At 38.6% G+C, this 72,089-nt stretch overlaps 1 protein-coding gene across 1 annotated transcript; it reads right to left on the bottom strand.

Annotated features, from left to right (window-relative positions):
• Positions 1–37,152: 37,152 nt before the first annotated feature.
• Positions 37,153–59,794, bottom strand: LOC122026947 (trihelix transcription factor ASIL1-like). Its single transcript, XM_042585711.1, has 2 exons — positions 58,515–59,794; positions 37,153–37,718 (listed from the first exon to the last, which is right to left on the bottom strand). Exon 1 carries the CDS (start codon positions 59,433–59,435, stop codon positions 58,551–58,553), a length of 885 nt encoding a protein of 294 aa, XP_042441645.1. The 5' UTR covers positions 59,436–59,794; the 3' UTR covers positions 37,153–37,718; positions 58,515–58,550.
• Between the last annotated feature and the right edge of the window lie 12,295 nt (positions 59,795–72,089).

Here is a 72,089-nt window from a genome sequence, read left to right as displayed (position 1 = left end):
AACAAGAATCCGAAACCTCAATTCATGGCGGCAAGTAAAGGAAATCTCGGAACTACTCTTACTGCAGGTGAGAGCAACTTACCTTCGTGTTCTTGGGCTTACAACCGAAGAAGAGAGAGATCTAGGGTTTGCGGCGAAGCTTGAGTTTCCCCGGCCGCTTCCTCGTGCCTACGGGCCCTCCTGCCGAGGTGGTCTCAATTGGTGAAGATCCGCCGGAAGGAAACCTTCGCCGGCCACCGGAGGAAGGAATCCTGGCGGCGGCTACGATTTCGCCCGAGAAGGAGTCGTGGATGTCGCGTGAGAGAAAAGAAGAGGAAGGGAATAGGTTTCGGGAGAAAGAAAACCTAATCCTTTATAACTAAATCTAACTTTGGATTCTCTTATGACTTAAATACTATTGGGTTCAGGTTTTACAGAGAAACTCGCGGCTGGTCTGTTGGTTAAACGAACTTCTGCTTAAACCCGAGGTTTCCGGTTCAAACCTTGGCTTGGACATTTTTTTGTCGAAACTTCCTTCGTTTAGTAAAAATACCAAACGACCCCCAAAAATTGCATAAAAATACTCTAAAAATTTCTAAAAATCTCTAGAATATTTCTATAGCATTTTTAAATATTTTTAAATTACTTTTAGGACTCTAATTGAGGAAATTTGGGATGTTACAATTCTCCCTACCTTATAAAAAGTTCGTCCTCGAACTTAGAATAATTCTGTATATTTCTGTCTCATACTGTCCTCACGCTCCTAAGTAACTTCCTCGTGCTTCTGGTTCTAAATGACTTTCACTAATGGTACTCTTTGTTCCTTTGTCTCTTAACTTCTCAGTCCTCTATCATTTATCTCGCATCGTACCCATTAGTGGTCTTTGGAAGACTTGATATCTTCTCTATCCTTTCTAAACATACTTATGTATATGAATATAAAAGAAACAAAGTTTCTATCTTACTAAAGCACATATAAGCAATTACTCCATACTGCAAATAATAAAGAAAATATAACAGGAAACTTAAATACTTTCTTACTTGAAGACGGCAAGGATGGTGCTGATGTGTGATGCTGGAGAATGGAAACTGCTCTGATACCAACTCTAACGACCACCCTTCTTACTACTACTACTCCCTAAGGATGACCGTTACTTAACTACTAACTCTACTTAACCGGTATGATTAAAAATCACATGGAAACCCTACCGAAAAATTTCGACAAAGCCTCCCCTGTACCGGTGACCATATTCAACAATACATGCAATATATACTCAGCCACAAGCGGCTGGAACACATATCAATCAACCACGCAGTTAAATAAGTATCAAACACATAATTATCTACTTACTAAACTAAACTCATCCTACATGCAATCTAAATAGAATAATCTCAAATGACATGAACTTAAAATACAACTCAAATGTTTACAATAACTAAAATGCGGAAACTAAAATTAAAACTTCTTTCCTAGTCCCAAGGCTTCCATAGTCCTGGCATCACACATCCTTCGAACACCTCCTTGTCGCCTTCCTTTCTATATCTTTTCCTTTCCTGTATCTGCAGTAAGAGGAAGTATAGTCTATAAGCAAAATTTGCTTAGTAAGCGCTATCTAACTCACAAAATCACGAATGTGCATGTATACGAAAAGAACTAAAAGCTATATGCTCTAAAAAGAAATAAAGCATAAACATAACTGCTCATGTCAAACTAATAGCTAAGAAAAGCTAAGGAATCTGCTCATGTAATTCTAATAGCTAATCATGCTACTCATCTAATAGGTAAACATGAAAACTACTCATCCACTAGATAAACATGGTAGAATAAAGAACTAAACTTACTAATTTTTAGAATCATATGAAACTTATTTCATTTGTTCTAACTTAATCTTTAATACTTTATGTTTATGTAAAACTCGTTTTACTTGTTCAAAAACTTATACTTATAATACTTCAAAATAGTAATCAACTTCTCTTGGGCCCGACAACTGTGCTTTTACTTTTGTAACGACCCGACCCATTCGGCGGCCCATTTGGCGACCCTATGGTCGTCGACCATCGACCGTCGGCCGAGCCGTTACTACTAGGTTATCTAAACCTAGGGACGACTATGGGAGCCCAACCCAAGGACAGAGAGTCCAACACAGTGTCACTGATAAAAGTAAAATACTTGTTATCTTTTAATACTTCTATATAATGCCTCGGCATTTTCTTTAGCACCTTGTGTGCCAAAATCCCTAAAGTCTTGACTTTGGGATCTACTTAAGGCCTCGGCCTTTTCTTTCTTTTCTTTATCTCTCTTATACTTTTCTTTATCTTTCTTATACTTTTCTTTATCTTTCTTATACTTTTCTTAAACCCAAAATCCTGTTAGGGTATCTTTCGTGTACATCTATGAATGAAACTAACTATGTAACACATAATTATGCATAGAATACAAAAGCAATCTACACATACAATACTTATCAAAAATCTGCACTAATGCTTAACAGAAATCTACATACTAGCTTAATAAAAATCTGCTCTTGTAAACTTAATAAAATCTGCACTTGTAGCTTAATTAAAATCTTCACCAAAGCTTAACAGAAATGTACACTAAAACTTAATAAAATCTGTATACTCAGCTTTTCTAAAATCTGCATACTAAGGTTATCTAAAATCTGCATACTAAGCTTAACAAAATCTGCATACTAAGCTCAACAAAATCTGCATACTAACTCAATCAAAATTCTGCAAATCTAATTAAGCTACTAGTGATCTAATTGGAACTTCCGATGCTAAACCATCAAATCCGTAATAATGTATCTTTTTTTTCTGCCAACGTTACTGCTATCAAGTCTATAATACAAAATTTAAAATGTTCAGGATATAGTCTCTTGCATTTCTGCTATATCATCATTTAATTTACCTTATGCTCGCTTTTAGGACAGAATCTGTACTAACTACATAAAAGGTGATGAGCAACAACATATAACATAACTCAAACTTTTCCAATGCATGTAACTCAATATAAAGCTCTGACCACCTTAATTTGTTACAAACCTACATACTCTAGAAGAAAACTAAACTCTTTCTTGTTCCTTGCTCATCAACAGGAATCCGAAATCTATAACCCTTTAAATTAACTGATCATGCCCATAAAAATTCATGAACAAAAGGATTTAAATCAACATCCAAATTCCTAGTTTTAAGGCCTAAAAACACCACCTCCTGTTCAGTGCCACGGCAAGGAAACCATAAGGAATCAAATTGCTCAACACACTTAACTTGGTCTTCTATTCTGTTACTATTAAACTGTCCCAAACTAAATCGAAGAAAAACATAAACATGACATCAAATCATGATCTCATTGACTCAACTTCCCACATGCAGTACATGAGACTAAATGAATCATCATCAAACCACATCTCTACCTACCATAACTCGACCAACAATCAATGTCAAGGAACTTCATGGTGGAAATACCAAATCATCCAACACCACGGCTGTAGTACTCCAAATTCAATTCTGTGAACACAAATCCCATCTCAAGAAAGCCATGAAAACATCAAAACCGAGACCTTTCACCCAAATCACATGCTTAACCGATACCCTTTATTTTTCTTTCTTTGAAATTCACGGCAGAAGACATCTAGAACACTGCCCTTACAACATGCTTCGAAATCAAGGAGAAAACAAGAATCCGAAACCTCAATTCATGGCAACAAGTAAAGGAAATCTCGGAACTACTCTTACTGCAGGTGAGAGCAACTTACCTTCGTGTTCTTGGGCTTAGAACCGAAGAAGAGAGAGATCTAGGGTTTGCGGTGAAGCTTGAGTTTCCCCGGCCGCTTCCTCGTGCCTACGGGCCCTCCTGCCGAGGTGGTCTCAATTGGTGAAGATCCGCCGGAAGGAAACCTTCGCCGGCCACCGGAGGAAGGAATCCTGGCGGCAGCTGCGATTTCGCCCGAGAAGGAGTTGTGGACGCCGCGTGAGAGAAAAGAAGAGGAAGGGAATAGGTTTCGGGAGAAAGAAAACCTAATCCTTTATAACTAAATCTAACTTTGGGTTCTCTTACGACTTAAATACTATTGGGTTCAGGTTTTACCGAGAAACTCGTGGCTGGTCTGTTGGTTAAATGAACTTCTGCTTAAACCCGAGGTTTCCGGTTCAAACCTCGGCTTAGATATTTTTTTGTCGAAACTTCCTTCGTTTAGTAAAAATACCAAACGACCTCCAAAAATTGCATAAAAATACTCTAAAAATTTCTAAAAATCTCTAGAATATTTCTATAGCATTTTTAAATATTTTTAAATTACTTTTAGGACTCTAATTGAGGAAATTTGGGATGTTACACTATTCTACCCAACACATTTCTATTTGTCTTCTAAGTGTACTGAACTCGAGTTCAGGTAAGGGTTTTGTGAAAATGTCAGCTAGGTTTGATTTGGACTCAACATGGTTAAGTACAATTTCACCTCTAGCTACATGATCCCTTACAAAATGGTGTTTTACCTCTATGTGTTTAGTCCTAGAGTGGTGAATTGAATTTTTGGTCAGATTAATTAAACTTATGTTATCAATTAAAATTTTTGTATTTTTATATTCTAGTTGATAGTCTTTTAGTGTGTGCATCATCCATAAAAGTTGAGAAGTACATTCTCCTAGGGCTATGTATTCAGCTTCAGTAGTGGATAAGGCAACGTAGTGTTGCTTTCTGCTTGACCAACTTACTAGGCACTGACCTAGAATTTGGCAGCTTCCACTTGTGCTTTTTCTATCTAGTTTGTACCCAGCATAGTCTGAATCAGAATAGCCAAAAAGATCAAAGGTGCAAGTTCTAGGGTACTAGAGTCCTACATTTAGGGTGCCCTTAATGTACCTAAGTATTCTTTTAGCATATGTTAGATGTCACTCTTTTGCACAGGATTGGTATCTTGCGCACATACCTACTGTAAATAGTATATCGGATCAACTTGCAGTTAGGTAGAGTAAGCTACCTATAACACTTCTATAGTGTTTTGGATCTACTGGTTTTCCTTCAGGGTCGAAATCAATGTTGATATTAGTTGCCATTGGTGTATTTATAATTTTTGAATTTTCCATGCCAAATTTTTTAATTAGTTCCTTAGCATATTTAGTTTGATAAATGTAGATTCCATCTTTGGTTTGTTTAATTTGTAAGCCTAAGAAAAAATTAAGTTTCCCTACTAAACTCATTTCAAATTCATTTTCCATTAATTTAACAAATTCTTTTAAGAGTTTAGTATTGGTTGAGCCAAAAATTATATCATCAACATAGATTTGGGCTATGAAGATGTCTTTCTCTAAGGTTTTGACAAATAAGGTCTGATCTATTTGACCTTGGTTAAAACCCTTGGATATTAGGTAATTAGATAACCGTTCATACCATGCCCTAGGAGTTTGTTTTAGGCCATATAAGGCCTTTTTCAGTCTGAGTACATGGTTTGGTTTGTCTACGTTCTCAAATCCAGGTGTTGGCTTACATATGCCTCTTCCTTAATGAACTCATTTAGGAAGGCTGACTTGACATCCATTTGGTATAACCTAAATCCTTTATGTGCTGCATATGCTAACAGCATCCTAATGGATTCAAGTCTAGCTACTGGTGCATAGGTTTCGTAATAGTCTAAACCTTCAACCTGGCTAAATCCTTTGGCTACTAGTCTAGCCTTATTTCTTACTATATCACCCTGATCATTCAATTTGTTCCTAAACACCCATTTGGTGTCAATTATGGACTTATCTAAGGGTTTAGGTACCAGTTCCCAGACTTTGTTCCTATCAAATTGGGCTAATTCTTCCTGCATAGCAATGATCCAGTCTGGGTCAGATAGGGCTTCTTCTATAGTCTTAGGCACAATTTTAGAGATCAGTACAATCTGACTCAGGTTTCTATAGGAAGCTCTAGTTCTAACTCCTAGGTTTGGGTCACCCAAAATTTGATCAGGTGGGTGAGAGGTACTTATTCTGGTTGGTCTTATACTTGAGTTAGTAGTTGGTTTCTCTGGTCTAGTGTTAGGTTGAATTTCTTCATCTTTTATAATTCTTTGGTTAATGTCAACATTTTCATTTATATTAGGTAGGTTATGTTCTTCATCAAAGATTACATTAGTTTTTTCTTCAACTTTTAGGGTATTTTGGTTATAGACTCTATAAGCTCTACTGGTTGTGGAGTACCCTAAGAATATTCCTTGGACTGATTTGGGTGTGAATTTTCCTAAGTAATCTTTAGTGTTTAAAATGTGAACTTTACATCCAAACACTTTTAAATAGTTCAAGTTGGGAATTTTATTATAATATATTTCGTACGGGGTTTTATTGTGGAATTTGTTAATTAGAATTCTATTTTGAATGTAGTTTGCTGTATTTATTGCTTCAACCCAGAATTGATGATTTAAGTCATATTCGTTTAACATGGTTCTAGCTGCCTCTTGTAGGGTTCTATTTTTCCGTTCCATTAGATCGTTCTGTTGGGGGGTTCTAGGACATGAAAACTCATGTTTGTATCCATTAATTTTATAAAATTGGGTAAACCTATGATTTTCAAATTCACCCCCATGATCACTCCTTATTCTTTTATTTTTGGTATCTTTTTCATTTTCTATTAGCTTGCAAAAATTATTAAAAACTTCAAAGGTTTCATCTTTTGTTTTTAGAAATTTTAGCCAAGTGTATCTAGAGTAATCATCAATTATTACTAAACAGTACTGATTCTTGCTTAGTGACTTGGCTCCATGTGAGTCAAATAGGTCTAAATGTAGGAGCTCAAGTAAGAAGTCAGTTCTATCTAGGTTGGTTGACTTGTGAGTTGATTTGGTTTGCTTACCTTGTTGCCAAGCCTGGCAAATCGTATTATCTAGGTTTTTTAATCTGGGTAACCCTCTAACTAAGCCATTTTGACTCATTTTTTAAATGAGTTTGACATGGGTGTGACCTAGTCTTCTGTGCCATAGGTTGGTTTCCTCTTGTTGTGTCAAAAGACACTTTATTGAGGATAGGTCAATTGTGTAGATGTTATTTTTCCTAAGTCCTTTAAGTATGATTTCGGGGTTATCCATATTCTTAACTAAACACCCAGAATTATTAAAAATAACTAAGTAGCCACTATCACACAATTGATTTATACTCAGTAAATTAAAGTTGAAATTTTCAACTAATAAAATGTTTCGGATAATGAAATCGGAATTAAGTTCGATATTACCTTTTCTGATTACCTTAAGTTTACCGTTGTTGCCGAATGCAACTGATCCTAGGTTCTTGTATTTGAGCATTGTGAACTTCAACCTATCTCCAATCATATGTCTGGAGCATCCACTATCCAATCAATTGATCTAATTCCTACACATGAGGTATTTGAATTGGATTCCTTTTAATGGATCAAAAGATAGTACGATTGAAATAAGCTCCTTAATTTTCCATCTCACCCATTAGCGATCAGTTATTCCTATGGGTGAATGTGAGATGGTTGTACATATCACGTTAATTAGTTTTGAAAAAACTTTTAGTTAATAAATTTTTTTAAAAAAAATTAGGTTACTTAATTTTGAAAATTTTAATTAATTTTAAAAGAGTTTTAAGTTAATTAAATTTTAAAAAATATTAAGTTAATTAAAATTTAAAAATATTTAAGTTAATTAAATTTTAAAATATTTAAGTTAATTAAATTTGAAAAATATATAAGTTAATTAAATTTGAAAAATATTTATGTTAATTAAATTTAAAAAATATTTAAGTTAATTTTAGATTTGAAAAATATTTAAGTTAATTAAATTTTAAAAATGTTAAGTTAATTAAATTTGAAAAATATTTAAGTTAATTAAATTTTTAAAAGTATTAAGTTAATTAAATTTTTGAAAAATGTTAAGTTAATTAAATTTTGAAAATATTAAGTTAATTAAATTTGAAAAATATTAAGTTAATTAAATTTGAAAAATAGTTAATTTTAAATTTGAAAAATATTTAAGTTAATTAAACTTTGAAAATATTGAGTTAATTAAAGTTTTGAAAAATATTAAGTTAATTATATTTGAAAAATATTAAATTTGAAAAATATTAAGTTAATTAAATTTTAAAAATATTGAGTTACTTAAATTTTTGAAAAATGTTAAGTTAAGTAAATTTTGAAAATATTAAGTTAATTAAATTTGAAAAATATTAAGTTAATTAAATTTGAAAAATATTAATTTAATTAAATTTGAAAAATATTAAATTTGAAAAAATATTAAGATTTAATTTAATTTAATTTAATTTAATTTAAATTTTATTTAAGTTAATTTAATTTAAATTTTATTTAATTTAATTTAATTTAATTTTTATTTTAATTTAATTTAATTTTTATTTTAATTTAATTTTATGTTAATTTAATTTAATTTTTATTTTTAATTTAATTTTATTTTATATAATTTTTGTCCTTAGTCATCTCACCCGATCCAGATTTTTCAATCAGGGGACCCTATAATTTTGTGAAATGAATTAATTTCAATTATAGGGTTTTGTTTAACTTTATGTTAGATTCAAGTTTAGCTTTGGGCTCAACAAAAAGGCATTCCTTGGATAAACTTCTGGGCTATGGTGAGTCACATGGACATTATTAAAGTAACCATGCCTTCGAGGATTTTCAAATATTCCTATCCACTGAACTTAGGACAAAACTTTGGTCTAACTAGTTAGAATTCATAAAGGGTAGCTTCGATCAGTTCCACTTAGCCAAATGCACCAGGTCGAAGCCATATCTTTGTAGACATGCATAGACTAAGTTTCCCTAACGTACTATCATCCAATACTTCACCAATACAGTGGGTCAAGTTAAGCTTAGCCCTTTTTATTCTAACCCTAATTACCCTGCCGGGTATGTTGCATTTGGTTACCCTGTCGGGTAGATTCCTTTTGGAGGTGTCAGTTATTCCGGAGCCTCCATTATTGATTTTCCTTTTAACTTGTTTTTAAAGTTTTAATTTAGAATTATATTCCTTTAAATTTATTTGTTAAGATAATTTTTATTTTTATTTTTTATTTTATTTAGATAATTTTAATTTAATTTAATTAATTATTTATTTGTTAAGATAATTTTTGTTTATTTTTAATTAAAATAATTTTTCTTTTTGCTCCCCTAGATCATAGCCTCGATAAGATTTATCAAGGTAATGTACTTTATCTTTGGGGACCCAATATTGACCAAGTCCAACTTGATTAACCAAGTTGGACTTGGGTACCCATGCTTGGACTAGTTTACTATTTGGTATGTTGACTAAGGTTAGATATGATCGATATTTCTTCTTGGTTTTGAAACCTAGTCCAGTTCTATTGTAAACGGCTCTTTGTGTTCCAAGAATTAGGTCAAGGTTCTTAGACCCCAAAGAAAATCGTTCTAGAGTCTTCTCCAAATCCTTGACCTGAGTTTTCATACTAGAATTTTCTTCTTCAAGCTTTTGGACTTGAGTTGAATTTCCAGTACTTCACCAGTACTATCATCCAATACTTCACCAGTACCGTGGCTTTGTGTTCCAAGAATTCGATCAGTTTCTCCCATAGCTCTTTTGTGCTGGACAATGGTCCAACTCTGTTGAGCTCCTCCTTGGTCAGTCCACAATAGAGGGTGCAAGTCACTCTGGCATTGGCTTCCACCTTCTTGATTAGAGTTGGTTCCCAGTTCTCGCAGGATGTGGGCTTGCCGTCTTCATTGGTTGGCAGTTGTAATCCAATCTTGACGATCATCCACGTCTCGAACTAGATTTTTAGAAAGTTCTCCATTCGTCCTTTCCAGTACCCGAAATCTTCTCCGGTGAAGAGTGGGGGACGAACGGTGCTGTAACCCTCTTGTTGGGCCTTGATACCTTGCACAACAAAAACAATAAAATCTATTCCAAGACTTGGTATTGGATTAGTAGTGTGGGAATATATAAAAAAAAACGAACTCGAGTGGTGTTGCACCAGCTTCGAGCAAAACCGATTCGAACGAGAAATAGATCGGAATATAGTAATTATACTAATTCCGGTCGACTTCGAAAAACTGAAAATACCACGAAAAAATTGCTTGATTGGTGGTTGCACCAAATCGAAGCGACCCCACTCTGATACCAATTGTTGGATCGAGAAGCGCTAGAGGGGGTGAATAGCGCTCATGGCTATTTCGTTTCGGAATCGTAAAACTCGAGTAATAAACGCAGTGGAAATTAAAAGAAAACAATCACACACAAAAACACGAGGAGTTACTTGGTTCGGAGCCTGTGACGACTCCTACTCTAACGCTCGCGATCGTTGATCGCTTCCGGTGGGCAACAACTATAAGCTCGAAAATTATTACAATCTAAGTATAGAGAGAAACAGTAATTAAATTAATACCGACAACAGAATACTGAAAACTGAAGGTCCGGGTTCTCGAGATGATGTTGCAGCACTTCGGGATCTTCTTGTTAGCAGCTTGTAGCGTAAGGATTGCTCAGAAGGTGTTCTACTGGGCTGCTGGTCGAGACTCCCTTATAAAGGGTGTTCAAGGCACCTCCATCAAGCTCCAAGGCGCCTTAGAACCTGAGTTTTATCCCGCTTCGACCGCTGTCGATCAAGCATTGACCGCTGCTCATTATCCACCTGAAGGCGCCTTCAATGCCGCTCCAAGGTGCCTTCGAGTTGTGATCCAAGGCGCCTTCGGTCCCCATGAAGGCGCCTCCAGCTCCTCTGCACAACTGGCTTCGGCTTGCACCCGAGGCGCCTCCAAGCTCCATGGAGGCGCCTCGGACACTGTTCATCCGAGGTTAAAGTTGCTCCTTTGATCCTGCAAAATGTGTTAGTCCCAAACACATACCCTACAAAACAAAGTTAGCATACAATAGACACAGTAAATATAAAATATTGATAGTCTCCGGACTATCTTGGGTCTAACTTCGGATTTCCTACCGGAAACCCTAGGTCGACCCGACACCTACTGTTCCCTCTGCGAGGAACGCGCCCTCACCTACTCCTCTCAGGAGAGTTACCTGTTGCCAGTGCGATCCTCCAGATCGACTGGACTTTTGCTCGGCGCTCGATGCTTCCGGACTTTCTGCTGGACGCCCGCTCCCCGACCCGTCCAGTCTTCCACCTGGTTCGCGACACCAGGACTTTTTACCTAGGGTTACCACCCCCTAGGACTTTTGCCTGAAGCCCTCGACCCGCCAAGACTTTCCACATATGGTTACCACCCCCTATGACCTAGGGTTACCACCCCCTAGGGTTTTCCACCTGCCTAACCTCAGTTAGGACTTTTGCCTAAGTACACTTAGGACTTTCCTGCAAGCTCATTCAAACTTGTTAGATCGCAACATAACCTTAACTTTGAATCCTTTTCCATTATCAAAACACTGGTTCGATCGTCGGATGCTTCCTACACCAACACCGTCTACATGGGCAATGCTACGAAAGTGGCGGCTGTACTTATCTTTTGATAGGAATAGAAATTTGATTTTCAGAAATTGTCTTTATATACCAACTTTTAGAAAGAATTTAATTTCAGTTTCTAAATTGTTTATGGATTGATATTCTGTTTCTTTTAATGATAAAGTAGTTATCAAGAAGAATAGAGTTATTATCTGTTCTGGTATATTAGTAGGCAATTTGTATACTCTAAATCCAATTTCTCCCACAAAGCAACAAATGGAAATTAATAACACATCTTCTAATTCTAATAAGAGAAAGGAACCTTCCGAAATGAACCAAACATATCTTTGGCATCTAAGGCTTGGTCATATTAATTTGAGTAGGATTCAAAGGCTAATAGCCGATGGACTCTTAGGTTCATTAGTGTTGAAAAATTTTCCAACTTGTGAATCTTGCTTGGAAGGCAAAATGACCAAGAGACCTTTTAAGGCCAAAGGGTATAGAGTCAAGGATGTATTAGAACTGGTTCATTCTGATTTGTGTGGTCCTATGTCTATCCAGGCAAGAGATGGTTACGAATATTTTGTCACTTTTAAAGATAATTATTCGAGATACGGAAACATTTACTTGATGCACCGCAAGTCTGAGTGCTTTGATAAGTTCAAAGAATATAGGGCTGATGTGGAGAAACGTCTTGATAAAGTATCAAGACACTACGGTATGACCGTGGTGGCGAATATCTCTTTGGAGAGTTTAGGAATTACTTATCAGAAGCCAGGATCCAATCCCAATTGTCTGCACCTGGTACACCCCAACAGAATGGTGTGGCAGAACGAAGGAATAGGACTCTTATGGAAATAGTTAGATCGATGATGAGTTATTCAGAATTACCAAATTCATTTTGGGGATATGCTCTGGAAACAGCAGTGTACATTCTGAATATGGTACCTTCTAAAACAGTACCTTCTACTCCCATGGAATTGTGGAATGGGCGTAAGCCTAGTCTGAGTTATATCCGGATATGGGGTAGTCCAGCACATGTGCTGAAGGGAGATACTGACAAGTTGCAATCACATACAGAAGTTTGTCTGTTTGTGGGATATCCTAAGGGAATGAAAGGTGGTTTGTTTTATAATCCTAAAAATCAGAAGATTATTGTTAGCACCAATGTTCGATTTTTAGAAGATTATGTAATGAACCATAAGCCCATGAGTGAAATTGTTCTAGAAGAAATTAGAGAGGACACGTCTACTTTAATACCAACAGTACAAGATGAAATATCACACGAAGCTGCAACATGTATCACAAATGATACACAACCACAGACAGCGCCACGTCGTAGTGGGAGGGTTATGAGGCAACCTGAGAGATTCATATTTTTGGGAGAGTCTTCGAACTTGATCCCTAGTAAGCATGAACCTGATCCCCGGACATATGACGAAGCACTCCAAGATATAGATGCAGTATCTTGGCAAAAAGCGATGAATTCTGAAATAGAATCTATGTATTCTAATAAAGTCTAGGAGCTTGTAGAACCATCAAATAGTGTAAAAGCTATTGGATGTAAATGGATCTACAAAAGGAAAAGAGGGACAGACAGGAAGGTGGAAACCTTCAAAGAAAGGCTTGTTACAAAGGGGTATACTCAGAAAGAGGGAATCGATTATGAGGAAACCTTTTCGCCAGTAGCTATGCTTAAGTCTATCCGGATACTCTTATCTATTGCCGCTCATATGGATTATGAGGTTTGGCAAATAGATGTCAAGACAACTTTCCTTAACGGAAGTCTTGAAGAGAACATCCATATGAAGCAACCAGAGGGGTTCATTGAAAAAGGCAAAGAGCATCTAGTGTGCAAGCTAAATCGGTCTATTTATGGACTAAAGCAAGCTTCAAGGTCTTGGAACATCCGATTTAATGAAGTAATCTAGTCGTATGGATTTATTCAGTGTCTGGATGAGTCTTGTGTATACAAGAAGTGTGATGGAAACGTTGTGGTATTTCTTTTACTATGCGTAGATGGCTTATCAAAGGGTGAGATTTAGCTTGATAAATCAAGAGGCCCGATAAGTTGGGAAATGATATTACTTATAGTGTGTGTTGTTGATTATAGAAGGAAACTGTGTCCTAGTAATCTAGGTTGATAATGTCCCCAAGAGGAGCTCATAAGGATTGTCATGTAAACCCTGCAGGTGGACTTAGTCCGACATGACGATAAGGTTGAGTGGTACTACTCTTGGACTAAGATATTAATTAAAGTGAGTTGTCAGTAACTCATTTAATTAGTGGGCATTCGACATCTTAAACATAGGGAGATTAACACACTCATGATAAGGAGCCCAAAATGTAATTTGGTATTGGTGCGATAGTTCAATAATAATTCTTCAGTGGTATGAATTATTATTGATGAAATTAAGTTGGGTGTTCGGGGCGAACACGGGAAGCTTAATTTCATCGGGAGACCAAAACCATTTCCTCCTCTCGATCCCTATTGTAGCCTCTTATATATAGAGAATTATATTCACCAAATACCCACCTCCTACCCACCCTTAGGTGGCCGGCCAAGCAAGCTTGGGCTGGCCAAAGCCAAGGGCTTGAGCCAAGTTTAATGGCCGGCCATAGCTTAGAGCCCAAGCTTGGTGTGGACGGCCATATAAAATTAAAAGGATTTTATTTTTAAAATCTTTCCTTATGTGGAAGTCATGGTTTTAAAAGAGAGTTTAAAATTTAAATCTTTCCTTTATAGCTTTCTACAAAAGATCAAGAGAAAAGATTTGATATCTTTCCTTATTTGTAGTTAAAAGGAAGATTTTAATTTTTGATAAAACTTTCCTTTTTTGTAACAATGTTCATGATTTAAAAGAGAGTTTTAAAAAATTATAAATCTTTCCTTTTATAGCTTTCTACAAAAGATTAAAAGAAAGATTTGATATATTTCCTTATTTGTAGATTTAAAAGGAAGATTTTAATTTTGAAGAAAACTTTCCTTTTTGAAAATCATCCACATGTTTTAATAAGAGATATTTTAATTTATAAAAGTTTCCTTTTATAACCAACCACGAAGGGAAAATTAATAGAGAAATTTTTATTTTAAAATTTCCGGTAACAAATTAGGAAGTTTTAATTTTGTGTTTAAAACTTGTCTTATTTGGAACAATTGTAGGAGCCGGCCATAATAAGGGTTAAAAGGAATTTTTAATTAAATTTTCCTTATTAACTAATGGCAAGGGAAATAAGGGAATTTTAATTATAATTAAATTTCCTTATTTGCCAAGACCAAAGAATATAAAAGAGAGGGTAGGGGTGCCTTCATGAGACACAACTCTCTTCTATTTTCCTCTCCTCTCTTCCTTGGTGGTGGTCAGCCCTATCATCACTTCATCTCTTCTTCTAGTGGTTGAACCTATCATCCTCTTGGAGCTTGTTTTGGTGGACGGATTTGCTTGGTGAAGAAGGAGAGAAAGAAGACTTTGTTTCCTAGTTTTCCTTAGAGCTTGGTTGGTGGCCGAGACTTGCTATCTCTTGGAGAAGTTTGCTTGGATGAAACTTGGAAGAAGGAAGAAGGAGGCTTGGTGGATTCTCATCTCGGTAGATCGTTGCCCACACAACGTCCGAGATAAGAAGAGGAATACGATAGAAGATCAAGAGGTTGTTTCTTACAAAGAAAGGTATAACTAGTAATTCTATTCCGCATCATACTAGTTTTCTTTGTATAGATTTTGAAATACCAAACACAAAAGGCATATGATTCTAGGTTTCGAATTTGTGTTTCTTTGTCGTTCAATCTTGTGATTCGATTGTTCCTTTTGGTTAAACCTAGGGTTACTATAATTAGATTAAATATTGAATTTCTTTGAAAGGTTTTGTCGAGGCAGTGGTGGATATTCCCATACCCAAGAAGGTCAAGTGTCTTGCCATGTTTGACCTAGGAACCGATCTTTGAAATAAATATTTAATCGAATTTGTAACATAGGTGGATTTGGATCAATAATGTTAAGCATCATTTGCGATCCAAGTTTAAACCTCTAAGAACAGATAAGTTAAATTTGGAATCAATAATGTTAAGTTCTATTTGTGATTCCTAATTTAACTTCTAGAGAACACAATAGGTTGTTAGGAAAGGTTCAGGACTTGTACAAAATTTTTGTACAGGGGAACCGGTACGACATTCCGAGTAGCAACCAACACACACAAATCAGAATGAACCAGTTCTAACACATCTTTGGCTCTATACCCCTTGGCCTTAAAAGGTCTCTTGGTCATTTTACCTTCCAAGCAAGATTCGTAAGTTGGAAAGTTTTCCAACACTAATGAACCCAAGAGTCCATCGGCTATTAGCCTTTGAATCCTACTCAAGTTAATATGACCAAGCCTTCGATGCCAAAGATATGTTTGCTTCATCTCCAAAGGTTCCTTTCTCTTATTAGAATTAAAAGATGTGTTATTAATTTCCATTTCACTACAACAAAAACTGCAAACGACAACACCCCTATGACAACGGTTTTAAGAGAAAGCGTTGCGTATTTGCTCAAAGACAATGATTTTTGCCAAAACCGTTGTCTTTGAACTCCCCATTAAATATAAAAGACAACGGTTTTAGCAAAACTGTTGTCATTGAGCGACTTTTTTTTAAAACGACAACACTTTTTACAACGGTTTTATAAACCGTTGTCTTTATCCGCGTTTTTAGCGGCTACGACAACAGTTTTGAAAAAACCGTTGTAATTGAATTTGGTCTTTTTTTCCCTCGCGCGCAGTTTTGTTTTCCCTCTCTCTGAATATTTGTCGGCGTCGTGTTTTCCCCTTCGCGTTCCTAAACCCTAAGCCATTTTTCTTTCCCTCTCTCCATACAATCTCTTCACACCATCCTACCGACCGCTGGATCTTCCTCCACGACGGTGTGCTCTCCTCTCTCTCTCACTCTCACCCTCACTCTTGATTTGTCTACCTTTGCCTCCTAAAGGTTCGAGACAGGCCATGTCCTTGGTGTGCTCCTTGCATCTTCCCCTCTTCTGGAGCAAGCTTGGACCCGCTGCCTGCGTGCCAATGCAGGTAGCGCCAACTTCGTCATCGACAAGAGCGACGATGCAGTCTTCATCGCCTTCTCTAGGGCGCAAGCTGCCGCTTCACCGTCTGGCCTTGGAAGAGGGTTCTTTGAACCTGTTTCCCTATATAGCAGCACGCACAAGCTCTTCGCACTGCTGGGAAGAGGCGAAGAGGACAGCGGCGGGAAGCCGCAGCCTGTGCTCCTCTAGGTCGGCGCCCTCCGCTTGTTTATGAGCTTGTAAATAAGTAGAACGTGGGTTGGCAGGCGGTTAAAGCAAAGAAGATCCCCATCCTCTCTCTTGTTTGATCCCTCTCTCTGGTGGAGAAGAAATAATGGTGGACCAAATCGATCTTGATTGGCCTTGGAGCCTTCCCTTTGTCCTTCTCCTCCTCCTCCTCCTTTCCTGCTCTCTCTCCCAACTCGCTTCGTTGTGTCACTCCGAATCATTTTGGAAAAACTCTGGCTTGGGATCGATCCATGATGGAGCACCGATTGCTTCGACGGATGATGGCCCTAATCTTGCGGTGGCGTCGCCTATCGAGGTCAGGTAAAGTTTTGATTTTTCCTGGTGCTTTGCTTCCCGTGGTTGGAATTTGGTGGAAATTGTAGGCAAGAATTGTTGGATTTTGTCGAAATTGTGTGCATCCTTTCATGTAGATATCCTTGGAGAAGTTGCTTTTTTTATGCCGACGGAGTTTTCCAAATTAGTATTTTCTTTTCTTTTCCTTTTGAAAAAAAATCGTCATTTCTTCCTTTTTAGTTCAATTTAGCAGCTTTTGCTGCCGCTACAGGCTTTGGTTGTTCCTTGATGTATCAGAATAATTCATAGATTGGAGAAGAATATGAAAACATACGTCTGTTCGCATGTAAGCAAGCTTCTTCTGCAGGGTCTATAGTAGACTGCAAAGGCATCAGGATTTTAGCCATGGAATCCTTGTTTATTGTTGTTTTTGTTCATGTCTATAGAACTACAGCAGAGTCAGAGATGTATATTTCTACATTATATGCTCCAAGAAGACTGTCCATTTTCTAACAAAGAGAGTCAACAAGTTTTAGTCAAAATAGGCTAATTTTTCCATGCCTAGAGAAGGCAACAGAATCTTTGATGTCGAAGTCAGTCTTACATTAAGAAGATTATGAAAAGATGACAAATGATCCAAGTTTGATCTGCTTTCCACCATAAAATTAGCATGTGACCTCTTCTATACTCCTTTTGTTGTTTAGTCAGTATTAAGATAAGAAGTTCTGATTTTAATTCATTAATCATGGTCCTGTATACCATTAACCAGCTCTCCTGAATTTTAAAAAACTAAAATTTTAATAAGATGTGCATCTAATTGGATTTTCTTTAAGGTAATAATGTGATCCTATGTTTCTCAAGGGCATAAGTTGATGTCTATTAATATCATAATAACATGTTATCTTGTCTAGGTAGATTTGTGATTGTTTCTTTTATTGCTATTGTTAGCTGCTGATATCAGATACTTAAAACAAGTCGACAGTAGAAGTTCCTTAAATAAAGTTTCTTTAAATATATTTTGAACTTTCAAATTACTTTCTTGAAGAATTTGATTCTAGTAGCTGACTGTAGAGTTTTTTCACAGGTAACCAAACAACATAATGAAGATTGTAAACGTCTCTTAAGACTAATAGGTGTGCCTACTATTGAGGTAAACTAGTCCACTTTCACTTATTGAATTCTTTATCCTTGCTACAAGAATTTGAACTAACAATGATACAATTTTACTTTCTCTTGCAAACATTTCCTAAAGTTGCATGCAATTGCTTAATATACAAGTATTGTATCTCTTATTTTAGAAGCTAAACTCATCTTTCTGATCTAAAGGCACCCTATGAAGAAGAAGCTCAATGTGCAGCTCTTTGCAAAAGTGACAAGGTAAAATGATGCAATGTAACACAATCTATTTTATTTTTTTAACTTTAAAATCCTAAACATATTTGTTTGTTAGCAATCTCTAGGTGTTTACGGTTGCCTCAGAAGACATATATGGATACTTTAACTTTTGGGGAACCAAGGTTTTTCCGTCATTTAATGGATCCTAGTTCCAAAAAAAAATCTATATGATGAAATTTGAAGTTTCAAAGGTATATTTATTTTGCTTATTGCTAATTGAATTACTATATTTATTCTCATCCTTATTTTTCAGGTTCTTGAAGAGCTAAGACTCACTATGGATTAGTTCATTGATTTGTGTATTCTCTCTGGATGTGATTATTGCGATAGCATTAAAGGTAAACTAGTTCCTTTATAGCTCAATATCAAGGTCATTTCGTTAGTAGCTCTTTTGTCTTGAATCTTTGCTGTTTTCTGGACTGCTGATGGTTGAATTTATTGCCATATTACATCTACTTTTCCCTTTTTGAACTGTGATGGCTTGCAGTCCTGGACTTTGAATTTCCCGTTGTAATGATTAACTTCGTGGGATTTCATATTTCTCGTGGTGAATTTATTCTAAGGAAGAACATTTTCGTGAATTTACTTATACAAAATTTATGGCCCAATAGTTCCAAATTCACAAGCTCGAAGGCATATTTTGAGACCACAATTTTGCTTGCTGTTCGTGAGTTCCTGACTTCCTTTTGCAGGTCTGCATGGAAACTATTATGCACTTAACATGCATGAATATGCCTGTGGAGAAGATCGACCATGCTCTGAATACCATCAAGGCCAATGGTATTCAAAAAGTCCTGGCACTCAAGGGGGATCCTCCTCATGGTCAAGATAAGTTTGTTCAAGTGGCTAGTGGATTTGCATGCGCCCTTGATCTGGTATACTTCTTTCATACATTTTAAAGTCTTTTGGCTTCATTTATGGGGATTTTAATAGCTCGCAAGTGGCCTTTGTTGAGAATCCTCTTTATTTTTTATCTTCACTGACTGAACATTGAACATTAAGATATACTAATTTTGTAAATTGTCCTTTTGAAATATACATAACTAAATATGTGGGCTATGGTCTCCATGACCAATGAAAGTAATAGTCTTGTTTTTTTAGCGATTAAGTATTTGTACTAGAAAGTTTATCTTATTTTAGACATTTTTTTTATTGTGTTAATGGATGTATTTTGCAATTGGCTTACATGTGCAGCATATTCGAGCTAAGTATGGAGATTATTTTGGTATCACTGTTGCTGGGTATCCAAGTCAATTTAGAACAATCTCAATCCAAATGCTATTTAGTTATTCATATTGACCATGAATGTTATTCCTAAATACATTTTCCATTTTAGAGGCTCATCCTGATATGATACAAGGAGATGAAGGTGCTACATTGGAAGCCTATAACAGTGACCTTGCTTATTTGAAGAGAAAGGTTCCTCACCATTATTATCTAGAACATGATTAATTCTACAACTTGACTGTGACTAATTAAGTAATGCCACAACAAGAATTTGTATTGCATAAGTTTTATTTCTTAGAGACTATAAGTTTGTATTGCATAAGTTTATATTGAATAAATTTTTTCTCTTCTATTTTGCAGACATTGAGTGTTGTCCTGAAATTCTGGAAATCCTTCTCTCATGTCAAGATATTAGAGCTATGCGAAATATTTATTCTCTGGTTACAGTTCATGCAGTACCTACATATGGAGAACATTAATGGAAAACATGTGATTTATGGGCAGATTCAGTGATGTTGTGGTCTGAATGGGTGGATTGCATACAGACTATATTCATTACTAGGTATAAATTACTAGACTTCAAAAGATGGTTTAACACTTTGTTTGTGACTCCATGACGTATTGATTTTGATTCCTCAGTGCCAATAATTTGTTTGTTCATAGCTAGCTATCTCCTTTTCTCAATACTTCATTCTTGCATTTCTACCATGAGCAGAATTAGCTGACATTTCCCTTATTTATTGCCTCTCTTTGTTCTCATCTTTTGCTTTGATATGTCAATACCTAATATACATCCATGTGTTATCTTGCTGATTAAACATTTTGTGAATTTAGTTATAGGTAAAGTCGTGGTGTCTTTATAAATTTGTTTGGCAACCATGTGTTATCTATGGTCAAGACTTCTTCTTCCTTTTCCTAAAAAATGGTTGCCAAACATGCATCGAACAGTGTTTCTTGGTATGTTTCTTTGTGGTCCAAAATTAATAATGGTTGGGTTGTGTAAGTAGCTTATTTAGTTGTTTCTGAATTATGCAAGGACTGACAATGTGGAAGTTATCTCTTTATGAATTGTTAGATGATGACCTTTTGTATCTTATGAGTTGCTCTACAAATTTCTTGTTTGTTCTCTCCTTATGGTTTTCATCTATATGCCATGACTCAATCTTGTGTTTCCTCCTATCTCACAGTCTCCATGTATGCAAGGTGGTAAGGATGAGTTTACATCTTTAACGTTTTATAGAAAACATCTATATTCTGTAGTTTGATTTCTTAATAGTTTGCTCTATATATTGCATGTTAATTTGGTCAAACGAGTGACAAGGAGGTATAATTCTCAAGGAAGAAAAGATCATTCCTTCTTTTGTGTTGAGTATAATGTAATTTTGTCCTGCGTGAATGGATGTTGTCGACTGTTTCTTGATACACACTGATTTATATCATTTTGTTTGACTTGTGTAGCATGAAACAACACCTAATATCTGTTCTATGTTGTATTGTTTGTTTTCCAGGAATTCGTGTTGTCATGTATACTATAATCTGGAATTCTGGAATTTGATAAGTTTTGTTAAAATTTTCTCTTGCAGGTCGACAATTCGTGAGGCTTGAGTTTTTTTGATGCAAGAAGTGAGCTTTGTTAGGATGTAGCTTGCCTTGCTAATTTGTAAATTAAAAGTCATATGGAGAACAGCAAATGGAAAACATGTGATTTAATGTATATGGAGAACAGTAATGGAAAACATGTTCACTTTGATGAGTAACAACTCATTTTGTATATTTTTGTATATGTGGCTACAAGATGAATTATATATGGATGTTTATTTTGGATTTAATGTAGTAAATATTTAGTTTTGTATTAGTGGTTTACTTATAGTAAAATAAGATTGGTTGTTTGGTATTAATGAACATTAAAGACAACAGTTAAAAATGTTGTAAAAACTAGGTAAACCACAACGAAATTTTTTTGTAAAAAGTGATAAAAGACAACGGTTTTATCCGTTGTAAAATATATTAAAACTATTGTAAAAAAAACAAAACGTGTTAAATATTATCTACCACAACAGTTTATATCTGTTGTAAAAAAAGTCTACCACAACGATTTATTTCTGTTGTTGAAATTATCTATTACAACGGTTTTAAAACGTTGTCGTATCCTTCGTAGCCAAATTTTAGCATATATACAACAACGGATAAAAACCGTTGTCAAATGTCTACAAAGACAACGGATTCAAAACCGTTGTCGTAGGGTCATACATTCTACAACTCCCTCAGTTACAACGGTTTTTTCACCCTATGACAACGGATAATATCCGTTGTCGTTTGCATTTTTTGTTGTAGTGTTTGTTGCTTTAAGAAATTAGATTTAGAGTATACAAATTGTCTACTAATGTACCAGAATAGACAATAACTCTATTTTTCTTGACAACCACTTTGTCATCAAAAGAAACATTATATCCATCCACAAACAGTTTAGAAACTGAAATTAAATTCTTTCTAAAACTTGGTACATAAAGACAATTTCTCAAAATCAAAGTTCTATTCCTATCGAATGATAAGTAGAAATCTCCCACTGCAACAGCCACCACTTTCGTAGCATTGCCCATGTAGACGGTTATCTCTCCCTCATATAGTCGACGGGTTTCCTAGAACCCCTGCAATGAATTACAGACATGATCAGTGGCTCCTGTATCTACACACCAGGTGCTGGTAGATAACACCGCTAAACATGTTTCAACTACTAGAGAATAAGATATACCTTTATTGTTCTCTTTCCTATGAGGATAGTCCGCCTTCCAATGTCCAAACTGCTTGCAGATAAAGCACTTGCCCTTTGGCTTCTTCACTCCAACTTTTGGTCCAGTACCTAGATATCTATTCACCTTCTTTGCTGAGCCAGTCTGTTTCTTCTTCTTCTTGCCTTTCGACTTAGAATTAGAAATATTTTAAGCAAAGTGAATTTGAGAATTATGACGAAATAGCCCTTCTGCTGCCTGAAGTTCTGTCAGTAGTTCTGCCAATGAATAAATCCTTTTATTCATATTGTAGTTTAAGCGGAACTGCTCAAAACTTTTGGGTAGCGTTTGGAGAATAATATCGACCTGGGTTTCCCCATCGATTTTAGCTCCAAGGATTTGTATTTCGTTCAAGTAAGTCATCATCTTTAGGATATGATCCCTAACGGGTGTACTCTCTGTCATGGTGGTTGTCATTAACTTTCTCATTGCCTCTTGACTAGCAGCCTGATTCTGGTGTCCGAAGAGTTCCTTGAGATTGTTCATCATGTCATAAGCAGTTGCCAAATCCTGATGCTGATGTTGTAGCACATTTGACATTGAAGCCATAATGTAACACCGCGCCATCTCATCTGCCTTTACCCATTTCTTATGATACTCAATCTCCTCTTCACTAGAATCACTATTAGGTGCATTAGGGTAGACCTCTAACAGTACAAACTTATAGCCTTCAGCAATAAGAACAATGTCCAGGTTTCTTTTCCAATCTATGTAATTGGGACCAGTAAGTTTGTTCTCTTTCAGTATAATAGCCAGTGGGTTGAAAGTCATCCTAAGAATCACAAAATAAGTTTTGGTCAAGACTCTAAATTTAAAATAATATTGATTCCTCAAACAATACTATTTAAATTTACCAACACCTCTAAACACCGGGAATTTTGTATGCCACGTTAGTGTGGACGTATACAAATTCAAACATTTGTAAGAGGAGGTTTTACCCATTAATTTTATTCTTGTCATCCTAACTTTATGACAAATAAAATTAATAGTTGGTATTCCTTTGGTCACACAAATAATAGCAGTGACTCCGTTGGGGAGGATACTATTAAATGTGTCTAAGTGTATACCATTACTTGATACTTAGTCCATTAAATAGGATTGTGCCCCTTCAGTTGGAGAAGATCACACGCTCCTAAATAATTTCCTATAACAATCCATAAAGGAAGTTTGATCTAGTGATCCGCAAACAAACTCATCCGTTGTGGAGGGAGGCACTCAGAGCCAACACGCAAGTTTGTTGCATCACTTACAAACCAGTAATGGATACTGTGGAATTTATTTACTAATACCTCTCCCACTTAGTTTTTTAAGGTGAGGAATTTTAACTATGCAAGCATACATCACATGCACACACACATCACAGTAAATAAAAGCAATAAATATGAAAATTAATTTTCCAACTATTATGGCTTCTTCCATCACTGTCCTCCGTGTGCTGCCAGCCCTAGGGTCCATGTCGTCGGGTCCATCGAGCTTACTTTTCTGCTGTGTCTCTGGTCCTCCAATAGTACCACGCCTCGCAAGGATACGATCCGCGATAAAAAATTGAATTTTACATATATCGATCCTATATTCCACAAGGGAATGTGCATAAAGTCTAGATCGAACAAAAAAGTAAAATCCTAGGGCTAATACAGCTCCTACTGTATTTAATAAATACAATCATGCACACACATAAAATGTCCTTGACATGTCCAAGGGTACAATCACACACAATCACATTAAGTCATAATCGTTGGAGCCTGCAACCATGGAGTTAGCATATCCTACTATTATCCTACATAAAATATGTATGGCATGTGCATAATTAAACTGAAAACCAAACACACAGAGGTAAACTCTGGCTCTGATACCAATTGTTAGTTGCTACTCGGAATATCGTACTGGTTCCCCTGTACAAAAATTTTGTACAAGTCCTGAACCATTCCTAACAACCTATTATGTTCTTTAGAAATTAAATTTGGAATCGCAAATAAAACTTAACATTATTGATTCCAAATCTAACTTATCTATTCTTAGAGCTTTAGATTTGGATCACAAACGATACTTAGCATTATTGATCCAAATCCACCCATGTTACAAATTTGATTAAATATTTATTTCAGAGATTGGCTTCCAGGTTAAACATGGTGAGGCACTAGGCCTTCTTAGGTATGAGATCATCCACCACTTCCTAGAAAAAGTCTTTCAATGAAATTCAATATTCAATCTTCTTATAGTAACCCTAGGTTTAACCAAAAAGAACAATCGAATTACAAGATCGAAAAAACAAAAGAAACACAAATCGAATCACAAATCCGAAAACCTAGAATCACTAACCTCTTGTGTTTGGTATTTCAAGATCTAAACAAAAAGGATGAACTAGTTATGATGCGGAAACTAATAACTAGTTATACCTTTTGTAGCTTATAGACCTCACGATCTTCTTTCGTATTCCTCTTCTTATCTCCGACGTCGTGAGGGCAACAATCTACCGAGATGAGAATCCACTCAAGCCTCCTTCTTCTCCAAGCAAGTTTCGGCCACTCCTAATCTCCAAGAGATGAAGAACTTTCGGCCACCAAACAAGCTCCAAGGGATGCTAAGAAACAATATCTCCTATCTCTCCTTCTTCCTCTAAGAAGATCCGACCACCACCAAGCTCCTTGAGATGAAGATGCCGCCGGCCACACAAGGAAGAAGAATAGGAGAAGTAGAGGAAAAGAGGTGTAACAACCCAAATTTCATCAGTACGAGTTCTAATAATGGTTAAAAATATTTAGAAATGCTTTAGAAATATTCTAGAGAATTTTAGGAATTTTTAGAGTATTTTTATATAATTTTTGGAGTTCGTTTGGTATTTTTACCAAAAGGCAGAAGTTTTAAAAAAATAAAGAGGTTCGGCCAAGGTTCGAACCCGCGACCTCCGACCCGAACCAAGACTTAAGCGGAACATGATAGCCAAGTGCCCAAGCGGGTCGTACTGTTTAAGGAAGGAGCAAAATTTATTTAAGTGGTACTAGATAATAGAAATATATAGGCATTATAAAGGGAGATAAGAGAGGAACTTAGGGATTTACCAAAACCTAATTTCTTCTCCTTTCCCTCTGGCGTGCGACGGCAACTCGGCGGAAGCGCAAGAAGGAAACTAGGGTTCACTTTCGGCGGCCGACGGGGGGCTAACTCCGGGAGTTCATCACCAATACGAGGTCCTCTCATCGAGGAGAAGCCGTAGGCACGAAGGAGAGGCTGAGATTCCAAGTGTACCGAAACCCTAGCTGCCTTTCTTCTTGGTTGTGAGTCCCAGAAACCAATGTAAGTGCTCTCAACTACGATAAGGGTAGTTTTGAGCTTCGAATTAAAGTTTTTTTTTCTTTTGGTTCGGAATATGCCGCAAGAAATTCTTGGATTTGCTAGGGATCGAGTTTCTCCTTGTTTTCGGATTTTGTGTGGAGAATTGTAATTGTTAAGGATTGTTAGAATAGATCCAAGCTTCTGGTTTTTTTTTCTTCCTTGCAATTCTGCTGAAGCATGTTTATAGATTTTGGTTGCCCTATAAAAGTTCAAGTTGTGAATCAGTTTATATAGGTTTTACTTTAAGTTTTCAGCAAGCTTAATTTGGTTGGTTTTGTGTTATGGTATGAAGATGATCAGCCTTTGGAAGCTTATTGTTAGCTATTAGTCCCTTGTTCACCTTTCTGTCCGTTTGGGTTTACTTCAGGCTGATCTGATAAACATGTATGGCCAGAACTTCTTTTATGTTTCCTTGTCGTGGTAGTGTGTAAGAGGAATGGAGATAATTTTTGGTTTTGATAGAAGGTTCCTTACTAGCTGCATTGTGCATAATCTGTTAGATGGGTTTTTTTTTAAGAATGCAGTGGGTTTTGTTCTTGTTTTGGATGCATGTAACACGAACAGATAGTTTTAGTTCTTAAAGCATGCAATTTAATACAGTGCAGAGTTTGTTAAGCATTTCAGTGCAGTGTTAATAAGTATTTCAGTTCAGTTTTATATTTTTGTATCTGGAGTCAATTGTTGTAAGAATAGCTTCTTATCTTGCTCCAGATTTTTGTACATATACCTTTATGAGTAATTATAAGTAAATGAAGACCAAGGTCTTAATTTTGATCCCAAATTCCAGCATTTGAGGATCAGCAGCACGTCTAGTGCTTGAAGAAATGCCGAGGCATTATATATTAGAAGTAATAAAAGATAACAAGTATTTTATTTTTAAGAGGCTAGTACCCGACTTCCGAGGTTGTCGTTAAACAAATCCAGGTGATCGTTTCCGAGGTCTCGGCCCTGGTAAGACCGAGGTCTTTACCCTCGTAGGACTGATGGCTCGCTACCTCAGTTTCTATTAGGGAGCATGCAATGGTACTAAGCATGGGCCCAAGAAGAAAGAGTTGATTATTATTTTGAAGTATTAAAGTATACATTTTAAACAAGTGAAATAAGCTTCACATAAGTTTAAAATTCAACAAGTTTAGTTTCTTGTATGCTGACATGTTGTTTAGATTTGCTTACATGTTTAGTATTTCAATATGCTATGTTTCTTTTGCTATTAGATGAGCATGAGTAGTATCTCCTTTAAAGCATTCAGTTTTAGATTTATTCTTATTCACATGCATATTCGAGTTTTGTGAGTTAGATAGCGCTTACTAAGCAAATTTTGCTTATAGTTGCATTTTCCTCTTACTGTAGATAAAGGAAAGGAAAAGCTATAGCAAAGGAAGGCGACAAGGAGGTGCGGATGGATGTGTGATGCCTGGACTATAGAAGCCTTGGGATTTAGCATAAGAATTTATTAAGATTGCCATGTATTTAGACTATTGAAATTGTTTATTCATGTTGATGATTTTATTTTATCAGAGTGATTTCATGTATTTAGAATTCTTCCTATTAAATTGTTATGCATATTAGACCTATTATCTGAGTTGCATAATGGCTGCATGCATGTTTAGATTAATACATTTATTTCAGCATGATTAGATTGATGTATAGTTTTAGTTGTATTCATATGCTGGAGTAGAATGTAGAGATAAGTTGTTTATGATTTCCGCTGCTATCGGTTGCATGTTTAGAGAGTTTATGTATTGATAATCACATGTGTGCAATGTTAGTTAAGAAAAATTAGTAGTCCAGTAGCGCACCATCCTCACAGACCAGTAGTGAGGAGGGTGGGGTGTTACAAGAGGGGCGGCCACAACCAAGGAATAGAAGAGAGGAATAATAGATGATATGTTCTGAGGTGAGGCACCTCTACCCTCTCTTTTATATTCCTTGGTCTTGGCAAATAAGGAAAGTTTTAAACATAATTAAAACTTCCTTATTTTCCTTGCCAATGGCTAATAAGGAAAATTTAATTAAATTTTCCTCTTAACTCCTCTTGTGGTCGGGCCCTATAATCCCTCCAAACAAGGAAAGTTTTAAACACAAAATTAAAACTTTCTAATTTGTTTCCAGAAATTTTAAAAATAAAAATTTTTCTTTAAAAAATTCCCTTCATGGTTAGTTATAAAAGGAAACTTTTATAAATTAAAATCTCTCTATTAAAACATGTGGATGATTGCTAAAAAGGAAAGTTTTCTCCAAAATTAAAATTTTCCTTTTAACTACAAATAAGGAAAGATATCAAACCTTTCTCTTAATCCTTTATAGAAACTATAAAAGGAAATATTTAATTTTTAAACTCTCTTTTAAATCATAGCTTCCACATAAGGAAAGATTTTAAAAAATAAAATCCTTTTATTTTTAATTGTGGCCGGCCACCTAAGCTTGGGTTCAAGCTAGGGCCGCCCACCTCTTGAAACCAACTCACCTTGGTTTGGCCGGCCCTAGCTTGGGCTCCAAGCTAGGCTTGGCCGACCACCTTAAGGTGGGTAAGAAGTTGGGTTTTGGTAGGTATAAGACTTTATAAATAAGAGGCTACGACAGGGACTGAGAGGAGGAATTGGTTTTGGTCTCCCAATGAACTTGAGCTTCCCGTGTTTGCCCCGAACACCCAACTCGAGTTCATCAATAATAGCTCATACCACTAAAGAGTTATTATTAAACTACCGCACCAATCCCATATTACTATATGGGCTCCTTCTTATCATGAGTGTGTTAATCTCCCTGTGTTTAAGATATCGAATGCCCATTAATTAAATGAGTTATTAACAACTCACTTAATTAATATCTAGCTCCAAGAGTAGTACCACTCAACCTTATCGTCATGTCGGACTAAGTCCACCTGCAGGATTTACATGACAATCCTTATGAGCTCCTCAAGGGGACATCATCAACCTAGATTACTAGGACACAGTTTCATTCTATAATCAACAACACACCATATAAATAATATTATTTCCCAACTTATCAGGCTTATTGATTTAACGAGCTAAATCGCACCCTTTGATAAATCAAAGAAATAACTATTAAGTATACGTACTTATTATTATATCATGATTAAGAACACGCACTTCCATAATAACAGAGGTATTATTCTTTTATATAGTCATTATAAAAAGATACTACCTTAAATGGTCTTGCTCAATACACTCATAGTGTACTAATGTAATTTATTAGTCAAGATAAACTAATACCTAATTATACTACAACCACTCCAATGGTTTGTCCCATTTCATCTTGGTTGTGAGCAACTATTTATAATTTATAAGGAACTAATAATATGAACTTCTGTGTGTCTCCTCACACCATGTTATCTACAATATAAATTAAATTGACAACTACACTTAGCATAAATGTAAACATTTGATCAATGTGATTCTTTATTTCAAAATAAATATTTACAAAAAGCTAGGCTTTTAGTATATACTCTGACAGATGGAAGGACAAAAAACTCCGCCCTCTACGGCCTTGGCTATGAGGCCAAAGTGACATTTGATCGTTTGAGGACTCCTAGGGGTCGTGCTAGTTCCTCTTCTTCTAGTGAGATGCAGTCTTTAAGACACGAAAATGAAGAACTGTGCACTTAACTGAAGTCAATGGATGAGAGGATGACTTCTATGGACCAGTAGAGGGTTGCTAAGGAGAAGAGGAGGACTGATGAGGAGCAGAGGAGAACCAAGCAGGATTGGATCAGAGCCAAGCATGATGCAGATAATTATGCTCTCTTTGCCCATATGCAAGCGATCGTGGCAAATTTCGCCTCCACCCAGACACCACATGGTTTTGAGTCACAGGAGACTCAAGACCCATCAGACCGTGGTGATTAGCATGTTTTGAGATTTGTTCAACTACAATTTAAATTTTTATTTATCATACAAGTTACATGCAAAATATATTTGATTGTTTTATTCTAATCTGCTTATTTCTAAATATTATATTATTATATGTTTCAGGCGTCAAGGGTGTACATATTCAGCACGATCATCATCATCTTCTTTCTATCTAGGTATTTATTTTTTTACATGTAAAATTTATTATGCATATATGCAATATTTTAAACTATACATCAATCTGATCACTTTCTGCAGGATTTTATACTATTAGTTGTTTTTGGAGTATTTGTTATAATGGTATGAATTTATATATTTGAGCATGGAAATATTTTGATCTATATATGGATGTTTTGTTTATATTGTGTTTGTTTCTATATATTTTTTATTTACAATACTATTTGTTTGTTTTTGATATATGATTGTGTGTATGGATTGTGTTAGTTTGTTTGTATATATGTATGGATTGTTAGGATTTGTAAACTGTGATTGTATGAATTGTTAGTATGTGTAAAATATGATTGTGTGTATGGATTGTATAATATGATGTTTATACATATGAAATACCATCGATTGTGATGGTTTTATATGGATATGTAATTTGTAAACACGGTTGAATCTGAATACGATTGGGTGTTGTTAATTTTTTTTAATTTTCTGACGGAATACCGACAGTATCGGTATTTCGTCGGTATTGTGTATCAACAATTACCGACGGAAATCAAAGTTTCGCCAGTAATTATCGACGGAAATCGAAGTTCCATCGGTAATTACTGACACAAATCTAAATTCCATCGGTAATTACCGACGGGACTTCGATTTCCATCGGTAATTATTGATACGAATCCCAACCTGACTCTGACGGAAATATAACTTTCGTCGGTAAATCACTGACAAAAAAATAATTTCCGTCGAAGAAGCTGGCGGCAAGTGCATAGTGTTTCCGGTGGGGTCTACCGATGGAATTATAATTCCGTCAGTGATATACCGATGAAAGTTATATTCCGTCAGAAAATAAGGCTCCGACATATATTCTTGCAACTAATAGTTTCCCATCAGAAATCCGTCGGGATAAAGATTTACTGACGGAATTCCAACGAATATTTTCGTCGGTAAACCAAGAAATTTTTATAGTGTTGGTCCATGGTATTGTATATGTTCAGGTATTTACATCATACAAAGTTCATCTTGGTTATAGTAAATATGATTTAGTCTTTTACTACTAAGACGTGGCTAAATGGTTTACAGGAAGCAGAAAGAAAGATACCACTCAACTATGCTTCGAGATATACTAGTGGAGCGTCTTCTCAGAACAGTGATAGTTGAGATATATGAATATTATCATATAAAATTTTAGGATCAAAATTTAGCGTGTCCAATATACTTTTTTTCATACCTTGATCACTTATATTAATGATTAATAATCATATATAATTTATCTCTTTTATATTGACTTAAAGACAGATTGATAGGAGTGTTAGGGTGAAGGAATCACCTCTAGTTTTGTTAGGGATGAACAAATCGCATGAGATACAAAGGGGGGCCTTCAAAATTTTGTACATCGCATTCAAGGTCTTTTTATAGTTCGTGTTCATCTGATTATTCTATTATTATGGTCAATGATTGATACATCTGTTAGTATTTTAGTTACTAATGCTGCATTCTCCATGCCCCTGGATGTAGGTTGTTAGGTATTGTAGCAAATTTTGGTTCGCTTTATCTATGAATTCTTGAACATATTTATTGATGCCGCTCGGGTCGTCTTATTAGAACCGAGCTCACTTGACCGATGCCCCTCATGACAATGGAGGCCCATCAGACCCTGGGCTTCTCCATTTTAGCAGCCATGGGGAGCCTGGGCTGAGTAGGTTCTCTTAGCACCAATTTCTAACTCTCTGACCTCGATCCAACCCTGCAGAGTTGCTCGCTAGGAAAGCGGAAAGCAACATTAGACTAATGGCCAAACCAAACTGATAGTATGGATCCATGATTGTCGCCTCTAGTGCGAAGGCTCGCAGTGTGGTTGGCTGGAAGGTGGCATTTCTCTTGGGTGGTCGCTTACGGAACCCATCCTGAATTGGTGTGGTGATTTACTTGGACCTCCACCCTCCGCGGCCATATAATCCCCAATGAAGATAGATGAAAGTATGATTTTCTTCTCACATGTGAAGGCTACTTCTTCATCTTGTCTCTCAACGCTCTCTCGTGCTCGCAGGACACTCATTTTTACTCTTTTACTGACTTAGTATCGGAGGATCACGCTAACCCCATATGACACTCAAACTTGCAAGGCGCCGATCGGGAGAGAAAAAAAGGATCCAACTGGGTGATCATATTTAAAAGTTTAATTTACAGTATCTCTTGATTAACCTTAGTCAAAATAATCCTTAGTTCATTAATTATCTGGTAAAATAATGAGAAAAGGAATAATGATTGTAATTAAACTACATCAAGGGATCATGAATAAATTAAGAGTGAATTATATCACGGAAGACTTCAAATTTTAGTTTATATATATGGGTTCATGGAATATTCACGGGAGCGTACAATATATCATATTCTTATATATAAAGTTTTGTTACTAGCTCACCCATCTATGAGTAATTCATACGTATCTAGTGTTCAATTTATTTTAAAAAAAAAACATTTTCTTAAACTTAAATATTAAACTCTAAACTTTAAATCCTAAAAAAAACCTGGTAGGCTATCAATAAAACCTTATTTAGTTTAGAAAATAAGCAATGTCTGATAATGAATAATTTCCACCTTGTCAGCAATTTAGGAATACAACTTATAATCAAAAAACTTTGGAAGTCTAGTGTTTGGTTTGCACGTTGTTCATTTTTTATTTTTTGAAAAACGTGCATTTCTGAAAAATGATGTTTCGTTTGTATTTTTCATATCTGTTTTCTAAAAAAAAATAGTTAGCATTTTTTAGAAAAATAAAGAATGACTAAAAGTCATTTTTTATTTTTTAGAAAACATGTGTTTTCCAGAAAATGAAAATGGAACATGCGTAGACCAAGAGTTTTCACAATTTCAAGATTATCAATTTTTTAAAAAAATTACCCTCCACCAACAAAACATCTCACCCCCACGGCCAGCTTAACTACCAACTCCATTCCTTGCCAGGCTCCACCTCTCTCGGCCTCCTCTTTTTCGCGTAGTTAGGTCTATATATACACCATCAATTGTTCGATTATCTTTAGCCGTGTCTTGGCTTATTTTTTTAAACACCATTTGCTGCTAATAATTTCCCAATCAGGTAAATAAGAGTGTTGCTTGTAATGTTCTCAACTTCTTCCTTGCTTTCCCTAGCATTTTAGAACGCTTAACTGGTAAAACTGTTCTTAAAATGGCAGCACTTAATTTGAACCATGGAGGTTAGTATACAGTTTATACATGATACTTTGTTACGCCTTGGAAGACTTGCATCATTTTAATGTATGATGTACTATGGTCAAAGTAAAGTGAGACAAGTAACGAGTACCTTAAAGGATTCACTTTTAACTAGGCTTCTAGACTTGAATATTTTTGCAGGTTCATTGAATCTGCTTACCAACATATGCTAATAGCTTTTTTCCACTTCTATATACTTTTATACAATTGGATCCTAATGATGTTAGTGCCAAGGGAGCATGGTTCGTCTATTTGATTCGTCTCTGCTAATATAATATACGGATGCAATCTTCTTTCATATTAGAAACTTGTAATAATTACTAAAAAATATGGAACCGTCACATCAACGGCTCCCCTAGAGTCGGTCCACGGATATAGAGGGAGGTAAATGTAGGTACACAGATGGAAAGTACATAGTGGAGACGTTAACCCCAGGCAGTGACATCCCGGGGATCGACCCCTGGACCTTACAGTCACAGAACCATGCACTCTCCATCTGTGCTACGCTCTGGAGACAACTTGTAATAATTACTAGGTCTACACTACGGTGGGTCTAGACTCTAGAGTTTGTACCCTTGTTATATGATGAAATACTTCCAAAGAATTTGCTAATTCATTTGGACTGAGAGATTGGAGCACATTAAGAATTATACCAATGAACAACTTAATTGCAAAAAATATAAGAAATTTCCCAGATGGACATGTAGAGACTGACTCATAAGAATCTAGTGTCTGCAGATAAATAGTTGTACACTATCTTTCTGCGGAATCTAGTGTCATCAATAGCACATATCAACTTGCATTTCCATTTGCTCTGCAGGTTCTCAGCAGGATATCAGTGCTGGGTTCAGCTTTTTTGATAGACCTGACCACGGTTCGGAACCGACGATTCGACGGTTCGGAACCGACGGTTCAGAACCATCGGTTCGACGCTTCCAGGCAGGTCGACTATTAACCTTAACCGTCCAAGATGATTACGATTAACGGTTCAGAACCGTCGGTTCACGGTTCGCTACGGTTCGTCACGATTCAAGATTAATATGTTAAAAAAAAATTAAAATTAAAAATTAAACATTAAACATTAAAAATTTGAAATTAAAATTTATTTAAAAAAAAACTTACACTTATTTAAGTTGCCTACGTATCCCTTTAGGGGAATCAAAGTCTACGTAGTTCTTTTACATTTTTATCCTTTTACATTTTCATTCACTTCCATTTCCTGTTCCTGTCGTATTTGTTCCTTCAGTATCAAAATCTTCAACTTCGTCATCTGAAAGTTGCATTCCTTGGATTCTTTTCTCCACTCTGGTCCAATCGTCCAATAATACTTGGGCTTCCAATGAGTCGGGAGACAAAGTTGATCGTCATTCATCTAATATGTTGCTGCCGGCACTGAACGTCTGCTCCACAGCAACAATTGACACTGGACAAGCTAAAATTTCTTTTGCGATCACGGAGAGAACGGGAAAGCTTTAAGCCTTCTGTGACCACCACTTTAAGATATCGAAGTTTTCGCTATCTGCTTCATTAAAATCAAAAGAAGTCGTAAAATAATTCTCAAGTTCCTGTGTGGAACTTGAGGATCCTCGTGAACGTTTTGTCCGTTCTTTTAATAAGAGTTGTGCTTTTGTAAGTTTTAAATTACTACTAGTATTTTGTTGTATTTCAGAAATATTAATTTGTGTTCCATATTTTGCATAATATTGATTATAAATATCATATAAATAAATTCTAACATTATATATAATATTAACTGGATCAGGGGAAGAAGAATCTTTAATTGGAATTAAAGCGTCATAATATAAAGTTAAAATTTCTTGTAAAACTTCTAATTTAAATTTAGGATCTAAAACAAATGTAATTAAATAAATTTCATGAATTAAATAAAAATATTTTTCCCATTTAGTTTTCATAGCTAAGATGCAAGGAGATAAAGATTCATTATTAATATGTTCATTTAAAACTAATATTCTATTAGAAAAATTTTCTAAAACTAATTGAGCAGTGAGATAATAAACACCGGAAAGTTGTTCGGTTGCATCATTAAATACTTTTAAAATTTCACAAATACTACTACAAATATTCCATTGTTATGAAAATAAATATATATTAGTATTAGTGTTTTGTGCAAAAAATGAACATAATAATTCTTTATATTGAAATGAATCTTGTAATAATTGGTATGTTGAATTCCAACGTGTTGGTACATCACGTGGAAATTTTAGGTCTCATTCCATTAATTTTACAAAGCCTACTCCATTGTTTCATTATAGATAGATGAGACCATAAATAAGAAATTGCAATTCTAATTGGTTTAATATAACTTTCTAAAATTTTTAAACCATCTTGAACACATAAATTTAAAACATGACATACACAACGAATATGAAAAAATAAACCTCCAATAATAGGTTGACAAACAAATTTTAAATCATCTATACAAGTGGTATTGGAACTAGCATTATCTAATGATATTGAAAATATTTTATGAGTTAAACCATATTTTCTAAAATTAAACATAATAATTGTGCGATATTATGAGCATTATGTGATTCATCAAAAACTCTATAAGCTAATAATTTTTTTTGGAGGTTCCAAGAGTTATCGATCCAATGGCAAGTCACACTCATATACGAATGTGTTTGCCAATGATCACTCCAAATATCGGAACATAAAGAAACTTTATTATCTAATTTACTAAATTCATCAATTAAATTCTTTTTTTCTTGTTTTACTAATTTTTTAATTGTACGAGTAAATGTAGTCCTAGGAACACGTTTAGCACATGGATTAAAAGATTCTTTACAAAAATCTTCAAATGTGCATTTAGATCCAAAACTAAAAGAAAGATGTTCTACGGAAACAAATTTAGCTAATGATTCTCTTAATTTATTATCCGAATATAAAAATAAATCGGAATCGGTACTACCGCTAGTTGAAGAAAATCTTGATAATTGTGTTTGAGAACGGTCGAGTTCATATTCCGTCGGGTGCTTCGTTTCTACATGTCGTTTCAACGACCCATAGTTGCCGCCGGCTTGGAATTTGTAGGAAGCATTGCAGTGCTTACATTTTGCACACATTTCTCTCGACGGAAGAGTGACCTTCTCAAAATGTTTAGTGAAAATAGAAGACTTTAGAGGAGGAAGTTCCCGTACCTTAGAAGTAATTGCATCGGTACTTCCTTGTGTTTCGAGTGTCAGATTCGGAAGATACTCGATCTTATCATCGATGGATTGAATGTTGGGGTCCTCCTCCCGCGGATTCATTATTAGCTTTCCCTTCTGAGCTCGAGATGATGCACGTCCGCAGCCTCCTTCCATTGTAATTGAAAATTGGAAACGAAAGCGTGTAGAGATTAGAGAATACGAAAATGAGATTAAGAGTAGAGAAGATGTGTGTGAAAAATGATGAAATGAGCTCTCTATTTATAAAGTTTTGATAGTAGCGGACATTAAATCATAGTCATTGATCAAAAAACGATCAAATAATTCTAACTGTTGAAAAAAATACCCAAAAAACTCTCTCAACGGCTACGAACCGTCGGTTAATTGGCGGTTCAAGCCGTTTAAAAAAAAATAATAAAATAAAAAAATAATTTTGCAGCTGAACCGTCGGTTCAACCCACCGGTTAACCGGCGGTTCGCCGGTTTTACAGCCACTGAACCGGAACCGGCCCGGCAACTTGCCGGGCCAATTCCGGTTCAACCCGGCGAACCGGGTCAACGGGCAACCGGCCCGTTGACCCGGTTACGGGCCTGGGCCTGGGCCGGGTCCAGGCCAGACCCGGCCCAGGGTCGGGTCTATTTTCCGGTAGAGCCAGCTGCTGGCCCATCTGTAATTGAGCAAACCGTTCACTTAACTGCTTTCGTGGATTTGATAGTACATCTGTTATAATTCTCGTTGCAACTGATACACACTTTATGCTTGCATGGCACACGGGGAACAAATGTTCGCGTGGTTAAGCATTTAGATCAGCCTAATGAACTTTCTGTGCGTTTGTGCGAAATTATGCTTATTTAAATTAATGCTTTACAAAAGATTGTGAATGATCTAATAAGTATGCGAATTAGTAAAATTAAACCATGTGAATCAAAGGATAAGTAGAGAGCAAAGTAGATTAAGACTCATAATTACCTAATGGTAATTAACATATAAGAGATTGATAAAGAGGAACATTGATTCAATAAAACTATTCACTTATAGCAAATAAAGATCAATAAGGATAAACTAAGCATATTAGAGATGATAGTTTCCTTTCATTATGAATCAAAATCCGAACACCCACTAATTATATAGCACCAGAATTAGCCCACTGAATTACACAATGCTTCTGTAGAGCAAGCACTGGAGCATATTATGCTAGAAACAAACAATTTCAAGAAATTAAGACAAATTTGCTTCCTTTGCTGAGTGAGAGACAGTTGAACAAGAAGCTTCCCACCAAAGAGGATGCAGATTTGGTGGGACGTCAAATGCTGAATGTTAATTGCATTTTAGTCTTCTAAAATGCCAATCTAGGAGATACATCTTATCTGAGAATGTCATGAATCCTAAGCATCGGTTTAGCTTACTTTCTCATCAAAGAAGGGGTTACCAATCAGTTGATAGCCATTGCACCTGTTCCCTCTTGCGGGCAGACAATTGCTCTTCAATCTCAGATTCCGGATTTATTAACATTTTCTCCCTAGTACACACTGAATCATACATGCATCTAAAGTTCAAGAGAATTTATTTTTCTTTTCTTTTTTTGTACAGAATAACTCCATTGGGAATGCAGACCTAAATTATTGCAGCTAATCTACCTGAAAAACCAAGCCGATGCAAGGAACTATGTAAAAGTTATTCTCATTCTACTATTATTAATGCGAAAAGATTAAGAAAAGAGCAAGGAAATAACAGTGCACCAAGAGATATGCAATATAGCTCTTTCTAAAGAAGAAATATTTCCAAAAAGTTGGACTAGTGTAACAGAAAAAAAACAATATCTAATAATGCAAGGATTTATATGATTAGCCAACTTTCATTGATTTGGATTTGTCCATTTTAGTTTTAAAGTATATGTAAAATCAACTGATTTGCTGAACGAGTAATAATAAATAATCCTTGACATTACCCATTCGAAGACCACAAAACGCCGAATGATAGGGTCTGAATCTATTGTTTTTTCTCAAACTTACACATGAAGATAAAAACTTGAGCTGAACCTCTCTTGCATGTTACTTGTATAATTCTTATGATAGCACCACGGGGTTATCCGAAGTGGTTGGGGCGTAGTAGTTTGCCCAATGAGCACGTGGGTTCGAATCGCGGCGGCAGCAAGGGCGTAAATCCCTTATCCCCGTGTCCCTCAGCCCACTGCGCCCTCAACCCCTTCGGCTACCGTGATTAACCCCCCTCGTGATAGCCTTGGGCGAGGTCCACGGGGGCACTGGGGGCGAGCGTTATCGCCTTTTGCCCAATTGTATAATTCTTATGAGCTTGGCACAATGCTACACAAGTTGGTAGATATACTGTACTATTAGTGATTAGGTTCTATACTGTGAGAGATTAGAGATGTGTTGGCCAGATGTTAACCAAATAAGCAGCCAGATTGTACAGTGAATAAACTAACAAAATATTAAATAATTGACATAATTACTATTCCTTGTTTTACATTGAGTATGCGTAAGTACTCCGGGTTAATTTTAATGTGATTAATCAAGTTAAGTTGGAATATGTTCATTTTTTGACACCTTGTGTCTAAATGTGCAGGAGTTTAGAAACACAAGAAGTCGCTCGAAAGACGCAGTAGACAAAAATGATGGCACGAGAAGCGAGTCAACAAACTCAGTGCATCCAAGGGACGAGAAGCTGCGGAAGAGTACACTAGTGGAGCGAGAAGGACGTGCGCGGCAGTTCAAGGGACGAGAAGGCAGGGAGGATGCCTGCTCGAGGAGAAGATCGGAGTTGGGTCCGAGTGACCTCAACTCCAGACAGTTGGAAGCATCACCCACAAGAGCTAAAGTCCGGAAAAGGTCAACTCGAAGGTTGACCTTGGGAGTGAAGAATTATGTCTTGAAGAACTGAGGCGCCTTAGTGGAATGGGTGTGCCTTAGGTGGTTTGGACTGTCTCTGCTACAGAAAGACATGGAGGCGCGCCTCCACGAACTGGAGGCGTGCCTCCGCGGACTAGAGGCTCCTCCACGGACTGGAGGTGCCTCAACTGAAAGGGCGAGGAGGTGCCTTAGATGGAAAAAGTTAGCCACAGTTACACACGAGAGGCGCCTAAGATGGAACAGAGGTGCCTCCATGCGTCCAGAGCCGTTGAGCATATCAGATCTGATCGGATAAGTTTTGCTGACCTAGAGGCACCTCGAGCTCAACTGAGGCACCTCTAGTATCACGTCATCCAACGATAGAAAGTGTTCTGAGCACTATAAAAAGAGGGGATGTCCTCTAGCTCAAAAAGAACACTTGTGCTTTAACTTTGATATTCTGTATTTCTTTCTGTATGTGCTTAAACGTTGTAAGAGGTTTCTCCGCCTTCAACGAATGAGAATTTTAGTAAACTTCTACTGCTTTGAATTAGCAACCTCCTCGGTTGCAAACCAAGTAAAATATTGTTATCTCTTACTGTTTATGTTTATTTTAATTAACTAATATGTGCTTGTCTTTGCAAAATTCAGAAAGCAAAAGAAAATGTTGATTTTATTTGCAAGGCAATTCAACTCCCCCTGCTAGCCTCATTGGGACCTATAATTGGTATTAGAGCCAAGTTCGCTTTAAAAGAACTAATTGCCAGCTAAAGCAAAAGAAAGATGGTCAGATCTAGCATCTACCCACCAACGTTTGAGGGAGAGTTTGTGTTTTGGAAGAGACGCGAAGGTATTTTTCAAAACCGACTTCAATATATTATTAACAATTAAATTTGATTTTGAAGTGCCTCAAAGTAATGATGGAAAAGAACTTGAGGAACATTATTGAACTAACAAGCAATGGAAAGAATTTATGGCAAATGGTAAGGTCGAGTTCCAGCTTTTGAGTGTGCTACCTACTCAAGAACTTGGAAGAATTGGCATCTATAAATGTGCAAAAGAACTTTGGGAAAAGTTCTTGGAACTCAACGAAGAATCAAGAAAAGAAGAATCTGACTCTTCGATAGACATCGCTTCGTTATTCGACCCTTCGATAGACATCACTTCGTCATCAAAGGAATCCGAGACCAAGAAGATCACCGACACAGCACTAATAACCGAATGTCTATCCGAAGACAAAGTCACTTCAGAGGAGAGCATTGAGTAAGGAGGAGCGTCTACCGATGAGTACGACATGGCAAGTCAGGTAAGTAAGCTTCCTGCAGATCAACTGTATGAGTGTATTAAAATGCTAAGTAGATCTTTATGTATAACTAGATCTAAATATCTAAAATCAAAGAAAGATTATACATGTCTGCTAGAAAGTTTTGAAAAAAAATTGAAATGAAAAATTTAACGTTAAAAGAACAAATAGAATTACTGAAAAAGAATTATACATGTTTGAATTTTTCACCAATCTCAAATGTTTGAAATAATGGGGGGCTTAATTAGTAGTTTAGACATCACAAAAGTCATATTAGAAAAGTAACACGAAAAAATATTTCAAAAAATTGTCTTGTTAACCAGTAGGTATGTATTTTGGGTTCTTAAATCATGTTTATTTTAAATAAATTTTTATGTATGCTTTAATTTTAATTTGCTTTAATTTTGTTTACAAAATTAGTTCGTATGCCTGTTGTTTATATTTTCTTTTTATTTTTTCCTATGCTGCACAAATGAATATTCTGTTAGTATAAAAAGTTTTAAGATTTTTCAAACATTATATAATTTTCTAAATTTTTGATTGAAAAATATTTTTTAAATTTTAAAATCCCTTCGGAGATTAATTTTGAAAATTCTGATTTTTCGAGAGATTACCATTGTATTTTGAATATTGAAAAAAATCAACTTAGATTTCTATACATGGAAAATTATTTTTTTAATTTTAATTTTGAAAATGACACTATCTTTACGATTAAAATAAAAATAGTCTATACTTGAATTTTTTTTTTTCATGGTTTCAAATTATTATGATTATCATTGATAAAAAATTTCAATATTTTTCGACAAATAAAAATAATTTTAAATTATTTTTTCAAAATTTCTGATTAATTGGTTAAGAATTATTCCTTTTTTAATTTAATTTTCATAAAATGGCATATATATGATAGTTCTATCTTACACCCTTAGAAAAGCTTTACTATTCTTCTAACTGTTTTTTTTAATGTTTTCCCCCATTTTTGACGTAATCAAAGGGGGAGAAATTAAGATTTAAGTTTAGGGAGAAGTATAAATTTTTGGTAAAAATTTAAAGATTTTTCTTTGTTATAATTACCAAATTATTGTATTAACTTGCAATAATTACTTATTTTATTGTTTTTTTTATCTTAACTTAACTTGGGTTGATGTACATCAAAAAATGAGAAATGTAAATACTCAGGGTTGATTTTAATGTGATCAACAAACTTAAGTTGAGTCATGTTTATTTTTTGATGTCTTGTGCCTAAGTATACAAGAAATTAAGAATACAAAAAGTCGAACGAAAGATGCAGCGGGTGAAAAGGATGGCATGGGAAGCGAGTCGACGAGCTCGATGCATCCGATAGACAAGAAGCAGCGGAAGAGTACAATGGTGGAGCGAAGATGCACACGGAAGTATAAGAGAAGAGAAGTCAGGGAGGAAGCCTGCTTAAGGAGAAGATCGAAGTTGCGTCCAGGTGAGCTGAACTCCGGACGGTCGAAAGCATCACCACAAGAGCAAAAGTCTAAAAAAATGTCAACTCGGAGATTGACCTTGGGAGTGAAGAATTATGCCTTGAAGAATTAAGGCGCCTTGGTAGAATGTGTTGGTACCCCAAGATAGTTTTGATGTAATCAAACAAGTTAAGTTAGGTCCTGTTGTGTTTAACCCTGTGTCTAAGTGTGCAGAAACTTAGGAGCACAGGAAGTCGAGTGAAAGACTCGGCTAGTGAGAAGGACGGCACGGGAGAGAGCCGACGGGGTCGGTATGTCTAAGGGACGAGGTGTTGCGGAAGAGTACACCGACAGACGAGAAGGGAACGTGTGGTGTTTCCGAGAGACGAGAAGCCGGAGCGAAAGATTGCTCGAGGAGCAAAAGACGCAGCTGTCCGAGGGACGAAAAGCTGTGGAAAAGTACGCTGGTGAACGAGAAGGAAGCAAGCAGCGATTCCGAGGGACGAGAAGCTGGAGCGAAAGTTTACTCGAGAATGCCAGAAGTTGGGTTCGGGTGAACCCTATCCGAATGGCTGAAATCACCCAAGCGAGTGGAACCGAAGGAGACACAGATCAAAAGTCAGCAAAAGGCTGACTTCTGATGCCCGGGGCGCCCGGACCAGTCCGAGGCGCCCAGACCAGGTCGGGGCGCTCGGACCCGAGTGCGCGGAACCATTTCGGGCGCTTGGAACCCAACTTTTATCCAAATCGACGTGGCTTTTGACCGTTGCATCGAGGATAAATTTCTATCTCATTCCAAGCGCTTAGAACGCTTCCATGCGCCCCGAGCAAGGCTATATAAATAGCTCTGCTCCCAAAAGCTAAAGTAGGATAAGAAACTATGAAACAACACTTGTATGCTTTTAGTTTTTATTTAGCTCTCTGATTTTATGTTGTCATTGCTGTAAAGAGGTTTCTCTGCCTAAAGGAAAAAATTAGTGCGCTTTACTTCCTTGGATTAACAACCTCCCCGATTGTAACCAAGTAAATTCTCGATGCCTCTGTCTTTTAGTTTCTTTATTATACTTATACAAGTGTTAGATTTATAAAGCTGTAAATCTGATAAAGGTCTTTTTATTTTGTTTTTGTGCAGGGGCTATTCACCCCCTCTAGCCGACCGCCAAGGGTCCTAACAAAATGGAGATGCCTCGGGAGGTTTGTGTTAGAGCAATCTAGGTGCCCTAGGTTTTGATGTTTGAGCAAAGGTTTAAATTAAGTTTATTGTTGTATTTGATATGCATTGTAAGTGTGCAGGATACATGTACAACAACGTAAATCCAAGTGTGACTTGGTAATGGATAAAGTCCCGGAGGCGCGACCTCTTGGCAAAGGAAGATCCGACAACAATGACAAGGCCGATGGAAGCTCCAGAAGGCAAGGCGTGAAGGGTAGAAAGACATCCGAGGGACGCGAGGCTGATGAAGGAGGCTAGAAGACTAGGTCTAGGTTGTGCGGGCAAGGACGAGTGCATGAGAGACTGTACTCAGGGTAAAATTCCAGTGTATACTGTAGCAATATTGTAGCGTTAGACTAGTGTTTTCATCAGTCGACTGGTAGCCGGCAGTTGGCTTGTAACGGTCGAATTTCACTTAGGACCAATCGACTGGTGGTTGTACCAGTCAACTGGTGGCAGGAAACACAGCTAGATGTTTCCTCCCAAACTCTATTTAAGAGAACTCGGGGTGCTTGCCCATGATTGACGAAAATAGAGGTGGTTAACCCCTATTAGAGTCTCTAAAGTAATCTTGTGTGCCTAGCGTGCTTGTGCGAGTTTGTGGCAAGGTTTCTCCACCCACAAGGAACTACGTGAGCTAGCCGGAGGTTTTCCGAAGAGTCATCCACCGACGGATCAGGATCGTCCACCTTACGGACAACCGTGGAATAGGAATTTTATCTCCGAACCACGTTAAATCATCGTGTTAGGTTTATTTTCTCTTGTTAGTATTTGTTTTTGTATTCCGCTGTGCATACTAACCATTGTAGGAAGCAAAGGTTGGGTGAGTCGCTATCCCCCCCCTCTAGCGGGCATCAAGGTCTCAACAGTTTGGATTATCTCTACCGCAAAAAGGCGCGGAGGCCCCTCCACAGACGAGAGGCGCCTCAGCTGAAAGGCGGGGAGGCAACTCAGATGGAACAGAGATGCCTCCGTGCAAAACTCAGCCATAGTAACGACTACACAAGATACGCCTCAAATGAAAAGGAGGTGCTTCCATGCGTCCAAAGCCGTTGAGCAGATTAGATCTGATCGGATAAGTTTTGCTGACCTGGAGGCGCCTCGAGCTCAACTAAGGCGCCTCCAGTATCATGTCAGGCAATGGTAAAAAGTGTTTTGAGTACTATAAAAAGAGGGGATGTCCTCTAGTTCAAAAAGAGCACTCGTGCTTTAACTTCGATATTCTGTATTTCTTTATGTCTGTACTTATACGTTGTAAGAGGCTTTTCCGCCTTAAAAAAAAGAGAATTTTAGTGAGCTTCCATTATCTTGGATTAACAAACTCCCCGATTGCAAACCAAGTAAAATATTCTTATCTCTTACTTTGTGTTTTTGTTTATTTTAATTGACTAATGTGTATTTGTCTTTAATAAATTTAGAAAGCAAAAGAAAGTGTTGCCTTTATTTGTCGGGGAATTCCCCCCCCCCCCCCCCCCCTAGCTAGTCTCACCGGGACCTACAGTATGAACCCTAGGTGGACTCATAATTCAAGTATTAAATATTATCTCTTTTAGGTGGACTTATTTATAATTTGCATATGGGGATACGAACCAAACTCATCTAAAGTGATCTAACTTAAGTTTATTTTGGGTTATTAAATGTAGGTTGAATGCATAGAATCGTTTAGCTCAATCCATTATCATCTATGAGCTGATAACGAATCGCATTTCTATATAAAGGATTGGTACCCAAAGGTTTAAGGCATCTTGATAGAACCCTATTAATGAGAGTTTGCGGTGTCATCACCCTAATTCCCTTGGAAGACCACCTTATTGCTTTCGCTTCATCTTCTTCCACAGCGATTAAGCCGATGTCATAGGATAAGAATAATAGTTCTTCAATCAGGTTCCTTGTCATAGTTTATGAATTTATTTTGTTATGCCATGCTATTGATGAAACTAGATATCATGGTTAGGATTGTTTTCTTTATTCGAATTCCTTTAGGAATTCATGTGGTTAGAAGAAATCAATTTCCATCGATTGGTATTAGAGCATAGTTATTTCATTGTTTTCATGGCACTACAATTTGGGTTTTCGGAGATCTAATGTTTACATGCTAGATTATGTTTTGCTAGAATTTGATCGCCAAAACATTATGTGAAAGAAACCTAGGATAGGCTTGGTTTTTTATGGTTTTTTTGTATTTCATGAAGAACACGAAAAACAATGGTGAACCATTGTTTTCTTTATGGAAAACCACCACGTTCGATCTAATTTTAGGTCAAGTTGTGATAATATAATCTATTGCTTTGGTCAGGTAATCAATTCATTACCAAGTCTATGTTAGTGAACAGAAATATCTGGAATCGATTGACTTGATCGACCAGTTGGCCCAAATCGATTACATTCATTTAGCAATTGATTGGCTCAACGAGATCGAATACGCGATTGATTTTTAATTGACAACCACCAATCGATTGAAAATTTCACCAATCAATGTGATCTTGAAGTTGGACATAGTAGCATTTAGAATCGATCGGCACAATCAAATAAAGCTACCAATGCCAATAGATTAACAACCCTAAAATCGTGACACAATTGATTTTAATCGATTATCTGGTTTGACTACTTTAAGTAATTGATTGGTGTTAAGCACTAATCAATTGTTGTTTAAAGGGTTGAACGTCAATTGATTAATGATTTTCACCAATTGATTAAGGGCTGAAATCAAGTTCAAAAAGCTCTTGGATCAATTAAGGTGATCGATTGGTGATTACCAATCGATTTCCATGAATCAACAATTGATGGTTGAGTGTGAAATGGAACACAGAAGGTTCTGTGATCGATTAGCGGGATCGATTGGGTATAACCAATCGATTGTCACACATCTGAATTGATTGATGGTTATGAAATCGAACACGGTAAGCTCTCAGATCGATTGGATCAATTGATTGGATCACCATAATCGACAGATACGCCTAAAACATAAGCTATTAAGGTTAATCAAGTGTTTCTTGGGTTTACCTATACAAGTACTACTAAATTTAACTATTGTGTTGGTCCAAAGGAATGCACTTTAGATAGGTTTAGTGCATTTTATGTCAGTAGACGTATATCTATACTAAAAGTAATTGGCCCAAAAGAAAATTACTTTTATGCCAGATATATGATTAATGGAGAATTCGAATAGTCATCATAATGATAATTAATAAAGAATTTGAACAGTCATCATAATGAAGGTTATAAATGAAGAATTTATGGAGCAGATAACTCTTCATCTTCTTAATTAATAAAGATCATAAATGATGAATTAATTGAGATCTTAACTCTTCGTATTCCTGGGAGGCTATAAGTAGTCATCCTCGGAAAGATGCAAAAGGGAAATTCCTTCTATCGATTTCTCCCTCGTCAACTTCTTCTTCGTTGACCTTCCATCGGAAGAGATCGATAGTGCTTCCAAGTCTTTGTCGATCCAAGAGGCTAGCACCTAACGGATCATATCAAGATCCGTCAAATTTCTATCTAAAACCGAAGAAGTTTCTGGCCAAATAAGTGAGTTTTTCGTTTCGAGTATAGCTGCAGAATATGTTTACATTTCGTCATTTTATATTGCAAATTCATTTCTTTTTATTCCAAGATGCACTGTTATGACTCAAGTTAGATATGGTAAAGGGAATTTCCGAAAGTATGATAAGATATGACAAGTTATTGCTCTGATGCGGTGGATAATAATAATCGATATATGGCCCTGATGCGATGGATAATAATAACCGATATATAACCTCACCCCTTAAAGGAATTACATATAGGGGACTGATCAGCAAAAGGAAATTTCCGAAAGCATGATAAGATATGACAAGTTATGGCTCTGATGCGGTGGGTAATAATAACCGATATATGACCTCACCCCTTAGAGGAATTGCATATAGGGGACTGATCAGTAAGACCATGGAAAACAAGATGATTAACAGTGCTATGTTTTTGATTAAGTGCCATGTTTTTTATTAAGTTATATTTTTATCATGAATTTTGAATGTCTTGCTAAAAGTATATGTTTTCGATTAAGTTATGTTTCTGTCATGTTTCATGAAACATGTTTTCATCATGAATTCCGAATATTTTGATATATTTTGTATTCTGTCATGCTATGCTCGATCGATCCCACTTACTGAGTGTTTTTCGAAACACTCACCCCCCTTACTCCCATCCCCAGATAAAGACGAGAAACAAGTTGAGAAGGAGGAGCAAGAGATGTTTTGGGGCTGATAATGAAGTCGTGTTCAAGTGATTCGTCCTTTTAGTTCATGTTATCTTTATTTGTACGCTTTCGCTTTTGGATTGTAAAGACTATTTTCATATAGTATTACTGGTTTGGTATACACTTTATAAGGCTTGTTGTTTTCAAGTATTTATATTCGTGAGCAACGCCGGTGTCACGCGCCTAGGTCACGGGACGTGACATATTTGGTAAAAGATAATTCTCCTGAAAGGACTAGATGAGGAGGTGTTCCACCTTGAGAGAACAATAGCGTCGGTTCGACCTAGGATTTCACAAAAAATCCAAAAATCATAGTCGAACAGTTCCAAGACTGTCAAGCTAAGTTAAAATGTTATATTTTGCCTTTTGTGTTAACTCTGTGGTGCAAGAAATCGAAATTGGAAGTTGATCGGAAAAGAAACTTCCAAGCGCCCGGGAAGGGTCCAGGCACCCGGCGTGGGTCTAGGCGCCCGAATTGGGCTGAACCCATCCACAACTGCAGATGAGGTAGTGCGCTCCGATTGGTTAGCACACGTCAGAATCCAGACACTCAAAGATGGATAAAACCTACACAGATAGAGCTTCGTCGAGGTACGACCACGTCAACCGTGCAAGAACCCAGAGATGGTCCAAGTGCCCGAAGTGGTCCAAGAGCCTGAAGTTGGATAAATCCTCGATGAAGCAGGATCAGATTGACTTTAGTCCAAGTGCTCGGGAACGGTCCAAGCGCCTGGAAAAGGCTATAAAATGGATTTCGACCAGTAGCTTCAGAACACAATTCTCTACGACTTCTGTACTTGCACGCTGCTCTAAAAAGCTCTCCACGACGTCCGATGTTGATTTGACAATCAACACCAAAGCTACTACTCATTTGAAGTTGTCGATAAATTTTGTATTTGCATTTACTTTGTAATTCAAATTTCTTTTGTAATTCTTCGAGCTATTAGTGAATTGTCAAACGTAAACACTCAACGAGTGTGAGTCTTGGTATATGAGTCGTCGAAGGCTCCGAACCAAATAAAACTAACTTATGTTAGTGATTTCTTTGCCCTTTTCTTAATTCTATTTCTATTGTGTTTTCTCTAATTTTTACGAAAAACATGAAAAAACCACGAGTACTATTCAACCCCCCCCCCCTTCTAGTGCATTTTTCGATCCATTCAATTGGTATTAGAATGAGGGCACTCTGAATTGGTGCAACCACCATAAGAGCGTTTCGTTGCTTTTTCATTTTTTTTCAAGCAACACCACTCGAGCAATATTTCTTTTCAGGTACGTTATTCTTTCCTTCGATACTATTAATCCAAGATCAAGTCTTAGTACATTTTTCTTTTTATTTTTATTTTCTTAGATTGATTATATAAAATGACCTATCAAGAAAGCTACAACACCACTTGTCCACCTCTTTTCTCCGACGAGTACTTCGGCCATTGAAAGAGCCAAATGGAGTACCACTTGAAGACACAAGTGAAAATGTGGATTATCATCCCGACAAGGTTTGCACAACTGCTCGACGACACGAGAGTACCAGTGACATGTGAAAATTGGGACCGCACATGATGAAAAAGATTGTGACAGACGCTAAGGCAATTCAGACTCTCCAATGTAGCCTCACCAATAAAGAATTGGACCTAGTCGATCCCTTCAATAGTGTCAAGGACCTTGGGAGAAACTAATCGAGTTACACGAAGGCACCTCCGATACAAAAGTAAAAGAGATTTAATTTTAAATAAATTATATAACATAAAAATATAGGAAGAAGAATCGAGTCAACTCCACGCTCGAATCCAAGATCTTCTCAACAACCTTCACACGATCGGTCAGAAAGTGGAGAATTGAGATATAATAAGGTACACCTTAAATGCTTTTTCGAGGAACACTTTGTGGGCATCCATGGTAGATGCTTATAAAGTCTCTAAGGATATTTCATTAATTAGATTAGATGAGTTATTTTCTTAGTTTGAATTGCACGAACAAACTAATGCTACTCTGATCGAGAAAGGTATTACAAAAAGTTGAAACCCAAGTATCAACCCGAATTCGAATATGAATCCAAAGACGAATCAGATTCCGAAGACGTAGATGGGATCACCGCCGAACTGGTCAGCCTAGTTCGGAAATTATACAAAAAGAAGAAAAGATTTACTAAACGCGAAATCAAGAAGGTGATCCAAATAAAGGTCAAAGGGAGTGAGTCATTACCAAGTCAGACTCCAAAGATCAAGTCAGAAATTATATGTTACAGCCGCAACATGACTAAACCTCAAAGACAACAAGAAGCAAAAGAGCAAGAAGGCTCTAAAAGCTACTTGGGACGAATCTTTATCATAAGACTCAGAGAAAGAAGAATAACCTCAAGCGAGCTTTCTTTTATTATTGGCACGAAAACAAGTTGTCGAAACCGAGTTCGAGTCTAAAACTGAAGTTGAATCTGAAGCCAAGTCCGAGAGAAGCCACGAATCCGTATCTATTTCCGAAGGACCAAACACCAATGTATGTCTGCATTAGTTGAAAAATTATATAACATGATATCTTACTTAACCTAGCCAAGTCCAATGTCCGAGAAGACTAACCAAATTGCTTCGACTGAGCAAGTTCAAAGTGGAACTTCAACTCAAATTCAATAACTTGAGGAAGAAAATTCCACATTAAAAACTCAAGTCAAAGAACTTAAGGATTTATTAGAATAGTTTACTTTAGGTTCCAAAAATTTTGATATGATTCTCGGAAAACAAATAATCATATACAATAGATCTGGACTAGAATACAAAGGCTAAGTCTCGTTTCAAATCATATTTATCAATTATAAATAGAAATAGAAACCAAGTCTAAGCATAGGTCCCTAAGTTAACCTTGAATAATCAAGTTTGACCAAATTAATATTGGAACCCAATGATCAAATGCATTACTTAGATAGACCATATCAAGGTTATGATCTAGGGAGCCAATAGAAAAAATATTTTTATAATTAGATAAATTTGTTTGATTGTTTGATTTACTACTTTAATATGTATGTTTAGTTTAATTTCTATTTAATTTAGAATGATTAGATAAGGACTTAGGGTTGTTTGACACTTACTCAACCTAGTACCACGGGAAGGGGGGGTGGCGAGATGATAGTACATTAGAGGGAAGCTTGGTTTCGGAGTCAAATAGGATAAGGTGTACCCTCTCTAGTCTACATATTTAAGTGAAACTAATCGAAGCTACCTCGCCACATCCTAGACTAAGTTAGACCAAGATTTTTAATAGGAAAATTAAATATATAATTTTTTAAAAAGACTTTGTCTAAAAGTAGTTGTTATTTTGATACCCACGAAGGTCACTATGTCTCGCCACAGTTTGAAAGCTAATTTTTGAAATATGTATTTAATTGGCTGATGAATAAACCTAAATCTAACTCAAATGTCAATCAATCCTTAAATCAATTAATAAAGATAAAATTAATAAACATCTCGCAAAACTATAAGGTTCATTGAAAATTTGAAAATTTAGAAAAGTATGAGATGAATTTTATAACTAATTAGATTAATTCAACTTTAATGAATTCAAACTTAAACTAACTTTAAATTAACTTTTAATTAACTCAACTTAAATTAACTTTAAATTAACATTTACTTAACTTAAACTAACTTTAATTAATTTTTAAACTTTAAATATTTTTTTCAAAACCTTAATTAATTTTGAATGTTAAATTAACCTTAAATCAATTAATCTAAATCAAACCAAAATCTAATTAATCAAATCTAATTACATTAATGTCCATCTCACAGAGAACTTATAGAAATAACATGTGTGCCAATCTAAATTAGATGAGATAAAAAAATAAGAATCAATCATTTTGTCCTAAAATTCATTTAAGTTTGATCCAAATCAAATATTTTATGTATAGGAACATAATGATTTGGACCAATGGATATTGAATAGTGGGTGCTCTAGACACATAACTGGAGACAGATTTAAGTTTACTAACCTAAAACTCAAGAACTTAGGATCAATTGCATTTGGCAATAACAGAAAACTTAAGGTAATCGGAATGGATGTTGATAGTAGGTGCTTCAGACATATGACTAGAGACAGATTGAAGTTCACCAAACTAAAACTCAAGAATTTAGGATCAGTTGTATTTGTCAACAGAAAACTTAAGATAATTGGAACATGTAATATTGAATTATGTTCCAATTTCATTATTCAAAAACTTTTATTAGTTGATAAATTTGAGTTTAGTTTACTTAGCATACGTCAATTATGTAATTCTAGTTATTTAGTAAACATTCTCAAACCTTGAATGTTTAATTAAAAATATTAAAAATCATGAAATAACACTTAAGAGAATTAGGAAATATAACATCTACACAATTGATATTCCAAACTTCTCACTTAAGTGTCTACTAACACAACAAGAGGAACCTAAGTTGTGGCATAGAAGACTAGGTCATACTCACTTTAGACTCATTTCAAGAATGAGTCAAACTAGTTTAGTTAGAGGTCTATCTAGAAAATACAATCTGTAATACTTATCAACAAGGAAAACAAAACAAATCAACTCACAAACCGACTACTTTAAATCAAACCAACTCAATACTTGAACCCCTACACTTAAATCTGTTTGATTCACACGGTGCTAAATCACTAGGTAGAAACCAATACTATCTAATAATAATTGATGATCACTCCAGATTTACTCGAGTAAAATTTTTAAATACTAAAGATGAAGCATTGGAAAAGTTTAATAATTTTTATAAATTAATAGAAAATGAAAAAAATATATTAAAATTAAAAGAATAAGAAGTGAAGATAGTAGAGAATTTAAAAATCATAAATTTATTGAATCCTGTCAAAACAAATAGGTATCATCATGAATTTTCATGCCTCGGAACTCCTCAACAAAATGGTATAGTTAAAAGAAAATATAGAACCTTACAAGAAGGAGTTAGATCAATGCTAAATGAATACAATCTACCTAACCAATTTTGAGCTGAAACTATAAACATGGCATGTGACATTCAAAATAGAATTTTAATCAACAAATTTTATAATAAAACTCCCTATGAAATTTATTATAATAAAATACTCGATTTAAATTACCTAAAAGTATTTGGATGTAAATTTTATATATTAAATACTAAAAATTACTTAGGAAAATTTACATCTAAGTCTACAATTGAAATTTTCCTAGGTTATTTCCTCATCTAATAGAGCGTCCATAATAGAAACACCCAGAAATTGAAGAAACAACTAATATTATCTTTGATGAAGAAAATAATTAACTTAACAATTTGACAAGGAACAAAATGTTAGAAATTTATAAAATGACGAACCTATACCTCAATCTAACACAAATGAAACAGAATAACCAATTGTTAATCTTGGAGTAAGAATAACTAGATTAAGATTTAATCACCGATCAAATTTTGGGTAATCCAACTCTAGGAGTCAAAACTCGGTTATCATATATAAACTTAAGTCAAATAGCCCTAACATCCAAAATTGAACCAAAATTCATAGAAGAAGTCTTACCTAACCCTAATTGGATCATAGCAATGCAGGAAAACCTAACCCAATTTGAAAGAAATTAAATGTGGGACTTAGTACCTAAACCAGAGAATAAATCAATTATTGACACAAAATGGATTAGGAACAAATTAGATGATAAAGGAGAAATTGTTAGGAATAAAGCCCAATTGATAGCTAAAAGATTAAGTCTAAGTCGAAGGACTTGATTATGATGAAACATATGTCCCAGTAGCTAGACTTGAATCCATTAGGATGTTGCTGGCCTATGCAGCACATAAAGGGTTTAAATTATATCAAATGGGTGTAAAATCTACATTTCTTGATAGATTCATTAAGAAGAAGTTTATGTAAGTCAACATTCTGAATTTGAGGATCTAGATCACCTAAACTATGTTTTTAAACTACAAAGGCCTTTTATGACTTAAAACAAATACCTAGAACCTGATATGAAAGGTTATCAATTTACCTAATTTCTAAAGGATTCAACCAAGGACAAATTGACTTTACCTTATTTGTTAAATCCTTAGAAAAAAACATTATCAACTCAAATATACGTAGATGATATAATTTTTTGTTCAAACAATACAAGTTTTTTAAAGGGATTTATCAAGTTAATGGAACATGAGTTTGAGATGAGCCTAGTAGGAGAATTTAACTTCTTTTTGGGCTTACAAATAAAATAAATTAAGGAAAGTATTTATGTTTTCCAAAATAAATATGCTAAGGAGTTAATTAAAAATTTTAGAATGAAGAATTCTAGAGAAATTAATACACTAATGACAATAAATGTAAAAATTGATAATGATCCAGAAGGAAAATCAGTTGACTTAAAAAGCTTTAAGAGTGTCATAGATGGTTTACTATATTTAATTGCAAGTCGACCTGATATATTATTTGCAATAAGTATGTGTGCTAGGTATCAAATATGTACAAAAGAATCACATGAAAGTATGGTAAAAAGAATACTTAGATATATTAAAGACATTAAATGTAAGAATTTGGTACCCTAGAACTTCTCATTTTAATCTAATAGAATATTCTGACTCAGCATAGTCTGGGTGTAAATTGGACAGAAAAAATACAAATGATAGTTGTCAACCGGTACAAAGTCTAATCGGCTAGTTTAGTAAGAAACAATACTGTGTTGCATTATCGACTACTAAAGCTAAATACATAGCTTTGGAAGAATGTGTAGCTCAACTGTTATGGATGATGCATACACTTGAGGACTTTCAACTAAATTATACCAATATATAGGTCCTAATTGATAATGTTAGTTCTATTAAGTTAACAAAAAAAATCCAATACAACATTCTAGAACTAAACATATAGAGGTAAAACATCACTTTTGTAAGGGATCATATAACTAGAGATGATATTATACTAAACTATGTTGAATCCAAGTCCAACCTAACAAACATTTTCACTAAACCCTTACATGAATTTGCTGTTTATTTTCAAAATTCAAATTGGTTTTCAAAACTTATGCTTTCTTGAAAGCTATCTTTTTCAAAACTTATATTTTTCAAAAATTCAAGTTACTGAAGTTACTTTAAAAATTCATTTGTTTTTAAATTCTAGGTTAAATCTTTATTTATATTTTTTCAAAAAACTCCCATTTTTACTAGTGTTTAAAATATTAGATTTAGTTTAGGTTTTCCCCCTAGAGGGCATGTACCTATAGTTTTAGGCAACTAGAATCTCACAAGCACACTAGGAATACCTTCCTTATCTATTGAAAATACTTAGAATGGTGTGAGATTCTTAGGATATTGCCTGAATTTTCAGATACTTATATCAGTGCGTCAACATAAAATCTAAGCGAAAAATACCAATTAATATTGATCAAGTTTAGTAATCCTTCTAAGTCAAGAACTTGCTAGATATTTTACTTGACTTGATTAACTAAGTGAACACTACTATTTTCTAGTAGACAGCTAGTAGCTAAAAATTAGACATTTGTTTTAAAGGAAGTAGATGATTATTTTAAATATTTTTTAACAAAAATTACTTTGATTTTTTACATGCTGGGACAATAAGGGAATTAATCTTTAAATCTTGTTTATTTGCTCTCTTAAGTAAATTTCATAAATTGCCTTAGTACATTGCAAAAATTACTTAAACATTTTTTTTCAAAACATATTCCTCCTTAAAAATATAATAAAATTGCTAATTTTCAAAGCTGAAAAAGTGGATACTATTTTTTTTAGATCTAAGCCAATTTTTTAACTTTTCAAACTAAGTGTTCAAAACTTCAAAATTGTTTGGCAAAAGCATTCTCTTTTTCAAAATTTATTTTTGATATATGTGAAATGGGGAGAAAAAGGCAAAAAGATAAGTTAATATTTTTCAAAATATGTAAATGGGTTTTTTAAAAAAACTATGTTATCTTTCAAAATCTATAGGGGGAGAATGTCAAATTAAGGGGAGCACAGTTTAAAAAAATTCTTTTACATTAAAAATTTAAAAGCTTTTCTAAAAAACACTTAAAGTTATTTTTAAAGAATTTTTCTTTTGTGTTAAATTTCTTTAAGTGATATGTTTCTACTTAACTTTGAATCAGGTTTTCCATAAATCAAAAGGGAGAGATTATTGGTGTTGGAAGTACTAGCTAGTCGAAGCTAATTTTAATAATGGAAAAGGGTTCAAAGTTAAGCTGCGTTGTAATCTGACAAGCTTACTGAGTGTGTAGGAAAGATCTAGTTGAAACTAGGCAACGAAGCCTTGGTCAAGGGATTGGGCATGATGTCCTGGTCAAGTGATTGGGCATGAAGTCCTGGTCAAGTGGATTGGACATGAAGTCTTGGCAGATCGAGGACATCAGACAAAAGTCCTGGGGTCACGAACTCCAGGTAGAAATCTAGGCAGGTCGAGGGTTGGACGTCTAGCAAAAGTCCCAAGGGTCAAAGGCAGATGCTGGGCAAAAGTCCAAATAAGTGTTTGGCAAAAGGTAACTCTCCTGAGAGGAATAGGTGAGAGGGCATTCCTCGTTGAGGGAACAGTAGGCGTCGATTCGACCTAGGGTTTTATGAAAAATCTGAAAGTTAAAACGGGCAATCTCGAGAGTGTCAAACTAAGTTAAAATGCTATGTTTTACCTTTTGTGCTAACTCTGTGGTGTAGAAAATTGAAGCTGGAAGTTGGCCAGAAAAAGTACTTCCAGACGCCCGGTAACAATCCAAGCGCCAGGATGTCCAAGCACTCGGAGTGGGTCCAAGCACCCGGATTGGGTCGAACCTAGCCGCGAGTTCAGATGAGGTGGCGCACTCCAATTGGTAAACCCACGTCAGAGTCCAAGCGTCCAGATTGGTCCAGGCGCCTAGAGATGGATAAAACCTACGCAGATAGAGCTTCACTGAAGTGCAACCACATCAGCCGTCCAAGCGCCCGGGGGTGGTCCAGGCACCGAGGTGATCCAGGCACCCGAAGTTGGATAAATCCCCGACGAAGTAGGATCGGATAAGCTTCGGTCCAGGCGCCGGGAAAGACTATAAAAAGGCCTTTGACCAACAGCTTCATAACACAATTCTCTACGACTTCTATATTACTCTAAAAAGCTCTCCACGATGCCCGAACATTGATCCGACAACCAACACTGAAGCTGTTATTCATTTAAAGTAGTCGGTAAATTTTGTATTTACATCTACTTTGTAATTCAGATTTCTTATGTAATTTTTCGAGCTATTAGTGAATTGCCCAACATAAACACTCAACGAGTTTGGGCCTTGGAGTAGGAGTCGTCGAAGGCTCTAAACCAAGTAAAACTAACTTGTGTTATCGATTTCTCTGCCCTTCTCTTAATTATATTTCGCTGCATTTTTTCTAATTTTTACGAAAAACGTGAAAAAACCACGAGCATTATTCAACCCCCAACGCATTATTCGATCCTTCACACTATTCCACAACCACCATGGGAAGTCAACTAATGAGCTTTGGCGGTCTTGACTGCTCTATTAATTGGAACTATTTTAGAAGGGAGATTCAAAAACAAGAAAGTTTGCAGGGACTAGCATCCAAGAAACGATCAGGACCCTCAAGGAACCACAAAATTTTAAAGAAGAATTGGCTTTCTACACTAGCAAGGTGTATCTACCACCTTCTCACAATTGGAACTAGAGAGAAGTTAAGACTTGCATAAATAGGATCATGATGAGAACTAGAGGACCTCACCAGGTATGCCATGCCATTTTTTGTCAGGAATATGAAGAGAGATAGAAGGGAGCTCATGAAATAGTGCAATGAGTCTTAAAGACAGCCATCCTGTCTGTATCTAGCCGGCCTATTGCAACCCTTGTCAATGATAGGTTGACATTTTAATAGACTGCATCGAAGGAATCTCGAAGCCACAAGGCAAGGCGATTGACATTTCTATGGGTGCAATCAACCTGCTTTGGAAGAAGACCAATAGGAAGATGGCGATGAGGTGCTTTAATTTCCATGTCTCATGCTTAAACCCATTTGTATGATGAGCAAGCGATGCTTCCTTATCTTCCATCTTTAGATCGTGGGCTTTATCCCCAAAAATCCTAGATTTGTGCACAACACAAGGTTAAAGGAATACCTCATCTATCGGGAGGTCACATTTCTAGCTGATGCTTTGGAGCTGGAATGACACCTAAAATCGTGTATCCCTATTGTTGTGCTCGTGGACTAGTTGTGCTTATGGACTAGAACACTCTCAAGGAAGACTGCTGACCTAGCAAGCACATTCAGCATAAAAAGATGGTCAACTTAGCACCCTCGGGCTGACATGCTCATGGATAAGGATAACAATTTGTCCCTATTAAGGTGCCTTGCCTTGAACTGTAATGTAAATAGGAGGATGAATACAGAATTCACATATGTAGGGCAGATCAAGTATGGGATAAAGCTTTTATACCTTACTCTACTTCATCCGCATGAAATTTAATTTACATTATATATATTTGTATATATTTTATATTTTGTTATCCATAAGAGAAGAGTTTCATTCCATAATCCGAGTCATGCCACTTCCCATATGGGACATGGAAGGAAAATAAAAATTCACCTATATGTTGTATGGACAAGGATCAAGTATAGTGGGTTGAAATAGTTCACACATAATCTCTATGTGCGTGTTATGTTTCTTATATATGTCAATATATTTTACCATAACGAAATCAAAGGTTATGCAATGCTATTATCAAATTCCTATCCTTCCTCTACTATGAGAAACTCGTGTTCTTTTCTTTTGATGAGACACAATACAATCAATGGAGGAAACCTACACTCACCCAGGAACCTGTGGATACACGGAAATTCAGGGGGGACTCTACCACCTCCGTCTTGAGGACCCATGGTGCGATCCCCCAGCTGGTCTAATAAGACATCAAATTATTCATTACCTTTGATTCTCCATTTTGCATGCATAAGAAAAATTTAAGACAACTAATCTGATTCTATAATGGGGCATGTTCAATACTGATATGTATGTTGTTGCCATACTCTTTTCAACTTCATGTGTATAACCTGCATCCATATGAAGCGTAATAACATTTCGGCAGTTTACTAGCAAGCCAAATGTACAAAACTAAGGACTCATAAGACGACAATCGGGTAGCCATTGACTCTCTAGGATATCCAATTATCAGTTTTCCACCATCACAAATTAAATAGTCTTTCGTAACTGTTGATTTTGTGGTCAATTGCTGATCTGCATCTTTCAGTTCTCACTTTTGACCAAGCAACAAAGAAAGACTAATTCTTTTTTAATGGACGATTTGCACGGTGGTCAATGATTCTTACATGATTATGGTCTTCAATCACTACTTGCATAGCTAATACTGATTTTTAGTCAAAAGACGCAAGCATAAACTGCATACCATTAAACAATTGACATAGAAAGAACAAAGTGAAAGACCAACCTGTTCGTCCCTCCGTGACAGATGAAGTGCACTACTTTAGGATGGATTTTGTTTCTTACTACTTCCTTTGTGCATTCTCCTCATGAAGAGCTTAGCAATCTGCAGCTGTGTATTTGCTATAATCTCAGTCCTTTTAAGCTCCATCTCACCTCTTTTAATCTCTGTCTCTGCTCTCATCCTCTCAGAATCCTTGTACATCTCCATCCTCGCCTGCTCAATCTGCAGTATGGACTGTGCCAATAACCTGATGCTCTCTGCCACCTCACTAACTGTGACTTTTCTCTTCTTGGACGAACTACCAGGGTCACTACCACCGACCATATCAGCAGTGGCCTCCTTGATCCTCGGTGTGCTCAGATTACCATAGATGCCCCTGTTATCCATCCTCTTGTCATCAATCTTATCAGCATTAGTATTAACGTCGATTGGCATTGTATTAGAGCCATCGTCGTGATTGCTATCGTGCAAGTGGTCGTCTACTTCGACATCCGTTTCTGCCTTCGGCAGAGCCTGGAGATCGATGCCATGGTTGGATTTAGGATTGACTAAGCAATTCGCGGAGCCCTTTAGCAGATCATCCATGCGAGAGTAAAACTGCCACGAGGAGGTGGAGGTGGGATCATGGGTGAGGGTGGACTCAGAACGGTAGCGCTTCTTCAAAGCCTCGATCTTGTTCTTGCACTGGGTCGGGGTCTTGAGCGCCTTAGTCCCCGAGCACCGCATAGACACCAGGCGCGCGATCTCCTCCCAGTCACTCCCCTTCAGCTTCGCCCGATTTCGCAGTACCCACTTGGACTCGTAAACCTCCAACAAGCAGAGAACGCCGCCCTCGCTCCACTCGTCCCTCTTTCCCTTGTCTGGGACCTTCGGCGCAGAAGGCGGCGCAGGATCCGGGCCGGACGAGGGGAGAGAACCATCCATGGGAATCCTAGGCAGAAATTTAGAACCAGGAAAGCAAGGATCACAGATTTACACCACGTAAGGCCTCTCCTTGGGTACTCTAGCAGTTAATTGACAAGAAAGTTTGGGCTTTTTCGCACAAAAAACCATCTTGGAGGGATTCCGCTGTCGGAAATTGAGTAGTAACACGGCAAGAACAAGGATTTCTCCATAGATATTGAAAGTTTGGTCTAGAAAAATGGTGCCAATACAGTAATCGCAGTGGAAAACAGATCAAAAATCAAAATAAGCCCTAGACGAGTCGACAGTCGGAGCCCTCGGCTACAGCTCAAGGGAAGCGCGAGCCAGCGAGCGAGGCCAGTGGAAAGGACGAAGGGAGATGGAGACTGGAGAGAGAAGAGGGCGAATTACCTGCTGCGCAACACTGGCGCATGGGATGTGGCCACGTGGGTGCATATGTGCCGTCAGTGAAGAAAGAGTCGGCAGTCTCAGAGCGCAATATAGCGGGAGTGGAGGCTCGCATCAGGCCGCGCGTAAGACGACACTTTCCCGCGCTCGGAGATTCGTACTCAAAGATCAAACCCACAATCGACAGAGCGAGTAGTTCGTATGGGGCCATTTTAAATCTACGGGAGCAGGCTGGTAATATGTGCTTCAGTATGCACCCACCGATAAGAATCACAAATCTCGAACTCGATAGAGTCATGTGGGCCGCCCCTAAATACACGACGAGGGTAAGCTCGGGTAAAATAATTTATTGCTCCTCGATCGGCCACAGCAGTCCTTTCAAATCTGGCACTGCCTGTTTGCTGACCCAACGGAATGGGACGGAGTAGAGTGGGAATCTATTAGGCGGAGGAGAGCGAAGAGGGGGAGGATTTTACCATAATTGGATAGAATCGTGATTCGAACGATAGGATGTCACTAGAAGTATCAAATCGTTTTGGAATCTATTAGAATCATGTTTTATGATAGAATCAGAACAGAATCGTTCGGATACCAAAGGTTTGTTTTTTTTCTTTCTGAGGACTATTTTATTAACTTTTAGATTGAGTTATCTTATAGTTATTTTTTTCCGAGAATCTTGAACCCTAAAACAACATTAGATTTTATAATATAAAAATATAATTATTATAATTAATTTAAATTTATATAGATAATAATATCATTTATTTAAGGTATTCGATTGTATGATTTTATGATCCGAACTTACGATATGATCCTATGATCCTAAATTAATCATGCATAGAATTATGATCCTACGAACTATGATCTCCATCATCGTCCATTGTCCAAGCCTCAGTAGTAGTCTTTCGGCATTGCATTATCCTTACCAAACATTGTTCATATATATTTTTACATGATACCTTGATAGCAACAGATCAATACGTTAACCTCAAACATCTTATACGATCAGTCCTACAATTACATGATATCTTGATATTATCCACGAATGTCAGACATGAAGAATAGGACTATTATATCATTTCCCTTTTGAATAAGGAACGTAAAGTCATCCTACTCTTAAATGTCTATTTGTGCCCTTAGCTTCACTTATCTAACATGTATAAATGTCACGACTAGAAAAGTCTCTGTCCGGAAAATAGATAATATCTCTCTTGTAATAGTGACAAATAAAACCTAGACACATAACCACACAGCTGTATAAGTATAATAACTTACAGCCCACACGGCTGAAAATAAAACATAACCACACAGTTTAATATGCACCTCACACGACTAGATCAACAACCACGCAGTTATATTTCCAAGAGATGCACCACACATCATATACATATGCACATGTATGCATCACTCCTAAACGTCACTCCAAGCTATCACTACATCAATATGGCCGACCGGACAGGACTATGACAACTGCTCGCGTCTCCAAGCTACCACTACATCAATATGGTCAAGACGGGCATGATGCAAAGTAGATATCTAGCTACATAACAAGAAGGTCACTAACTGCGCGACTCCAGCTACCATTACACAGAGTGGCCGAACGAGCACGACAGGACAAACTTCACTCCAAACTACCACTCTCCCTCAATGGTCAAGTGGGAATATAAAAATGATTGACAACTCTCTCAACCACAAGGGAGACTTTGGTTATTAGTATGCAGTGCAATGATGGACATAATATAAAGAATCATGATACTAACATGATCATCATCAATACAACATCCCAATCATCATAAATAACCCGAGTACAATGACTCATCTAACATATATATTTATAGTATGGGTAGATTCAACTGATGTCTACTAAACAAATACAATAAGTAGCAACACTAGACATATACACACCATATACGTACGCACCCTACAATGTAGGTATAATCAATATGATACCTCCAATAGTCATACAAGATATGTATACACACTACAACATAAGTATAATCAACATGAATTTCCAATAAGCACACCAAATATATGGGCTCACCCAACATACAAAATGGATAGACAATAAGATAACTCCTATAACATTTACCAAATATGTGTACACTTAATATCGTATACATAATCAGCATGTTAACTCAATTAACAAGATATCCCCTACAGTACATACTCTACATGTGTATACACGATAGAGTATAGATATTCAAAGTCAAAACTGTATATGAAATAACTAGATCATCTCTAAGATCAAGCTCATAAGTATCAAGTAGGATAAAACGAACATATTTAAGGTAAGGTAACTTAATCCATCAATCAAAAACAACCATGCACTAAGTTCAATGAACTAAAGAGGTCAAGAAAGAAGGACTCATCTTTATCTGACAATCGTGCTTAACAATTTCCACATCGAGATACTCGCCTTGAATCAAAGTCCCGCAATTCCATGACATACAGATTTAACTAATTACATATGAATTAAATAACTACATCAAACCCTCAAACCTATTTAGGATAACTACAATCGAATACGATCATTGATTAACCACCTAAACCAGAGTCAAACTGGTTTAACCCTAATAATCCATTATCTTCATTAGATTAGGTTTAATCTCTTCAATTAACTTTAACCATTCCACGACCTAATTAGATTAGGTTATACATACATGATCCGGCGGTAAGAATGGGGGACCCACTTCCTGAAGGGTCTCAGCTTGAGGACCGATGAAGGGCTGACTAAGCGGTTAATGGCCGCGCCGAGCAGCTGAGTAAGTCCGAGCGGATCTAGAGACAACCCATCCAGGGGCTTGGGTTTCCGACGCCAAGGCAGGAGGATCGAAGGGTCGAGCGGGAGTCCGCTCGGCTGGGGCCAAAGGGCCGAGCGGGTTGTCCGTTCGGCCAAGATAAGGGCGAGGGTACAAAGGTGGCCGAGCGGCCTATGCTCTCGGCTCGGGATATGGGATATCAGCAGAAGCATGTCTGATGATTAGGCCGTACACAAGATCGCACGATGGAGGATCTTGCCGTCACATCGTGAAAAGGTTGATACAGTAGCAGTATGGCCTCATGGACGTCTTCCTGCCAGATCCATATCTGGGCATGGCCCTTCTGACAAACCCATGCCTGGGCATGGTCAAAGGCAGGTGGTTGCTTTGATTGGCGCGCCCAGGCTTCTTCGAGAGGCCTATATAAGGCCTCCATTTCTTCACCGGAGGTATGAAAAAAGTCTTCATCTTGAGACCACCCTTTTGTTATTTCTCGCCTGACTTGAGCGTCGGAGGGCCGTCGCCGGGACACCCCTCCTGGCTCGGTTTTTGCTGCAGGTTCGCCGGAGCATTCGAGGATTCAGCAGGGAGCGCCACGTGCCCAGTATTCGTTGACTCCTGGTTCGGACAGGATTAAATTGGCGCCGCCTGTGGGAACGCTCCTGCATCCGACTGGAAACAATGGATGAGGCTGGACGACAACACACGGTGGCTCTTTCGACGGAAGAACTCGAAGCTCTGGTCGAGATGAGGGCCGCCAAACTTGTGGAGCAAAAACATAAAGCAGCAGCCGAGCGGCCTGAGCAACAAGCAACATCTGCGTCAGGTGGCCGAGCGGAAGCACCTCCAGCCACCGTCGCATTCCATCGGGCCTTGTTTCGCACCCCTGAAGCCGTACCAGCTCGAAGAGATAGGGGATCTTCTTCAGACGAGATGCCTAGGCGAGATGACAGAAAGGGGAAAACCCCCCGAGCGGATGCATCCCCCGAGCGGATCAATCGCCAATTCTCGGAGGCTATTCTACGAGACCCTCTGCCCAAGCACTACGTGCCTCCGACGATCGGCGAGTATAATGGAACAACAGACCCGGATGATCATCTAGGTAAGTTTGATAACACGGCTACACTCCATCAGTACACAGATGGAGTAAAGTGCCGAGTCTTCCTTACCACTCTCTCGGGATCGGCTCAACGGTGGTTTCGGAGGCTGCCGGACGGATCCATCACAAGTTTCAAAGACTTCGTCCACCAGTCGGCGTTATCAGAAGACAAGTGTCAGCTTGTTCGCCATCAAGCAGGAGCCGAGAGAATCACTTCGAACTTACATCCAGCGGTTCAACAAGGTGGCAATGGATATTCCAACGGCCACATCAGAGACCATGATGAATGCCTTCACACAAGGCCTAGTGGATGGGGACTTCTTCCGGTCGCTCATCCGAAAGTCGCCCCGAGATTATGATCACATGCTACACCGAGTCAATGAATACATCAACGTAGAAGAAGCGCAAGCCCCCCTGGAAAAAGGAAACTCCAACCGAGAGGACGCCTATTCAGGCCGAACGGAGACAACAGGCCGCTCATCAACCGCCTAGAGGACCAAGGGCCGAAGCAATCCGCTCCCCTCGTGTGAGGACCCAAGTTCAAGAAGTAGCTGCTGCTCGGATCAAGCCAAAAAAGAAATGGACCCCTATGTTCTGCTCCTTCCACCAGACGGATACGCACAACACGAGGGATTGTCGAAGTCTTCCCTTCGTGGTTAATCCCGTGCCCAGGAAGGCTGAACGACGGTCTCCTTCCGTCGACCGAAGACAAAGGACCCATGAAGCCGACCGGATTCACACCGAGAGGCGACATCAGCAGACGCCCGATCGACACCGATCTCCAAGACAGGAGAATCGCCGAGCGTCTAGAGAGCGGTCCCGGCCGTCCGCTCGGGAAGAGGAAAATAGGAGCAACACTTCCCGAGGCGAGATCAACGTTATTGCTGGTGGGCCGACCGGAGGAGACTCCAACCGAGACAGAAAGGCGGGCGTCCGGCAGCTCCAGATCCACGCGGTCGGTTGCAGCCAGGAGCGGGCAAGTGGACCGGAAATCACCTTCGGACCCGGGGACTTAGAAGGAGTTGAAGTGCCCCACGACGATGCTCTACTCATTAAAGCGGTAATAGCAAATTACACTATCCACCGCATATTCGTTGACACAGGGAGCTCGGTCAGCATCATATTCAAGAAGGCGTTCGATCAGCTGCAAATTGATCGAGCCGAGCTGCTACCCATGACAACCCCGCTCTATGGGTTTACGGGTAACGAAGTTCAGCCGGCTGCTCAGGAGGACTAGGGCCATAAATTTCGTGGTGGTCGACTCTCCCTCATCCTACAACGTCATTTTGGGACGACCGGCGCTCAGCGAATTCCGAGCGGTCGTCTCAACCTTCCATCAGAAGATCAAGTTCCCCGTGGAGGACAAAGTGGGAGAAGCAAGAGGAGATCAGCTAGCAGCTCGGCGATGTTACATCGAAATGGTCAGAGCAGAAGCTAATTCTGCTCGGAAAACGCCTCAGATCGAGGTAAACGCCATCACCGAGAAACCTCCTGCTTTAATTTATGATGAAAAGGAGGAGGTTCAGATCCATCCGACCCGATCGGAGGCCACGACTTTTATCGCCTCTGATCTGGAGGAGGAGCAGAAGGAGGAACTGATCCAATGCCTCCAACGAAATCATGATGTCTTCGTCTGGTCGACACATGAGTTGCCCGGAATTTCGTCGAGCATAGAACCGGACGCTCGGCCAGTGAAGCAGAGGAAAAGGGATTTCAGTGCCGAGCAGAATGCCATCATCCGGACGGAAGTAGAGAAACTTCTGGAGGCCGGCCACATACGAGAAGTGCAGTTCCCGAGCTGGCTGGCTAACGTAGTATTAGTCTCCAAGCCGGGCGGCAAGTGGAGAGTCTGCATCGACTTTCGGGACTTAAACAAAGCATGCCCTAAGGACTTCTATCCTCTGCCACGGATAGATCAGCTGGTGGACTCTACGGCCGGCTGCAAATTAATTTGCATGCTTGACGCCTATCAAGGATATCATCAAGTGCCGCTCGCCCGGGAAGATAAAGAAAAAGTAAGCTTCGTAATGGCCGACGGCACATATTGCTATAATGTGATGCCGTTCGGATTGAAGAATGCCGGGGCCACCTATCAGCGCTTGATGAACAAAGTGTTCAAGGAGCAGATCGGGCGGAATCTGGAAGTCTATGTGGACAACATTCTTATCAAATCCGTCCGAGCGGCCGATCTCTTCAAGGACATGGAAGAAACCTTCCGAACGCTACGCAAATACGGAGTCAAACTAAATCCCCAGAAATGCCTGTTCGGAGCAAAAGGTGGGCGCTTCTTGGGGTATATAGTGACCGAGAGGGGAATCGAAGCAAATCCCAGCAAGGTGAAAGCTCTACAAGACATGACGCCTCCAAGAAATACAAGGGAAGTACAGCGGCTGACCGGTCGGATAACCGCATTGTCCAGATTCATCTCCAAAACTGCCGACCGGAGCCTCCCTTTCTTCAAAATTTTGCGCAAGGCTACTAAATTTCACTGGGACGAGAAGTGCGACCGGGCGTTCGAAGAATTGAAGACGTATCTTAATTCCCTGCCTATACTAGCCAAGCCGGTCGGGGGTGAGTCACTTTATGTTTACCTGTCTTCAACCGAGCATGCTGTAGGCTCGGCGCTTGTAAGGTCCAGCGGCGAGGAGCAGCTGGTGTATTTTCTGAGCCATATTTTAAAAGATGCTGAATCTCATTACACCGGGCTCGAGAAGTTGGCCTTTGCTTTGGTTCTAGCTGCTCGGCGCCTTCGACCGTATTTCTTGGCTCACACCATCATTGTCCGGACAAACAGTCCACTCGGAAGAGTACTGTTGAATCCAGAAGCGTCCGGACGGCTCATCAAGTGGACGACAGAATTAAGTGAATTTGACATCCAATATCAGCCCCGCTCGGCGATCAAAGCCCAATCCTTGGCTGATTTTGTGACCGAAGTGCAAAGGCCAGAGCCGGAAGCTATGTGGAGAATATATGTGGATGGGTCCTTCACTCGGCTCGGAAGTGGGATTGGAATATTACTGCTCTCACCTCAAGAAGAGAAGATGCACCTATCCGTCCGGCTGGATTACAAAGCTACCAACAACGAAGCAGAGTATGAGGTCCTCATAGCCGGATTGCAGGCAGCCCGGCATGTGGGTGCCGGTCGGGTGACTCTCTATTCGGATTCACAGTTGGCCGCTCAACAACTTTCTGGCACCTTTGAAATCAATAGTGTTCGGCTTAAACTCTACGTTGAGGCCTTTGAAAAACTCAAAGCTACTTTCCGAGAGGTTCTTATACAGAAGATCCCCCGAACGGAGAACCAGGCAGCAGACGAGTTAGCCAAACTCGCGAGTTCAATAACACCAGCTGCCATTCAGCAACCAATTGAAAAAGTACTGCTGGTGGCGCACGTCGATCGGATGCAAGGCCTCACGTTTCCAAGCGACTGGAGGACACCTATTATAGAATTTCTCCGTTCGGGTACCACACCCTCCGATGAATATGCAGCCCGGCTCCTCAGAAGAAGAGCCGGTCGGTTTACACTCATCGGAGATCAGCTTTACAAGAAAGCTTTCTCGCGCCCGTTGCTGAAATGTGTAAGCTCGGAGGACTCAGCTTACATCCTCCAGGAAGTACATCAAGGGGCATGCGGTGGTCATCCGGGCGGGCGCTCGTTGGCCAAGAAGATCCTCTTGGCCGGATACTTTTGGCCAACTTTACAAACAGATGCCGCTCGGACAGTATCTACCTGCCTTTCATGCCAGAGGTATCACAACTTCTCCCACCGACCGGCCGAAGAAATGAAGGCGTCAAGCGTTTCATGCCCGTTCGACCAATGGGGAATGGATATTGTCGGTCCATTTCCGATGGCGGCCGGGCAGAGGAAATTCTTACTAGTGGCGGTAGACTATTTCTCCAAGTGGGTGGAGGCCGAGCCGCTAGCAAAGATCACTGAACAAATGGTCAAAAAATTCATCTGGCAACACATCATTTGTCGGTTCGGCATCCCTCGCCGACTAGTGTCTGACAACGAGCGGCAGTTCACAGGGAAGATGTTAGAGGATTGGTGCAAGAGCTATGGGATTGAGCAACACTTCACGTCCGTGGCTTATCCTCAGAGCAACGGTCAAGCCGAAGTGACCAATTGGGAAATCCTTCGCATTCTACGCACTCGGCTCGACCATCTCGGAGGAAGCTGGCCAGAAGAGGTACCGGGCGTCTTGTGGGCCATCCGAACGGCTCCAAAGGAAGGAACGGGCGTTACGCCTTTCCATTTGGTGTACGGCGGCGAGGCAGTCATTCCGGTAGAAGTCGGCATTGAGTCCATCCGGGTCCAATTGTATGATGAAGGCAACGCCGATCGGAGGAATGTGGAGCTGGATTTGATTGACGAGGAGCGGGCCAAGGCATCCGTTCGGCTGATGGCATACCGTCAGCGGATGAAGAAAAACTACAACCGGCGTGTCATTCCCAGATCATTCCAGGTCGGCGATCTTGTCTGGAAGAAAGTCAAGCCGGTCGGCGACGTCGGCAAGCTTGAAGCTCCGTGGGCAGGTCCCTTCAAAATCATCGAGAAGCTCCGCTCGGGTGCTTATTATTTGGAGGATGAGGAAGGTCGGCAGCTAGATAGGCCGTGGAGCGCGAACCACCTCCAGCCTTACCGGGCAGGGTGAAAGGTGTGCCTATGTAAATCATCTTGTGTACTTTTTTCGACTGAATACTTGAAATGCAGAAACGAAAAATCAAAAGAACAAATAAGGCACCGCCAACAAAAAAACGAAGGCCCCGAGCCGCTCGCCCGGAGGTAAATGGGTCGAGCCAAACGCTCGAAAATTGAAGGCCCCGTACCATTTGGACGGAGGTATATTATCCTAGCCAAAATGCTCGACGAAGCAGACCCTGAGTCGTTCGGCCAGGAGTACGTTCTCCAAGATAGGGAGCAAAAAGATGAAAACACATGGAGCATTCTCCGCTGAACGGCGTATGCATTTAGATTCGTAAGCAAATGACCCGTGCCGGTCGGATGGGCATAAAATTTGTTCGAGCACGAGATAAGTTATGAAGGCCAAGGTCGCTTGACCTGGTAAGGAGTTAGCCTTGAAGGCCGTCTAGCCCAGACGTTAAACCGTAGAGCCGCGCCGACCGGCTATAAATATCCGCGCCGTCGAGCTCCGACGTTAAAGATCGAGAGACGAGCCGGCGTCTATAAACTTCCGAGCGGAAGGTCGACGAGCCCCGTCGTTAAAGATCGAGAGCCGCGCCGATCGGCTATAAATATCCGCGCCGTCGAGCTCCGACGTTAAAGATCGAGAGACGAGCCGGCGTCTATAAACTTCCGAGCGGAAGGCCGACGAGCCCCGTCGTTAAAGATTGAGAGCCGCGCCGATCGGCTATAAACATCCGCTTCGACGAGCCCCGTTGTTAAAGATTGAGAGCCGCGCCGACCGGCTATAAATATCCGCGCCGTCGAGCTCCGACGTTAAAGATCGAGAGACGAGCCGGCGTCTATAAACTTCCGAGCGGAAGGCCGACGAGCCCCGTCGTTAAAGATCGAGAGCCGCGCCGATCGGCTATAAACATCCGCATCGACGAGCCCCGTCGTTAAAGATCGAGAGCCGCGCCGACCGGCTATAAATATCCGCGCCGTCGAGCTCCGACGTTAAAGATCGAGAGACGAGCCGGCGTCTATAAACTTCCGAGCGGAAGGCCGACGAGCCCCGTCGTTAAAGATCGAGAGCCGCGCCGATCGGCTATAAACATCCGCGCCGACGAGCCCCATCGTTAAAGATCGAGAGCCGCGCCGATCGGCTATAAATATCCGCGCCGTCGAGCTCCGACGTTAAAGATCGAGAGACGAGCCGGCGTCTATAAACTTCTGAGCGGAAGGCCGACGAGCCCCGTCGTTAAAAATCGAGAGCCGCGCCGATCGGCTATAAATATCCGCGCCGTCGAGCTCCGACGTTAAAGATCGAGAGACGAGCCGGCGTCTATAATTCCCCGAGCAGAAGACCGATGATCACCATCGTTAAAAATCGAATCGGTCTGGCGACTATAAACACCCCGAGCGGAAGAACGAATAGCAAAGTAAGAAACCACGGAAACTACAAATATTAAAACATTCAGGCCCGATCGGGGGCTGGTCCTTCGATACTTGGTGCAGGCCAGATACGTGCAGAGCGAGTAGGCTTCCCCGCTCGGACTTTGTTTAATGGGTTAAGCCGATCGGTTGTGTGACGGAGAACGCTTAAGAGCATGACTGACTCTAAGCATACACGTTAAGCAAACAGAAGAATATTATGGATAATGAGTAAGAAGACAAAAGCAGAGGAGCATCGTTTCATTAAAAGAAAAATTATGTCGAACGGCACGTACAAAAATTTTACATCCGCCGAGCGGATGAAATACAGAAAGTACTTGAAATAACCCGCATCACTCCGGATCCTCAAAATTAAAAAAGGCGTCCGGGATGTCGTCAATCATGGCCGCCAGTTCAGGAGGGGGAATGCTCAGGTCAGCAGGAAGGTGCCCCCCTTCTTAAAGTACGCCGTGGTGACCTTGACCGCCTCGATGAAAGTTGAGGAGACGTTACCACCGAACTTTTCACCAAAGCGCTCCGAGCGGAGGTATTCCTGGCGCGCTGCTGCTAGGCGACTCGGCTCTCCCTCCTTATATTTTTTGAGTGCCGCTCGGGAAGCGGTTAAGGTATCTTGGACTGCCTTCAAGTCCACCTCGGCTTTTGTGCGTTCTGCCGAACGGTCCTCCCGCTCGGCGTTCAGTTGGGCGTCCAGATCCTTGGATTGCTGATCTAGGGCCCGGACTTCAACCTTCATCTTATCCAGATCCGCGATCGCCCGCTTCTTCCAACTACTGGCGCGCTTCACGTCTGCGTCGCGTATCTTCACCAGGCCTTCAAGTCGAGCCACCTCTGTAGCTAGGTCGGCGGCCTTCTTCTGTTCGGCCTCGAGGGCTTGTTTCTCCCGCTCGGCCGTGGGACCCCCCGACACTTGAAGTTTTTCCAGGAGATCCTCCAGCTCGGCTAGCCGATGGCTAGTGGCGATTTGCTCAGCCCAGCGCTGTAAAGGAAATAATGAAATCAGGAACCAAACAGTAGCATGGCACAGGAAGAAAGATGAATTTACCTGAGTGGCCTGCTGCATGTTGTTGTCGCCGAGCTGCTTAGGCGTAATGAGGGCCACTTGAATCTGCGCGTCCTCAAAAAGCTTGGCGAGCGGACCCGTCAAGGTTATTTCGTGAACGGGGCTCGATGGCCGATCGGCGGACAGTAAATATTCCTCCGATGGGAATCGGAGGGTAGTCTTGATGGTTGGATGACCGGACGGCGCTTCTTCAGTCGCGGCCGCCTGATGCGAGGACTCCCCTATAGTGGAAGTTTCGCCCAACCGACGTAAGCGGCGACGAGTCCGGGGAGGAGAGCCGGAGGGCTGTGCGGTAGGCGAAGCCACAGGGGTCCCGATCTGTGATGGCGTGCGAGTAGGCGAAGTTACGCCGATCGGCGCCTGTGGTTCCCCCTCTTGGGTCGGCGGAAGGCTGGAGTCTCTTCGACGTTTTCGCCGAACCTCCAATGGTGGATCCCCGACCTGGGGGATGCCCAGCTCGGCGGGGGCTGAGGAAACAGGATCCGCCTCAACCTCCGTTGAAGCGGATGGGGCAGCTTCTGTTTCAGGGGCGGACTGCGCCCCCCCCTCTCCTACATTCGCCGGGCGGCTAGGGATAAGACCCCGCTCGGCGAGTTCCTTTTTTGTGGCGGCCTCAATCTCCACGGCCTTCAACTTCAGATGATCAGTAGCCTTGGAGCGCCACATGACTTCAGCTGCAGTAAAAGAAATTAAAATCAGTTAGATAAAAAAGGCGTAGAGAGTAAAGAATCCTTACTCATGCGGAAGGGGAGATTTGCCCGAACGGGAGACAATCCGAAAATATACAACACCCCCTTGAGCAGCAACTGGTCGATCTTGTATCGCTGACCGGACAACCAGTTTGCCGCATGAAGATAGGCTGGATTGCTTCTGAACTTGCCGAGCTCCGGCTGGGTCGGCACAGCGGTCTGCCATTTGGTTCGGAATGCTGGCCGCTCGGGAAGTCGGATATAGAAGAAAAACTCCTTCCAGTGTTTGTTGGAGGTCGGCATATTATCAAAAAATTTAAAGCCTATTCTACTTTGGAAAATAAAAGTGCCCGGCTCGGATTGTTTGGGGTAGAAGAAGAAGTGGAATATTTTGGGGTCAAGAGGGATACTGTGCAGCTTGAAGAGGACGACCACCCCGCTCAGCAGCCTAAAGGAATTCGGCACAAGTTGGCCGAGCGGGATGCGAAAATAGTTACAAACCTCTAAAATAAAGGGATGGGTAGGAAATCTAAGGCCGCCCTGGAATTGGTCTAGAAAAAAAACAAATGGTGCCGATCGGG

This window comes from Zingiber officinale, chromosome 10A (assembly GCF_018446385.1).
Source record: "Zingiber officinale cultivar Zhangliang chromosome 10A, Zo_v1.1, whole genome shotgun sequence".
Lineage (NCBI taxonomy): Eukaryota > Viridiplantae > Streptophyta > Magnoliopsida > Zingiberales > Zingiberaceae > Zingiber > Zingiber officinale.
The sequence above is the reverse complement of the archived record's forward strand: the minus strand, read 5'-3'. Positions and strand labels throughout refer to the sequence as shown.

Coding starts and splice junctions, on each gene's coding strand:
- LOC122026947 (XM_042585711.1), bottom strand. CDS start 59,435: ATGGATGGTTCTCTCCCCTCGTCCGGCCCGGATCCTGCGCCGCCTTCT.